The sequence below is a fragment of the Rhynchophorus ferrugineus genome, unplaced genomic scaffold (assembly GCF_030347505.1).
Source record: "Rhynchophorus ferrugineus isolate W39M unplaced genomic scaffold, kcgeb_rfMv2 rfM1, whole genome shotgun sequence".
NCBI lineage: Eukaryota > Metazoa > Arthropoda > Insecta > Coleoptera > Curculionidae > Rhynchophorus > Rhynchophorus ferrugineus.
The window spans coordinates 64701620-64773708 of NW_027472580.1; positions in this window are offsets into that span (position 1 = coordinate 64701620).

A 72089-nucleotide genomic window follows, 5' to 3' on the forward strand; every position below is an offset into this window, starting at 1 on the left:
GAACAGACTCTAAGGTGTAAAATTTCGATTGTCCATATCTCGGAAACTATAAGAGATAATGCAATTTGGCAATCGGCAACGTAATTAGCAAGCCGAATATTACTTGGAATGTGAATTGGAGCGAAATCGCTATTCATAAGACCATTTTACAATTCTGGCCCAAGTTAGAAGCAGAGCCAATATTGTAAGATGTCGATAGTCCATATCTCGAAAACTATAAGAGATAATGCAATTTGGCAATCGGCAACGTAATTAGCATGCCGAATATTACTTGGAATGTGAATTGGAGCGAAATCGCTAATTTATAAGACCATTTTACAATTTTGACCCCAGTTAGAAACAGACTCTAAGGTGTAAAATTTCGATTGCCCATATCTCGGAAACTATAAGAGATAATGCAATTTGGCAATCGGCAACGTAATTAGCATGCCGAATATTACTTGGAATGTGAATTGGAGCGAAATCGCCAATTCATAAGACCATTTTACAATTTTGACCCCAGTTAGGAACAGACTCTAAGGTGTAAAATTTCGATTGTCCATATCTCGGAAACTATAAGAGATAATGCAATTTGGCAATCGGCAACGTAATTAGCAAGCCGAATATTACTTGGAATGTGAATTGGAGCGAAATCGCTATTCATAAGACCATTTTACAATTCTGGCCCAAGTTAGAAGCAGAGCCAATATTGTAAGATGTCGATAGTCCATATCTCGGAAACTATAAGAGATAATGCAATTTGGCAATCGGCAACGTAATTAGCAAGCCGAATATTACTTGGAATGTGAATTGGAGCGAAATCGCTATTCATAAGACCATTTTACATTTCTGGCCCAAGTTAGAAGCAGAGCCAATATTGTAAGATGTCGATAGTCCATATCTCGGAAACTATAAGAGATAATGCTATTTGGCAATCGGCAACGTAATTAGCATGCTGAATATTACTTGGAATGTGAATTGGAGCGAAATCGCTAATTCATAAGACCATTTTACAATTTTGGGCCAAGTTAGAAGCAGAGCCAATATTGTAAGATGTCGATAGTCTATATCTTGGAATCTATAAGAGATATTGCAATTTGGCAATCGGCAACGTAATTAGCATGCTGAATATTACTTGGAATGGGAATTGGAACGAAATCGCTAATTCATAAGACCATTTTACAATTTCGGGTCAAGTTAGAAGCAGAGACAAAATTGTAAAATTTCGATAGTCCATATCTCGAAAATTATAAGAGATAATGCAATTTGGTAATGGACAGCGTAATTAGCATGCCGAATATCACTTGGAATGTGAATTAGAACGAAATCGGTAATATATAAGACCATTTTACAATTTTGACCCAAGTTAGAATCAGAGCCAAAATTGTAAAATTTCGATAGTCCATATCTCGGAAACTATAAGAGATAATGCAATTTGGTAATCGACAACGTAATTAGCATGCCGAATATTACTTGGAGTGTGAATTGGAACGAAATCGCTAATTCATAAGACCATTTTACAATTTTGACCCATGTTAGAAGCAGAGATAAAATTGTAAAATTTCGATTGTCTATATCCCGGAAACTATAAGAGATAATACATTTTGGCAATCGACAACGTTATTAGCATTCCATATATTACTTGGAGTGTGAATTGGAACAAAATTGATAATTCATAAGACCATTTTACAATTTTGCCCCAAGTTATAAATAGAGCCAAAATTATAAAATTTCGATTGCCCATATCTAGGAAACTATAAGAGATAATTCAATTTGCTAGTCGACATTGTAATTAGCATGCCGAATATTACTTGGAATGTGATATAGAACGAAATCGCTAATTCATAAGACCATTTTACAATTTTGACCCAAGTTATAAATAGAGAAAAAATTATAAAATTTCGATTGCCCATATCTAGGAAACTATAAGAGATAACGCAATTTCTTAATCGACATCATAATTAGTATGCCGAATATTACTTGGAATGTATTTAGAACGAAATCGCTAATTCATAAGACCATTTTACAATTTTGACCCAAGTTATAAATAGAGCCAAAATTATAAAATTTCGAAAGTTCATATCTCGGAAACTATAAGATATAATGCAATTTGGTAATCGACAGCTTAATTAGCATGCCGAATATCACTTGGAATATGAATTGGAACGAAATCGCTAATTCATAAGACCATTTTACAATTTTGGCCCAAGTTATAAATTGAGCCAAAATTATAAAATTTCGATTGCCCATATCTAGGAAACTATAAGAGATAATGCAATTTGCTAATCGACATCATAATTAGCATGCTGAATATTACTTGGAATATGAATTGGAGCGAAATCGCTAATTCATAAGACCATTTTACAATTTTGGGCCAAGTTAGAAGCAGAGCCAATATTGTAAGATGTCGATAGTCTATATCTCGGAATCTATAAGAGATATTGCAATTTGGCAATCGGCAACGTAATTAGCATGCTGAATATTACTTGGAATGGGAATTGGAACGAAATCGCTAATTCATAAGACCATTTTACAATTTTGGCCCAACTTAGAAGCAGAGCCAATATTGTAAGATGTCGATAGTCCATATCTCGGAAACTATAAGAGATAATGCAATTTGGCAATCGGCAACGTAAATAGCATGCTGAATATTACTTGGAATGTGAATTGGAGCGAAATCGCTAATTCATAAGAACATTTTACAATTCTGGCCCAAGTTAGAAGCCGAGAAAATATTGTAAGATGTCGATAGTCCATATCTCGGAAACTATAAGAGATAATGCAATTTGGCAATCGACAACGTAATTAGCATGCCGAATACTACCTGGAATGTGAATTGGAGCGAAATCGCTAATTCATAAGACCATTTTACAATTTTGATCCTGGTTAGAAACAGACTCTAAGGTGTAAAATTTCGATTGACCATATCTCGGAAACTATAAGATATAATGAAATTTGGCAATGGGCAACGTAATTAGCATGCCAAATATTACTTGGAATGTGAATTGGAGCGAAATCGCTAATTCATAAGACCATTTTACAATTTTGACCCCAGTTAGAAACAGACTCTAAGGTGTAAAATTTCGATTGCCCATATCTCGGAAACTATAAGAGATAATGCAATTTGGCAATGGGCAACGTAATTAGCATGCCGAATATTACTTGGAATGTGAATTGGAGCGAAATCGCTAATTCATAAGACCATTTTACAATTTTGACCCCAGTTAGAAACAGACTCTAAGATGTAAAATTTCGATTGCCCATATCTCGGAAACTATAAGAGATAATGCAATTTGGCAATCGGCAACGTAATTAGCAAGCCGAATATTACTTGGAATGTGAATTGGAGCGAAATCGCTAATTCATAAGACCATTTTACAATTCTGGCCCAAGTTAGAAGCAGAGCCAATATTGTAAGATGTCGATAGTCCATATCTCGGAAACTATAAGAGATAATGCAATTTGTCAATCGGCAACGTAATTAGCATGCCGAATATTACTTGGAATGTGAATTGGAGCGAAATCGCTAATTCATAAGACCATTTTACAATTTTGACCCCAGTTAGAAAGAGACTCTAAGGTGTAAAATTTCGATTGCCCTTATCTCCGAAACTATAAGAGATAATGCAATTTGGCAATCGGCAACGTAATTAGCAAGCCGAATATTACTTGGTATGTGAATTGGAGCGAAATCGCTAATTCATAAGACCGTTTTACAATTTTGACCCCAGTTAGAAACTGACTCTAAGGTGTAAAATTTCGATTGACCGTATCTCGGAAACTATAAGAGATAATGCTATTTGGCAATCGGCAACGTAATTAGCATGCTGAATATTACTTGGAATGTGAATTGGAGCGAAATCGCTAATTCATAAGACCATTTTACAATTTTGGGCCAAGTTAGAAGCAGAGCCAATATTGTAAGATGTCGATAGTCTATATCTCGGAATCTATAAGAGATATTGCAATTTGGCAATCGGCAACGTAATTAGCATGCTGAATATTACTTGGAATGTGAATTGGAACGAAATCGCTAATTCATAAGACCATTTTACAATTTTGGCCCAACTTAGAAGCAGAGCCAATATTGTAAGATGTCGATAGTCCATATCTCGGAAACTATAAGAGATAATGCAATTTGGCAATCGGCAACGTAAATAGCATGCTGAATATTACTTGGAATGTGAATTGGGGCGAAATCGCTAATTCATAAGCACATTTTACAATTCTGGCCCAAGTTAGAAGCCGAGCCAATATTGTAAGATGTCGATAGTCCATATCTCGGAAACTATAAGAGATAATGCAATTTGGCAATCGGCAACGTAATTAGCATGCCGAATACTACTTGGAATGTGAATTGGAGCGAAATCGCTAATTCATAAGACCATTTTACAATTTTGACCCCAGTTAGAAACAGACTCTAAGGTGTAAAATTTCGATTGCCCATATCTCCGAAACTATAAGAGATAATGCAATTTGGCAATCGGCAACGTAATTAGCATGCAGAATATTACTTGGAATGTGAATTGGAGCGAAATCGCTAATTTATAAGACCATTTTACAATTTTGACCCCAGTTAGAAACAGACTCTAAGGTGTAAAATTTCGATTGCCCATATCTCGGAAACTATAAGAGATAATGCAATTTGGCAATCGGCAACGTAATTAGCATGCCGAATATTACTTGGAATGTGAATTGGAGCGAAATCGCCAATTCATAAGACCATTTTACAATTTTGACCCCAGTTAGAAACAGACTCTAAGGTGTAAAATTTCGATTGCCCATATCTCGGAAACTATAAGAGATAATGCAATTTGGCAATCGGCAACGTAATTAGCAAGCCGAATATTACTTGGAATGTGAATTGGAGCGAAATCGCTAATTCATAAGACCATTTTACAATTCTGGCCCAAGTTAGAAGCAGAGCCAATATTGTAAGATGTCGATAGTCCATATCTCGGAAACTATAAGAGATAATGCAATTTGGCAATCGGCAACGTAATTAGCATGCCGAATATTACTTGGAATGTGAATTGGAGCGAAATCGCTAATTCATAAGACCATTTTACAATTTTGACCCCAGTTAGAAACAGACTCTAAGGTGTAAAATTTCGATTGCCCATATCTCCGAAACTATAAGAGATAATGCAATTTGGCAATCGGCAACGTAATTAGCAAGCCGAATATTATTTGGTATGTGAATTGGAGCGAAATCGCTAATTCATAAGACCGTTTTACAATTTTGACCCCAGTTAGAAACAGACTCTAATGTGTAAAATTTCGATTGACCGTATTTCGGAAACTGTAACAGATAATGCTATTTGGCAATCGGCAACGTAATTAGCATGCTGAATATTACTTGGAAAGTGAATTGGAGCGAAATCGCTAATTCATAAGACCATTTTACAATTTTGGCCCAAGTTAGAAGCAGAGCCAATATTGTAAGATGTCGATAGTCTATATCTCGGAATCTATAAGAGATATTGCAATTTGGCAATCGGCAATGTAATTAGCATGCCGAATATTACTTGGAATGTGAATTGGAGCGAAATCGCTAATTCATAAGACCATTTTACAATTTTGACCCCAGTTAGAAACAGACTCTAAGGTGTAAAATTTCGATTGCCCATATCTAGGAAACTATAAGAGATAATGCAATTTTGCAATCGGCAACGTAATTAGCAAGCCGAATATTACTTGGAATGTGAATTGGAGCGAAATCGCTAATTCATAAGACCATTTTACAATTCTGGCCCAAGTTAGAAGCAGAGCCAATATTGTAAGATGTCGATAGTCCATATCTCGGAAACTATAAGAGATAATGCAATTTGGCAATCGGCAACGTAATTAGCATGCCGAATATTACTTGGAATGTGAATTGGAGCGAAATCGCTAATTCATAAGATCATTTTACAATTTTGACCCCAGTTAGAAACAGACTCTAAGGTGTAAAATTTCGATTGCCCATATCTCCGAAACTATAAGAGATAATGCAATTTGGCAATCGGCAACGTAATTAGCAAGCCGAATATTATTTGGTATGTGAATTGGAGCGAAATCGCTAATTCATTAGACCGTTTTATAATTTTGACCCCAGTTAGAAACAGACTCTAAGGTGTAAAATTTCGATTGACCGTATTTCGGAAACTGTAAGAGATAATGCTATTTGGCAATCGGCAACGTAATTAGCATGCTGAATATTACTTGGAGTGTGAATTGGAGCGAAATCGCTAATTTATAAGACCATTTTACAATTTTGGGCCAAGTTAGAAGCAGAGCCAATATTGTAAGATGTCGATAGTCTATATCTCGGAATCTATAAGAGATATTGCAATTTGGCAATCGGTAACGTAATTAGCATGCCGAATATTACTTGGAATGTGAATTGGAGCGAAATCGCTAATTCTTAAGACTATTTTACAATTTTGACCCCAGTTAGAAACAGACTCTAAGGTGTAAAATTTCGATTCCCCATATCTCGGAAACTATAAGAGATAATGCAATTTGGCAATCGGCAACGTAATTAGCATGCCGAATATTACTTGGAATGTGAATTGGAGCGAAATCGCTAATTCATAAGACCATTTTACAATTCTGGCCCAAGTTAGAAGCAGAGCCAATATTGTAAGATGTCGATAGTCCATATCTCGAAAACTATAAGAGATAATGCAATTTGGCAATCGGCAACGTAATTAGCATGCCGAATATTATTTGGAATGTGAATTGGAGCGAAATCGCTAATTTATAAGACCATTTTACAATTTTGACCCCAGTTAGAAACAGACTCTAAGGTGTAAAATTTCGATTGCCCATATCTCGGAAACTATAAGAGATAATGCAATTTGGCAATCGGCAACGTAATTAGCATGCCGAATATTACTTGGAATGTGAATTGGAGCGAAATCGCCAATTCATAAGAGCATTTTACAATTTTGACCCCAGTTAGAAACAGACTCTAAGGTGTAAAATTTCGATTGTCCATATCTCGGAAACTATAAGAGATAATGCAATTTGGCAATCGGCAACGTAATTAGCAAGCCGAATATTACTTGGAATGTGAATTGGAGCGAAATCGCTATTCATAAGACCATTTTACAATTCTGGCCCAAGTTAGAAGCAGAGCCAATATTGTAAGATGTCGATAGTCCATATCTCGGAAACTATAAGAGATAATGCAATTTGGCAATCGGCAACGTAATTAGCATGCCGAATATTACTTGGAATGTGAATTGGAGCGAAATCGCTAATTCATAAGACCATTTTACAATTTTGACCCCAGTTAGAAACAGACTCTAAGGTGTAAAATTTCGATTGCCCATATCTCCGAAACTATAAGAGATAATGCAATTTGGCAATCGGCAACATAATTAGCAAGCCGAATATTATTTGGTATGTGAATTGGAGCGAAATCGCTAATTCATAAGACCGTTTTACAATTTTGACCCCAGTTAGAAACAGACTCTAAGGTGTAAAATTTCGATTGACCGTATTTCGGAAACTGTAAGAGATAATGCTATTTGGCAATCGGCAACGTAATTAGCATGCTGAATATTACTTGGAATGTGAATTGGAGCGAAATCGCTAATTCATAAGACCATTTTACAATTCTGGCCCAAGTTAGAAGCAGAGCCAATATTGTAAGATGTCGATAGTCCATATCTCGAAAACTATAAGAGATAATGCAATTTGGCAATCGGCAACGTAATTAGCATGCTGAATATTACTTGGAATGTGAATTGGAGCGAAATCGCTAATTCATAAGACCATTTTACAATTCTGGCCCAAGTTAGAAGCAGAGCCAATATTGTAAGATGTCGATAGTCCATATCTCGAAAACTATAAGAGATAATGCAATTTGGCAATCGGCAACGTAATTAGCATGCCGAATATTACTTGGAATGTGAATTGGAGCGAAATCGCTAATTTATAAGACCATTTTACAATTTTGACCCCAGTTAGAAACAGACTCTAAGGTGTAAAATTTCGATTGCCCATATCTCGGAAACTATAAGAGATAATGCAATTTGGCAATCGGCAACGTAATTAGCATGCCGAATATTACTTGGAATGTGAATTGGAGCGAAATCGCCAATTCATAAGACCATTTTACAATTTTGACCCCAGTTAGGAACAGACTCTAAGGTGTAAAATTTCGACTGTCCATATCTCGGAAACTATAAGAGATAATGCAATTTGGCAATCGGCAACGTAATTAGCAAGCCGAATATTACTTGGAATGTGAATTGGAGCGAAATCGCTATTCATAAGACCATTTTACAATTCTGGCCCAAGTTAGAAGCAGAGCCAATATTGTAAGATGTCGATAGTCCATATCTCGGAAACTATAAGAGATAATGCAATTTGGCAATCGGCAACGTAATTAGCAGGCCGAATATTACTTGGAATGTGAATTGGAGCGAAATCGCTAATTCATAAGACCATTTTACAATTTTGACCCCAGTTCGAAAAAGACTCTAAGGTGTAAAATTTCGATTGACCGTATTTCGGAAACTGTAAGAGATAATGCTATTTGGCAATCGGCAACGTAATTAGCATGCTGAATATTACTTGGAATGTGAATTGGAGCGAAATCGCTAATTCATAAGACCATTTTACAATTTTGGGCCAAGTTAGAAGCAGAGCCAATATTGTAAGATGTCGATAGTCTATATCTTGGAATCTATAAGTGATATTGCAATTTGGCAATCGGCAACGTAATTAGCATGCTGAATATTACTTGGAATGGGAATTGGAACGAAATCGCTAATTCATAAGACCATTTTACAATTTCGGGTCAAGTTAGAAGCAGAGACAAAATTGTAAAATTTCGATAGTCCATATCTCGAAAATTATAAGAGATAATGCAATTTGGTAATGGACAGCGTAATTAGCATGCCGAATATCACTTGGAATGTGAATTAGAACGAAATCGGTAATATATAAGACCATTTTACAATTTTGACCCAAGTTAGAATCAGAGCCAAAATTGTAAAATTTCGATAGTCCATATCTCGGAAACTATAAGAGATAATGCAATTTGGTAATCGACAACGTAATTAGCATGCCGAATATTACTTGGAGTGTGAATTGGAACGAAATCGCTAATTCATAAGACCATTTTACAATTTTGACCCATGTTAGAAGCAGAGATAAAATTGTAAAATTTCGATTGTCTATATCCCGGAAACTATAAGAGATAATACATTTTGGCAATCGACAACGTTATTAGCATTCCATATATTACTTGGAGTGTGAATTGGAACAAAATTGCTAATTCATAAGACCATTTTACAATTTTGCCCCAAGTTATAAATAGAGCCAAAATTATAAAATTTCGATTGCCCATATCTAGGAAACTATAAGAGATAATTCAATTTGCTAGTCGACATTGTAATTAGCATGCCGAATATTACTTGGAATGTGATATAGAACGAAATCGCTAATTCATAAGACCATTTTACAATTTTGACCCAAGTTATAAATAGAGCCAAAATTATAAAATTTCGAAAGTTCATATCTCGGAAACTATAAGAGATAATGCAATTTGGTAATCGACAGCGTAATTAGCATGCCGAATATCACTTGGAATATGAATTGGAACGAAATCGCTAATTCATAAGACCATTTTACAATTTTGGCCCAAGTTATAAATAGAGCCAAAATTATAAAATTTCGATTGCCCATATCTAGGAAACTATAAGAAATAACACAATTTCTTAATCGACATCATAATTAGTATGCCGAATATTACCTGGAATGTATTTAGAACGAAATCGCTAATTCATAAGACCATTTTACAATTTTGACCCAAGTTATAAATAGAGCCAAAATTATAAAATTTCGAAAGTTCATATCTCGGAAACTATAAGATATAATGCAATTTGGTAATCGACAGCGTAATTAGCATGCCGAATATCACTTGGAATATGAATTGGAACGAAATCGCTAATTCATAAGACCATTTTACAATTTTGGCCCAAGTTATAAATTGAGCCAAAATTATAAAATTTCGATTGCCCATATCTAGGAAACTATAAGAGATAATGCAATTTGCTAATCGACATCATAATTAGCATGCCGAATATTACTTGGAATGTATTTAGAACGAAATCGCTAATTCATAAGACCATTTTACAATTTTGACCCAAGTTATAAATAGAGCCGAAATTATAAAACTTCGAAAGTTCATATCTCGGAAACTATAAGAGATAATGCAATTTGGTAATCGACAACGTAATTAGCATGCCGAATATTACTTGGAGTGTGAATTGGAACGAAATCGCTAATTCATAAGACCATTTTACAATTTTGATCCATGTTAGAAGCAGAGATAAAATTGTAAAATTTCGATAGTCTATATCTCGGAAACTATAAGAGATAATACAATTTGGCAATCGACAACGTTATTAAAATTCCAAATATTACTTGGAGTGTGAATTGGAACAAAATTGCTAATTCATAAGACCATTTTACAATTTTGGCCCAAGTTATAAATAGAGCCAAAATTGTAAAATTTCGATTGCCCATATCTAGGAAACTATAAGAGATAATGCAATTTGCTAATCGACATCGTAATTAGCATGCCGAATATTACTTGGAATGTGATTTAGAACGAAATCGCTAATTCATAAGACCATTTTACAATTTTGACCCAAGTTATAAATAGAGCCAAAATTATAAAATTTCGAAAATTCATATCTCGGAAACTATAAGAGATAATGCAATCTGGTAATCGACAGCGTAATTAGCATGCCGAATATCACTTGGAATGTGAATTGGAACGAAATCGCTAATTCATAAGACCATTTTACAATTTTGACCCATGTCAGAAGCAGAGATAAAATTGTAAATTTTCGATAGCCCATATCTAGGAAACTATAAGAGATAATGCAATTTGGCAATCGACAATATAATTAGCATGCCGAGTATTACTTGGAATGTGAATTGGAACGAAACCTGTAATTCATAAAACCATTTTACAATTTTGACCCAAGTTATAAATAGAGCCAAAATTATAAAATTTCGATTGCCCATATCTAGGAAATTATAAGAGATAATGCAATTTGCTAATCGACATCATAATTAGCATGCCGAATATTACTTGGAATGTATTTAGAACGAAATCGCTAATTCATAAGACCATTTTACAATTTTGACCCAAGTTATAAATAGAGCCAAAATTATAAAATTTCGAAAGTTCATATCTCGGAAACTATAAGAGATAATGCAATTTGGTAATCGACAGCGTAATTAGCATGCCGAATATCACTTGGAATATGAATTGGAACGAAATCGCTAATTCATAAGACCATTTTACAATTTTGGCCCAAGTTATAAATAGAGCCAAAATTATAAAATTTCGATTGCCCATATCTAGGAAACTATAAGAGATAATGCAATTTGCTAATCGACATCATAATTAGCATGCCGAATATTACTTGGAATGTATTTAGAACGAAATCGCTAATTCATAAGACCATTTTACAATTTTGACCCAAGTTATAAATAGAGCTGAACTAATAAAATTTCGAAAGTTCATATCTCGGAAACTATAAGAGATAATGCAATTTGGCAATCGGCAATGTAATTAGCATGCCGAATATTACTTGGAGTGTGAATTGGAACGAAATCGCTAATTCATAAGACCATTTTACAATTTTGGCCCAGGTTAGAAACAGAGTCTAAGGTGTAAAATTTCGATTGCCCATATATAGGAAACTATAAGAGATAATGGAATTTGCTAATCGGCATCGTAATTAGCATGCCGAATATTACTCGGAATGTGAATTGGAATGAAATCGCTAAATCGTAAGACCATTTTACAATTTTGACCCAAGTTAGAAGCAGAGCCAAAATTGTAAAATGTCAATAGTCCATAACTCCGAAATTATAAGAGATAATGCAATTTGGCAATCGGCAATGTAATTAGCATGCCGAATATTACTTGGAGTGTGAATTGGAACGAAATCGCTAATTCATAAGACCATTTTACAATTTTGGCCCAGGTTAGAAGCAGAGTCTAAGGTTTGAAATTTCGATTGCCCGTATCTCGGAAAGTATAAGAGATAATGCAATTTGGCAATCGACAACGTTATTAGCATGCCGAATATTACTTGGAGTGTGAATTGGAACAAAATTGCTAATTCATAAGACCATTTTACAATTTTGGCCCAAGTTAGAAACAGAGCCTAAGGTGTAAAATTTCGATTGCCCATATCTAGGAAACTATAAGAGATAATGCAATTTGCTAATCGACATCGTAATTAGCATGCCGAATATTACTTGGAATGTGATTTAGAACGAAGTCGCTAATTCATAAGACCATTTAACAATTTTGACCCAAGTTATAAATAGAGCCAAAATTATAAAATTTCGAAAGTTTATATCTCGGAAACTATAAGAGATAATGCAATTTGGTAATCGACAGCGTAATTAGCATGCCGAATATCACTTGGAATATGAATTGGAACGAAATCGCTAATTCATAAGACCATTTTACAATTTTGGCCCAAGTTATAAATAGAGCCAAAATTATAAAATTTCGAAAGTTCATATCTCGGAAACTATAAGAGATAATGCAATCTGGTAAACGACAGCGTAATTAGCATGCCGAATATCACTTGGAATGTGAATTGGAGCGAAATCGCTAATTCATAAGATCATTTTACAATTTTGACCCCAGTTAGAAACAGACTCTAAGGTGTAAAATTTCGATTGCCCATATCTCCGAAACTATAAGAGATAATGCAATTTGGCAATCGGCAACGTAATTAGCAAGCCGAATATTATTTGGTATGTGAATTGGAGCGAAATCGCTAATTCATTAGACCGTTTTATAATTTTGACCCCAGTTAGAAACAGACTCTAAGGTGTAAAATTTCGATTGACCGTATTTCGGAAACTGTAAGAGATAATGCTATTTGGCAATCGGCAACGTAATTAGCATGCTGAATATTACTTGGAGTGTGAATTGGAGCGAAATCGCTAATTTATAAGACCATTTTACAATTTTGGGCCAAGTTAGAAGCAGAGCCAATATTGTAAGATGTCGATAGTCTATATCTCGGAATCTATAAGAGATATTGCAATTTGGCAATCGGTAACGTAATTAGCATGCCGAATATTACTTGGAATGTGAATTGGAGCGAAATCGCTAATTCTTAAGACTATTTTACAATTTTGACCCCAGTTAGAAACAGACTCTAAGGTGTAAAATTTCGATTGCCCATATCTCGGAAACTATAAGAGATAATGCAATTTGGCAATCGGCAACGTAATTAGCATGCCGAATATTACTTGGAATGTGAATTGGAACGAAATCGCTAATTCATAAGACCATTTTACAATTCTGGCTCAAGTTAGAAGCAGAGCCAATATTGTAAGATGTCGATAGTCCATATCTCGAAAACTATAAGAGATAATGCAATTTGGCAATCGGCAACGTAATTAGCATGCCGAATATTACTTGGAATGTGAATTGGAGCGAAATCGCCAATTTATAAGACCATTTTACAATTTTGACCCCAGTTAGAAACAGACTCTAAGGTGTAAAATTTCGATTGCCCATATCTCGGAAACTATAAGAGATAATGCAATTTGGCAATCGGCAACGTAATTAGCATGCCGAATATTACTTGGAATGTGAATTGGAGCGAAATCGCCAATTCATAAGACCATTTTACAATTTTGACCCCAGTTAGAAACAGACTCTAAGGTGTAAAATTTCGATTGTCCATATCTCGGAAACTATAAGAGATAATGCAATTTGGCAATCGGCAACGTAATTAGCAAGCCGAATATTACTTGGAATGTGAATTGGAGCGAAATCGCTATTCATAAGACCATTTTACAATTCTGGCCCAAGTTAGAAGCAGAGCCAATATTGTAAGATGTCGATAGTCCATATCTCGGAAACTATAAGAGATAATGCAATTTGGCAATCGGCAACGTAATTAGCATGCCGAATATTACTTGGAATGTGAATTGGAGCGAAATCGCTAATTCATAAGACCATTTTACAATTTTGACCCCAGTTAGAAACAGACTCTAAGGTGTAAAATTTCGATTGCCCATATCTCCGAAACTATAAGAGATAATGCAATTTGGCAATCGGCAACATAATTAGCAAGCCGAATATTATTTGGTATGTGAATTGGAGCGAAATCGCCAATTCATAAGACCGTTTTACAATTTTGACCCCAGTTAGAAACAGACTCTAAGGTGTAAAATTTCGATTGACCGTATTTCGGAAACTGTAAGAGATAATGCTATTTGGCAATCGGCAACGTAATTAGCATGCTGAATATTACTTGGAATGTGAATTGGAGCGAAATCGCTAATTCATAAGACCATTTTACAATTCTGGCCCAAGTTAGAAGCAGAGCCAATATTGTAAGATGTCGATAGTCCATATCTCGAAAACTATAAGAGATAATGCAATTTGGCAATCGGCAACGTAATTAGCATGCCGAATATTACTTGGAATGTGAATTGGAGCGAAATCGCTAATTTATAAGACCATTTTACAATTTTGACCCCAGTTAGAAACAGACTCTAAGGTGTAAAATTTCGATTGCCCATATCTCGGAAACTATAAGAGATAATGCAATTTGGCAATCGGCAACGTAATTAGCATGCCGAATATTACTTGGAATGTGAATTGGAGCGAAATCGCCAATTCATAAGACCATTTTACAATTTTGACCCCAGTTAGGAACAGACTCTAAGGTGTAAAATTTCGATTGCCCATATCTCCGAAACTATAAGAGATAATGCAATTTGGCAATCGGCAACGTAATTAGCAAGCCGAATATTATTTGGTATGTGAATTGGAGCGAAATCGCTAATTCATTAGACCGTTTTATAATTTTGACCCCAGTTAGAAACAGACTCTAAGGTGTAAAATTTCGATTGACCGTATTTCGGAAACTGTAAGAGATAATGCTATTTGGCAATCGGCAACGTAATTAGCATGCTGAATATTACTTGGAGTGTGAATTGGAGCGAAATCGCTAATTTATAAGACCCTTTTACAATTTTGGGCCAAGTTAGAAGCAGAGCCAATATTGTAAGATGTCGATAGTCTATATCTCGGAATCTATAAGAGATATTGCAATTTGGCAATCGGTAACGTAATTAGCATGCCGAATATTACTTGGAATGTGAATTGGAGCGAAATCGCTAATTCTTAAGACTATTTTACAATTTTGACCCCAGTTAGAAACAGACTCTAAGGTGTAAAATTTCGATTGCCCATATCTCGGAAACTATAAGAGATAATGCAATTTGGCAATCGGCAACGTAATTAGCATGCCGAATATTACTTGGAATGTGAATTGGAGCGAAATCGCTAATTCATAAGACCATTTTACAATTCTGGCTCAAGTTAGAAGCAGAGCCAATATTGTAAGATGTCGATAGTCCATATCTCGAAAACTATAAGAGATAATGCAATTTGGCAATCGGCAACGTAATTAGCATGCCGAATATTACTTGGAATGTGAATTGGAGCGAAATCGCCAATTTATAAGACCATTTTACAATTTTGACCCCAGTTAGAAACAGACTCTAAGGTGTAAAATTTCGATTGCCCATATCTCGGAAACTATAAGAGATAATGCAATTTGGCAATCGGCAACGTAATTAGCATGCCGAATATTACTTGGAATGTGAATTGGAGCGAAATCGCCAATTCATAAGACCATTTTACAATTTTGACCCCAGTTAGAAACAGACTCTAAGGTGTAAAATTTCGATTGTCCATATCTCGGAAACTATAAGAGATAATGCAATTTGGCAATCGGCAACGTAATTAGCAAGCCGAATATTACTTGGAATGTGAATTGGAGCGAAATCGCTATTCATAAGACCATTTTACAATTCTGGCCCAAGTTAGAAGCAGAGCCAATATTGTAAGATGTCGATAGTCCATATCTCGGAAACTATAAGAGATAATGCAATTTGGCAATCGGCAACGTAATTAGCATGCCGAATATTACTTGGAATGTGAATTGGAGCGAAATCGCTAATTCATAAGACCATTTTACAATTTTGACCCCAGTTAGAAACAGACTCAAAGGTGTAAAATTTCGATTGCCCATATCTCCGAAACTATAAGAGATAATGCAATTTGGCAATCGGCAACATAATTAGCAAGCCGAATATTATTTGGTATGTGAATTGGAGCGAAATCGCTAATTCATAAGACCGTTTTACAATTTTGACCCCAGTTAGAAACAGACTCTAAGGTGTAAAATTTCGATTGACCGTATTTCGGAAACTGTAAGAGATAATGCTATTTGGCAATCGGCAACGTAATTAGCATGCTGAATATTACTTGGAATGTGAATTGGAGCGAAATCGCTAATTCATAAGACCATTTTACAATTCTGGCCCAAGTTAGAAGCAGAGCCAATATTGTAAGATGTCGATAGTCCATATCTCGAAAACTATAAGAGATAATGCAATTTGGCAATCGGCAACGTAATTAGCATGCCGAATATTACTTGGAATGTGAATTGGAGCGAAATCGCTAATTTATAAGACCATTTTACAATTTTGACCCCAGTTAGAAACAGACTCTAAGGTGTAAAATTTCGATTGCCCATATCTCGGAAACTATAAGAGATAATGCAATTTGGCAATCGGCAACGTAATTAGCATGCCGAATATTACTTGGAATGTGAATTGGAGCGAAATCGCCAATTCATAAGACCATTTTACAATTTTGACCCCAGTTAGGAACAGACTCTAAGGTGTAAAATTTCGATTGTCCATATCTCGGAAACTATAAGAGATAATGCAATTTGGCAATCGGCAACGTAATTAGCAAGCCGAATATTACTTGGAATGTGAATTGGAGCGAAATCGCTATTCATAAGACCATTTTACAATTCTGGCCCAAGTTAGAAGCAGAGCCAATATTGTAAGATGTCGATAGTCCATATCTCGGAAACTATAAGAGATAATGCAATTTGGCAATCGGCAACGTAATTAGCAAGCCGAATATTACTTGGAATGTGAATTGGAGCGAAATCGCTATTCATAAGACCATTTTACAATTCTGGCCCAAGTTAGAAGCAGAGCCAATATTGTAAGATGTCGATAGTCCATATCTCGGAAACTATAAGAGATAATGCTATTTGGCAATCGGCAACGTAATTAGCATGCTGAATATTACTTGGAATGTGAATTGGAGCGAAATCGCTAATTCATAAGACCATTTTACAATTTTGGGCCAAGTTAGAAGCAGAGCCAATATTGTAAGATGTCGATAGTCTATATCTTGGAATCTATAAGAGATATTGCAATTTGGCAATCGGCAACGTAATTAGCATGCTGAATATTACTTGGAATGGGAATTGGAACGAAATCGCTAATTCATAAGACCATTTTACAATTTCGGGTCAAGTTAGAAGCAGAGACAAAATTGTAAAATTTCGATAGTCCATATCTCGAAAATTATAAGAGATAATGCAATTTGGTAATGGACAGCGTAATTAGCATGCCGAATATCACTTGGAATGTGAATTAGAACGAAATCGGTAATATATAAGACCATTTTACAATTTTGACCCAAGTTAGAATCAGAGCCAAAATTGTAAAATTTCGATAGTCCATATCTCGGAAACTATAAGAGATAATGCAATTTGGTAATCGACAACGTAATTAGCATGCCGAATATTACTTGGAGTGTGAATTGGAACGAAATCGCTAATTCATAAGACCATTTTACAATTTTGACCCATGTTAGAAGCAGAGATAAAATTGTAAAATTTCGATTGTCTATATCCCGGAAACTATAAGAGATAATACATTTTGGCAATCGACAACGTTATTAGCATTCCATATATTACTTGGAGTGTGAATTGGAACAAAATTGCTAATTCATAAGACCATTTTACAATTTTGCCCCAAGTTATAAATAGAGCCAAAATTATAAAATTTCGATTGCCCATATCTAGGAAACTATAAGAGATAATGCAATTTGCTAATCGACATCATAATTAGCATGCCGAATATTACTTGGAATGTATTTAGAACGAAATCGCTAATTCATAAGACCATTTTACAATTTTGACCCAAGTTATAAATAGAGCTGAACTAATAAAATTTCGAAAGTTCATATCTCGGAAACTATAAGAGATAATGCAATTTGGCAATCGGCAATGTAATTAGCATGCCGAATATTACTTGGAGTGTGAATTGGAACGAAATCGCTAATTCATAAGACCATTTTACAATTTTGGCCCAGGTTAGAAACAGAGTCTAAGGTGTAAAATTTCGATTGCCCATATATAGGAAACTATAAGAGATAATGGAATTTGCTAATCGGCATCGTAATTAGCATGCCGAATATTACTCGGAATGTGAATTGGAATGAAATCGCTAAATCGTAAGACCATTTTACAATTTTGACCCAAGTTAGAAGCAGAGCCAAAATTGTAAAATGTCAATAGTCCATAACTCCGAAATTATAAGAGATAATGCAATTTGGCAATCGGCAATGTAATTAGCATGCCGAATATTACTTGGAGTGTGAATTGGAACGAAATCGCTAATTCATAAGACCATTTTACAATTTTGGCCCAGGTTAGAAGCAGAGTCTAAGGTTTGAAATTTCGATTGCCCGTATCTCGGAAAGTATAAGAGATAATGCAATTTGGCAATCGACAACGTTATTAGCATGCCGAATATTACTTGGAGTGTGAATTGGAACAAAATTGCTAATTCATAAGACCATTTTACAATTTTGGCCCAAGTTAGAAACAGAGCCTAAGGTGTAAAATTTCGATTGCCCATATCTAGGAAACTATAAGAGATAATGCAATTTGCTAATCGACATCGTAATTAGCATGCCGAATATTACTTGGAATGTGATTTAGAACGAAGTCGCTAATTCATAAGACCATTTAACAATTTTGACCCAAGTTATAAATAGAGCCAAAATTATAAAATTTCGAAAGTTTATATCTCGGAAACTATAAGAGATAATGCAATTTGGTAATCGACAGCGTAATTAGCATGCCGAATATCACTTGGAATATGAATTGGAACGAAATCGCTAATTCATAAGACCATTTTACAATTTTGGCCCAAGTTATAAATAGAGCCAAAATTATAAAATTTCGAAAGTTCATATCTCGGAAACTATAAGAGATAATGCAATCTGGTAAACGACAGCGTAATTAGCATGCCGAATATCACTTGGAATGTGAATTGGAGCGAAATCGCTAATTCATAAGATCATTTTACAATTTTGACCCCAGTTAGAAACAGACTCTAAGGTGTAAAATTTCGATTGCCCATATCTCCGAAACTATAAGAGATAATGCAATTTGGCAATCGGCAACGTAATTAGCAAGCCGAATATTATTTGGTATGTGAATTGGAGCGAAATCGCTAATTCATTAGACCGTTTTATAATTTTGACCCCAGTTAGAAACAGACTCTAAGGTGTAAAATTTCGATTGACCGTATTTCGGAAACTGTAAGAGATAATGCTATTTGGCAATCGGCAACGTAATTAGCATGCTGAATATTACTTGGAGTGTGAATTGGAGCGAAATCGCTAATTTATAAGACCATTTTACAATTTTGGGCCAAGTTAGAAGCAGAGCCAATATTGTAAGATGTCGATAGTCTATATCTCGGAATCTATAAGAGATATTGCAATTTGGCAATCGGTAACGTAATTAGCATGCCGAATATTACTTGGAATGTGAATTGGAGCGAAATCGCTAATTCTTAAGACTATTTTACAATTTTGACCCCAGTTAGAAACAGACTCTAAGGTGTAAAATTTCGATTGCCCATATCTCGGAAACTATAAGAGATAATGCAATTTGGCAATCGGCAACGTAATTAGCATGCCGAATATTACTTGGAATGTGAATTGGAGCGAAATCGCTAATTCATAAGACCATTTTACAATTCTGGCTCAAGTTAGAAGCAGAGCCAATATTGTAAGATGTCGATAGTCCATATCTCGAAAACTATAAGAGATAATGCAATTTGGCAATCGGCAACGTAATTAGCATGCCGAATATTACTTGGAATGTGAATTGGAGCGAAATCGCCAATTTATAAGACCATTTTACAATTTTGACCCCAGTTAGAAACAGACTCTAAGGTGTAAAATTTCGATTGCCCATATCTCGGAAACTATAAGAGATAATGCAATTTGGCAATCGGCAACGTAATTAGCATGCCGAATATTACTTGGAATGTGAATTGGAGCGAAATCGCCAATTCATAAGACCATTTTACAATTTTGACCCCAGTTAGAAACAGACTCTAAGGTGTAAAATTTCGATTGTCCATATCTCGGAAACTATAAGAGATAATGCAATTTGGCAATCGGCAACGTAATTAGCAAGCCGAATATTACTTGGAATGTGAATTGGAGCGAAATCGCTATTCATAAGACCATTTTACAATTCTGGCCCAAGTTAGAAGCAGAGCCAATATTGTAAGATGTCGATAGTCCATATCTCGGAAACTATAAGAGATAATGCAATTTGGCAATCGGCAACGTAATTAGCATGCCGAATATTACTTGGAATGTGAATTGGAGCGAAATCGCTAATTCATAAGACCATTTTACAATTTTGACCCCAGTTAGAAACAGACTCTAAGGTGTAAAATTTCGATTGCCCATATCTCCGAAACTATAAGAGATAATGCAATTTGGCAATCGGCAACATAATTAGCAAGCCGAATATTATTTGGTATGTGAATTGGAGCGAAATCGCCAATTCATAAGACCGTTTTACAATTTTGACCCCAGTTAGAAACAGACTCTAAGGTGTAAAATTTCGATTGACCGTATTTCGGAAACTGTAAGAGATAATGCTATTTGGCAATCGGCAACGTAATTAGCATGCTGAATATTACTTGGAATGTGAATTGGAGCGAAATCGCTAATTCATAAGACCATTTTACAATTCTGGCCCAAGTTAGAAGCAGAGCCAATATTGTAAGATGTCGATAGTCCATATCTCGAAAACTATAAGAGATAATGCAATTTGGCAATCGGCAACGTAATTAGCATGCCGAATATTACTTGGAATGTGAATTGGAGCGAAATCGCTAATTTATAAGACCATTTTACAATTTTGACCCCAGTTAGAAACAGACTCTAAGGTGTAAAATTTCGATTGCCCATATCTCGGAAACTATAAGAGATAATGCAATTTGGCAATCGGCAACGTAATTAGCATGCCGAATATTATTTGGTATGTGAATTGGAGCGAAATCGCCAATTCATAAGACCATTTTACAATTTTGACCCCAGTTAGGAACAGACTCTAAGGTGTAAAATTTCGATTGCCCATATCTCCGAAACTATAAGAGATAATGCAATTTGGCAATCGGCAACGTAATTAGCAAGCCGAATATTATTTGGTATGTGAATTGGAGCGAAATCGCTAATTCATTAGACCGTTTTATAATTTTGACCCCAGTTAGAAACAGACTCTAAGGTGTAAAATTTCGATTGACCGTATTTCGGAAACTGTAAGAGATAATGCTATTTGGCAATCGGCAACGTAATTAGCATGCTGAATATTACTTGGAGTGTGAATTGGAGCGAAATCGCTAATTTATAAGACCATTTTACAATTTTGGGCCAAGTTAGAAGCAGAGCCAATATTGTAAGATGTCGATAGTCTATATCTCGGAATCTATAAGAGATATTGCAATTTGGCAATCTGTAACGTAATTAGCATGCCGAATATTACTTGGAATGTGAATTGGAGCGAAATCGCTAATTCTTAAGACTATTTTACAATTTTGACCCCAGTTAGAAACAGACTCTAAGGTGTAAAATTTCGATTGCCCATATCTCGGAAACTATAAGAGATAATGCAATTTGGCAATCGGCAACGTAATTAGCATGCCGAATATTACTTGGAATGTGAATTGGAGCGAAATCGCTAATTCATAAGACCATTTTACAATTCTGGCTCAAGTTAGAAGCAGAGCCAATATTGTAAGATGTCGATAGTCCATATCTCGAAAACTATAAGAGATAATGCAATTTGGCAATCGGCAACGTAATTAGCATGCCGAATATTACTTGGAATGTGAATTGGAGCGAAATCGCCAATTTATAAGACCATTTTACAATTTTGACCCCAGTTAGAAACAGACTCTAAGGTGTAAAATTTCGATTGCCCATATCTCGGAAACTATAAGAGATAATGCAATTTGGCAATCGGCAACGTAATTAGCATGCCGAATATTACTTGGAATGTGAATTGGAGCGGAATCGCCAATTCATAAGACCATTTTACAATTTTGACCCCAGTTAGAAACAGACTCTAAGGTGTAAAATTTCGATTGTCCATATCTCGGAAACTATAAGAGATAATGCAATTTGGCAATCGGCAACGTAATTAGCAAGCCGAATATTACTTGGAATGTGAATTGGAGCGAAATCGCTATTCATAAGACCATTTTACAATTCTGGCCCAAGTTAGAAGCAGAGCCAATATTGTAAGATGTCGATAGTCCATATCTCGGAAACTATAAGAGATAATGCAATTTGGCAATCGGCAACGTAATTAGCATGCCGAATATTACTTGGAATGTGAATTGGAGCGAAATCGCTAATTCATAAGACCATTTTACAATTTTGACCCCAGTTAGAAACAGACTCAAAGGTGTAAAATTTCGATTGCCCATATCTCCGAAACTATAAGAGATAATGCAATTTGGCAATCGGCAACATAATTAGCAAGCCGAATATTATTTGGTATGTGAATTGGAGCGAAATCGCTAATTCATAAGACCGTTTTACAATTTTGACCCCAGTTAGAAACAGACTCTAAGGTGTAAAATTTCGATTGACCGTATTTCGGAAACTGTAAGAGATAATGCTATTTGGCAATCGGCAACGTAATTAGCATGCTGAATATTACTTGGAATGTGAATTGGAGCGAAATCGCTAATTCATAAGACCATTTTACAATTCTGGCCCAAGTTAGAAGCAGAGCCAATATTGTAAGATGTCGATAGTCCATATCTCGAAAACTATAAGAGATAATGCAATTTGGCAATCGGCAACGTAATTAGCATGCCGAATATTACTTGGAATGTGAATTGGAGCGAAATCGCTAATTTATAAGACCATTTTACAATTTTGACCCCAGTTAGAAACAGACTCTAAGGTGTAAAATTTCGATTGCCCATATCTCGGAAACTATAAGAGATAATGCAATTTGGCAATCGGCAACGTAATTAGCATGCCGAATATTACTTGGAATGTGAATTGGAGCGAAATCGCCAATTCATAAGACCATTTTACAATTTTGACCCCAGTTAGGAACAGACTCTAAGGTGTAAAATTTCGATTGTCCATATCTCGGAAACTATAAGAGATAATGCAATTTGGCAATCGGCAACGTAATTAGCAAGCCGAATATTACTTGGAATGTGAATTGGAGCGAAATCGCTATTCATAAGACCATTTTACAATTCTGGCCCAAGTTAGAAGCAGAGCCAATATTGTAAGATGTCGATAGTCCATATCTCGGAAACTATAAGAGATAATGCAATTTGGCAATCGGCAACGTAATTAGCAAGCCGAATATTACTTGGAATGTGAATTGGAGCGAAATCGCTATTCATAAGACCATTTTACAATTCTGGCCCAAGTTAGAAGCAGAGCCAATATTGTAAGATGTCGATAGTCCATATCTCGGAAACTATAAGAGATAATGCTATTTGGCAATCGGCAACGTAATTAGCATGCTGAATATTACTTGGAATGTGAATTGGAGCGAAATCGCTAATTCATAAGACCATTTTACAATTTTGGGCCAAGTTAGAAGCAGAGCCAATATTGTAAGATGTCGATAGTCTATATCTTGGAATCTATAAGAGATATTGCAATTTGGCAATCGGCAACGTAATTAGCATGCTGAATATTACTTGGAATGGGAATTGGAACGAAATCGCTAATTCATAAGACCATTTTACAATTTCGGGTCAAGTTAGAAGCAGAGACAAAATTGTAAAATTTCGATAGTCCATATCTCGAAAATTATAAGAGATAATGCAATTTGGTAATGGACAGCGTAATTAGCATGCCGAATATCACTTGGAATGTGAATTAGAACGAAATCGGTAATATATAAGACCATTTTACAATTTTGACCCAAGTTAGAATCAGAGCCAAAATTGTAAAATTTCGATAGTCCATATCTCGGAAACTATAAGAGATAATGCAATTTGGTAATCGACAACGTAATTAGCATGCCGAATATTACTTGGAGTGTGAATTGGAACGAAATCGCTAATTCATAAGACCATTTTACAATTTTGACCCATGTTAGAAGCAGAGATAAAATTGTAAAATTTCGATTGTCTATATCCCGGAAACTATAAGAGATAATACATTTTGGCAATCGACAACGTTATTAGCATTCCATATATTACTTGGAGTGTGAATTGGAACAAAATTGCTAATTCATAAGACCATTTTACAATTTTGCCCCAAGTTATAAATAGAGCCAAAATTATAAAATTTCGATTGCCCATATCTAGGAAACTATAAGAGATAATTCAATTTGCTAGTCGACATTGTAATTAGCATGCCGAATATTACTTGGAATGTGATATAGAACGAAATCGCTAATTCATAAGACCATTTTACAATTTTGACCCAAGTTATAAATAGAGCCAAAATTATAAAATTTCGATTGCCCATATCTAGGAAACTATAAGAGATAACGCAATTTCTTAATCGACATCATAATTAGTATGCCGAATATTACTTGGAATGTATTTAGAACGAAATCGCTAATTCATAAGACCATTTTACAATTTTGACCCAAGTTATAAATAGAGCCAAAATTATAAAATTTCGAAAGTTCATATCTCGGAAACTATAAGATATAATGCAATTTGGTAATCGACAGCGTAATTAGCATGCCGAATATCACTTGGAATATGAATTGGAACGAAATCGCTAATTCATAAGACCATTTTACAATTTTGGCCCAAGTTATAAATTGAGCCAAAATTATAAAATTTCGATTGCCCATATCTAGGAAACTATAAGAGATAATGCAATTTGCTAATCGACATCATAATTAGCATGCTGAATATTACTTGGAATATGAATTGGAGCGAAATCGCTAATTCATAAGACCATTTTACAATTTTGGGCCAAGTTAGAAGCAGAGCCAATATTGTAAGATGTCGATAGTCTATATCTCGGAATCTATAAGAGATATTGCAATTTGGCAATCGGCAACGTAATTAGCATGCTGAATATTACTTGGAATGGGAATTGGAACGAAATCGCTAATTCATAAGACCATTTTACAATTTTGGCCCAACTTAGAAGCAGAGCCAATATTGTAAGATGTCGATAGTCCATATCTCGGAAACTATAAGAGATAATGCAATTTGGCAATCGGCAACGTAAATAGCATGCTGAATATTACTTGGAATGTGAATTGGAGCGAAATCGCTAATTCATAAGAACATTTTACAATTCTGGCCCAAGTTAGAAGCCGAGAAAATATTGTAAGATGTCGATAGTCCATATCTCGGAAACTATAAGAGATAATGCAATTTGGCAATCGACAACGTAATTAGCATGCCGAATACTACCTGGAATGTGAATTGGAGCGAAATCGCTAATTCATAAGACCATTTTACAATTTTGATCCTGGTTAGAAACAGACTCTAAGGTGTAAAATTTCGATTGACCATATCTCGGAAACTATAAGATATAATGAAATTTGGCAATGGGCAACGTAATTAGCATGCCAAATATTACTTGGAATGTGAATTGGAGCGAAATCGCTAATTCATAAGACCATTTTACAATTTTGACCCCAGTTAGAAACAGACTCTAAGGTGTAAAATTTCGATTGCCCATATCTCGGAAACTATAAGAGATAATGCAATTTGGCAATGGGCAACGTAATTAGCATGCCGAATATTACTTGGAATGTGAATTGGAGCGAAATCGCTAATTCATAAGACCATTTTACAATTTTGACCCCAGTTAGAAACAGACTCTAAGATGTAAAATTTCGATTGCCCATATCTCGGAAACTATAAGAGATAATGCAATTTGGCAATCGGCAACGTAATTAGCAAGCCGAATATTACTTGGAATGTGAATTGGAGCGAAATCGCTAATTCATAAGACCATTTTACAATTCTGGCCCAAGTTAGAAGCAGAGCCAATATTGTAAGATGTCGATAGTCCATATCTCGGAAACTATAAGAGATAATGCAATTTGTCAATCGGCAACGTAATTAGCATGCCGAATATTACTTGGAATGTGAATTGGAGCGAAATCGCTAATTCATAAGACCATTTTACAATTTTGACCCCAGTTAGAAAGAGACTCTAAGGTGTAAAATTTCGATTGCCCTTATCTCCGAAACTATAAGAGATAATGCAATTTGGCAATCGGCAACGTAATTAGCAAGCCGAATATTACTTGGTATGTGAATTGGAGCGAAATCGCTAATTCATAAGACCGTTTTACAATTTTGACCCCAGTTAGAAACTGACTCTAAGGTGTAAAATTTCGATTGACCGTATCTCGGAAACTATAAGAGATAATGCTATTTGGCAATCGGCAACGTAATTAGCATGCTGAATATTACTTGGAATGTGAATTGGAGCGAAATCGCTAATTCATAAGACCATTTTACAATTTTGGGCCAAGTTAGAAGCAGAGCCAATATTGTAAGATGTCGATAGTCTATATCTCGGAATCTATAAGAGATATTGCAATTTGGCAATCGGCAACGTAATTAGCATGCTGAATATTACTTGGAATGTGAATTGGAACGAAATCGCTAATTCATAAGACCATTTTACAATTTTGGCCCAACTTAGAAGCAGAGCCAATATTGTAAGATGTCGATAGTCCATATCTCGGAAACTATAAGAGATAATGCAATTTGGCAATCGGCAACGTAAATAGCATGCTGAATATTACTTGGAATGTGAATTGGGGCGAAATCGCTAATTCATAAGCACATTTTACAATTCTGGCCCAAGTTAGAAGCCGAGCCAATATTGTAAGATGTCGATAGTCCATATCTCGGAAATTATAAGAGATAATGCAATTTGGCAATCGGCAACGTAATTAGCATGCCGAATACTACTTGGAATGTGAATTGGAGCGAAATCGCTAATTCATAAGACCATTTTACAATTTTGACCCCAGTTAGAAACAGACTCTAAGGTGTAAAATTTCGATTGCCCATATCTCCGAAACTATAAGAGATAATGCAATTTGGCAATCGGCAACGTAATTAGCATGCAGAATATTACTTGGAATGTGAATTGGAGCGAAATCGCTAATTTATAAGACCATTTTACAATTTTGACCCCAGTTAGAAACAGACTCTAAGGTGTAAAATTTCGATTGCCCATATCTCGGAAACTATAAGAGATAATGCAATTTGGCAATCGGCAACGTAATTAGCATGCCGAATATTACTTGGAATGTGAATTGGAGCGAAATCGCCAATTCATAAGACCATTTTACAATTTTGACCCCAGTTAGAAACAGACTCTAAGGTGTAAAATTTCGATTGCCCATATCTCGGAAACTATAAGAGATAATGCAATTTGGCAATCGGCAACGTAATTAGCAAGCCGAATATTACTTGGAATGTGAATTGGAGCGAAATCGCTAATTCATAAGACCATTTTACAATTCTGGCCCAAGTTAGAAGCAGAGCCAATATTGTAAGATGTCGATAGTCCATATCTCGGAAACTATAAGAGATAATGCAATTTGGCAATCGGCAACGTAATTAGCATGCCGAATATTACTTGGAATGTGAATTGGACCGAAATCGCTAATTCATAAGACCATTTTACAATTTTGACCCCAGTTAGAAACAGACTCTTAGGTGCAAAATTTCGATTGCCCATATCTCCGAAACTATAAGAGATAATGCAATTTGGCAATCGGCAACGTAATTAGCAAGCCGAATATTATTTGGTATGTGAATTGGAGCGAAATCGCTAATTCATAAGACCGTTTTACAATTTTGACCCCAGTTAGAAACAGACTCTAATGTGTAAAATTTCGATTGACCGTATTTCGGAAACGGTAAGAGATAATGCTATTTGGCAATCGGCAACGTAATTAGCATGCTGAATATTACTTGGAAAGTGAATTGGAGCGAAATCGCTAATTCATAAGACCATTTTACAATTTTGGCCCAAGTTAGAAGCAGAGCCAATATTGTAAGATGTCGATAGTCTATATCTCGGAATCTATAAGAGATATTGCAATTTGGCAATCGGCAATGTAATTAGCATGCCGAATATTACTTGGAATGTGAATTGGAGCGAAATCGCTAATTCATAAGACCATTTTACAATTTTGACCCCAGTTAGAAACAGACTCTAAGGTGTAAAATTTCGATTGCCCATATCTAGGAAACTATAAGAGATAATGCAATTTGGCAATCGGCAACGTAATTAGCAAGCCGAATATTACTTGGAATGTGAATTGGAGCGAAATCGCTAATTCATAAGACCATTTTACAATTCTGGCCCAAGTTAGAAGCAGAGCCAATATTGTAAGATGTCGATAGTCCATATCTCGGAAACTATAAGAGATAATGCAATTTGGCAATCGGCAACGTAATTAGCATGCCGAATATTACTTGGAATGTGAATTGGAGCGAAATCGCTAATTCATAAGATCATTTTACAATTTTGACCCCAGTTAGAAACAGACTCTAAGGTGTAAAATTTCGATTGCCCATATCTCCGAAACTATAAGAGATAATGCAATTTGGCAATCGGCAACGTAATTAGCAAGCCGAATATTATTTGGTATGTGAATTGGAGCGAAATCGCTAATTCATTAGACCGTTTTATAATTTTGACCCCAGTTAGAAACAGACTCTAAGGTGTAAAATTTCGATTGACCGTATTTCGGAAACTGTAAGAGATAATGCTATTTGGCAATCGGCAACGTAATTAGCATGCTGAATATTACTTGGAGTGTGAATTGGAGCGAAATCGCTAATTTATAAGACCATTTTACAATTTTGGGCCAAGTTAGAAGCAGAGCCAATATTGTAAGATGTCGATAGTCTATATCTCGGAATCTATAAGAGATATTGCAATTTGGCAATCGGTAACGTAATTAGCATGCCGAATATTACTTGGAATGTGAATTGGAGCGAAATCGCTAATTCTTAAGACTATTTTACAATTTTGACCCCAGTTAGAAACAGACTCTAAGGTGTAAAATTTCGATTGCCCATATCTCGGAAACTATAAGAGATAATGCAATTTGGCAATCGGCAACGTAATTAGCATGCCGAATATTACTTGGAATGTGAATTGGAGCGAAATCGCTAATTCATAAGACCATTTTACAATTCTGGCCCAAGTTAGAAGCAGAGCCAATATTGTAAGATGTCGATAGTCCATATCTCGAAAACTATAAGAGATAATGCAATTTGGCAATCGGCAACGTAATTAGCATGCCGAATATTATTTGGAATGTGAATTGGAGCGAAATCGCTAATTTATAAGACCATTTTACAATTTTGACCCCAGTTAGAAACAGACTCTAAGGTGTAAAATTTCGATTGCCCATATCTCGGAAACTATAAGAGATAATGCAATTTGGCAATCGGCAACGTAATTAGCATGCCGAATATTACTTGGAATGTGAATTGGAGCGAAATCGCCAATTCATAAGACCATTTTACAATTTTGACCCCAGTTAGAAACAGACTCTAAGGTGTAAAATTTCGATTGCCCATATCTCGGAAACTATAAGAGATAATGCTATTTGGCAATCGGCAACGTAATTAGCATGCTGAATATTACTTGGAATGTGAATTGGAGCGAAATCGCTAATTCATAAGACCATTTTACAATTCTGGCCCAAGTTAGAAGCAGAGCCAATATTGTAAGATGTCGATAGTCCATATCTCGAAAACTATAAGAGATAATGCAATTTGGCAATCGGCAACGTAATTAGCATGCCGAATATTACTTGGAATGTGAATTGGAGCGAAATCGCTAATTTATAAGACCATTTTACAATTTTGACCCCAGTTAGAAACAGACTCTAAGGTGTAAAATTTCGATTGCCCATATCTCGGAAACTATAAGAGATAATGCAATTTGGCAATCGGCAACGTAATTAGCATGCTGAATATTACTTGGAATGTGAATTGGAGCGAAATCGCCAATTCATAAGACCATTTTACAATTTTGACCCCAGTTAGGAACAGACTCTAAGGTGTAAAATTTCGACTGTCCATATCTCGGAAACTATAAGAGATAATGCAATTTGGCAATCGGCAACGTAATTAGCAAGCCGAATATTACTTGGAATGTGAATTGGAGCGAAATCGCTATTCATAAGACCATTTTACAATTCTGGCCCAAGTTAGAAGCAGAGCCAATATTGTAAGATGTCGATAGTCCATATCTCGGAAACTATAAGAGATAATGCAATTTGGCAATCGGCAACGTAATTAGCATGCCGAATATTACTTGGAATGTGAATTGGAGCGAAATCGCTAATTCATAAGACCATTTTACAATTTTGACCCCAGTTAGAAACAGACTCTAAGGTGTAAAATTTCGATTGCCCATATCTCGGAAACTATAAGAGATAATGCAATTTGGCAATCGGCAACGTAATTAGCATGCTGAATATTACTTGGAATGTGAATTGGAGCGAAATCGCCAATTCATAAGACCATTTTACAATTTTGACCCCAGTTAGGAACAGACTCTAAGGTGTAAAATTTCGACTGTCCATATCTCGGAAACTATAAGAGATAATGCAATTTGGCAATCGGCAACGTAATTAGCAAGCCGAATATTACTTGGAATGTGAATTGGAGCGAAATCGCTATTCATAAGACCATTTTACAATTCTGGCCCAAGTTAGAAGCAGAGCCAATATTGTAAGATGTCGATAGTCCATATCTCGGAAACTATAAGAGATAATGCAATTTGGCAATCGGCAACGTAATTAGCATGCCGAATATTACTTGGAATGTGAATTGGAGCGAAATCGCTAATTCATAAGACCATTTTACAATTTTGACCCCAGTTCGAAAAAGACTCTAAGGTGTAAAATTTCGATTGACCGTATTTCGGAAACTGTAAGAGATAATGCTATTTGGCAATCGGCAACGTAATTAGCATGCTGAATATTACTTGGAATGTGAATTGGAGCGAAATCGCTAATTCATAAGACCATTTTACAATTTTGGGCCAAGTTAGAAGCAGAGCCAATATTGTAAGATGTCGATAGTCTATATCTTGGAATCTATAAGTGATATTGCAATTTGGCAATCGGCAACGTAATTAGCATGCTGAATATTACTTGGAATGGGAATTGGAACGAAATCGCTAATTCATAAGACCATTTTACAATTTCGGGTCAAGTTAGAAGCAGAGACAAAATTGTAAAATTTCGATAGTCCATATCTCGAAAATTATAAGAGATAATGCAATTTGGTAATGGACAGCGTAATTAGCATGCCGAATATCACTTGGAATGTGAATTAGAACGAAATCGGTAATATATAAGACCATTTTACAATTTTGACCCAAGTTAGAATCAGAGCCAAAATTGTAAAATTTCGATAGTCCATATCTCGGAAACTATAAGAGATAATGCAATTTGGTAATCGACAACGTAATTAGCATGCCGAATATTACTTGGAGTGTGAATTGGAACGAAATCGCTAATTCATAAGACCATTTTACAATTTTGACCCATGTTAGAAGCAGAGATAAAATTGTAACATTTCGATTGTCTATATCCCGGAAACTATAAGAGATAATACATTTTGGCAATCGACAACGTTATTAGCATTCCATATATTACTTGGAGTGTGAATTGGAACAAAATTGCTAATTCATAAGACCATTTTACAATTTTGCCCCAAGTTATAAATAGAGCCAAAATTATAAAATTTCGATTGCCCATATCTAGGAAACTATAAGAGATAATTCAATTTGCTAGTCGACATTGTAATTAGCATGCCGAATATTACTTGGAATGTGATATAGAACGAAATCGCTAATTCATAAGACCATTTTACAATTTTGACCCAAGTTATAAATAGAGCCAAAATTATAAAATTTCGAAAGTTCATATCTCGGAAACTATAAGAGATAACGCAATTTGGTAATCGACAGCGTAATTAGCATGCCGAATATCACTTGGAATATGAATTGGAACGAAATTGCTAATTCATAAGACCATTTTACAATTTTGGCCCAAGTTATAAATAGAGCCAAAATTATAAAATTTCGATTGCCCATATCTAGGAAACTATAAGAGATAACACAATTTCTTAATCGACATCATAATTAGTATGCCGAATATTACCTGGAATGTATTTAGAACGAAATCGCTAATTCATAAGACCATTTTACAATTTTGACCCAAGTTATAAATAGAGCCAAAATTATAAAATTTCGAAAGTTCATATCTCGGAAACTATAAGATATAATGCAATTTGGTAATCGACAGCGTAATTAGCATGCCGAATATCACTTGGAATATGAATTGGAACGAAATCGCTAATTCATAAGACCATTTTACAATTTTGGCCCAAGTTATAAATTGAGCCAAAATTATAAAATTTCGATTGCCCATATCTAGGAAACTATAAGAGATAATGCAATTTGCTAATCGACATCATAATTAGCATGCCGAATATTACTTGGAATGTATTTAGAACGAAATCGCTAATTCATAAGACCATTTTACAATTTTGACCCAAGTTATAAATAGAGCCGAAATTATAAAACTTCGAAAGTTCATATCTCGGAAACTATAAGAGATAATGCAATTTGGTAATCGACAACGTAATTAGCATGCCGAATATTACTTGGAGTGTGAATTGGAACGAAATCGCTAATTCATAAGACCATTTTACAATTTTGATCCATGTTAGAAGCAGAGATAAAATTGTAAAATTTCGATAGTCTATATCTCGGAAACTATAAGAGATAATACAATTTGGCAATCGACAACGTTATTAAAATTCCAAATATTACTTGGAGTGTGAATTGGAACAAAATTGCTAATTCATAAGACCATTTTACAATTTTGGCCCAAGTTATAAATAGAGCCAAAATTATAAAATTTCGATTGCCCATATCTAGGATATTATAAGAGATAATGCAATTTGCTAATCGACATCATAATTAGCATGCCGAATATTACTTGGAATGTATTTAGAACGAAATCGCTAATTCATAAGACCATTTTACAATTTTGACCCAAGTTATAAATAGAGCCAAAATTATAAAATTTCGAAAGTTCATATCTCGGAAACTATAAGAGATAATGCAATTTGGTAATCGACAGCGTAATTAGCATGCCGAATATCACTTGGAATATGAATTGGAACGAAATCGCTAATTCATAAGACCATTTAACAATTTTGGCCCAGGTTAGAAACAGAGTCTAAGGTGTAAAATTTCGATTGCCCATATATAGGAAACTATAAGAGATAATGGAATTTGCTAATCGGCATCGTAATTAGCATGCCGAATATTACTCGGAATGTGAATTGGAATGAAATCGCTAAATCGTAAGACCATTTTACAATTTTGACCCAAGTTAGAAGCAGAGCCAAAATTGTAAAATGTCAATAGTCCATAACTCCGAAAGTATAAGAGATAATGCAATTTGGCAATCGACAACGTTATTAGCATGCCGAATATTACTTGGAGTGTGAATTGGAACAAAATTGCTAATTCATAAGACCATTTTACAATTTTGGCCCAAGTTAGAAACAGAGCCTAAGGTGTAAAATTTCGATTGCCCATATCTAGGAAACTATAAGAGATAATGCAATTTGCTAATCGACATCGTAATTAGCATGCCGAATATTACTTGGAATGTGATTTAGAACGAAGTCGCTAATTCATAAGACCATTTAACAATTTTGACCCAAGTTATAAATAGAGCCAAAATTATAAAATTTCGAAAGTTTATATCTCGGAAACTATAAGAGATAATGCAATTTGGTAATCGACAGCGTAATTAGCATGCCGAATATCACTTGGAATATGAATTGGAACGAAATCGCTAATTCATAAGACCATTTTACAATTTTGGCCCAAGTTATAAATAGAGCCAAAATTATAAAATTTCGAAAGTTCATATCTCGGAAACTATAAGAGATAATGCAATCTGGTAAACGACAGCGTAATTAGCATGCCGAATATCACTTGGAATGTGAATTGGAACGAAATCGCTAATTCATAGGACCATTTTACAATTTTGACCCATGTCAGAAGCAGAGATAAAATTGTAAAATTTCGATAGCCCATATCTAGGAAACTATAAGAGATAATGCAATTTGGCAATCGACAATATAATTAGCATGCCGAGTATTACTTGGAATGTGAATTGGAGCGAAACCGGTAATTCATAAGACCATTTTACAATTTTGGCCCAAGTTATAAATAGAGCCAAAATTCTAAAATTTCAAAAGTTCATATCTCGGAAACTATAAGAGATAGTGCAATTCGGCAATCGACAACGCAATTAGCTTGCCCAATATTACCTATAATGTGAATTCTAATGAATTCCGAAATTCATAAGACCATTATGCAAATTTGGCATAAATTAAAAACAGAGCATAAAGTGTAAAATTTCGATTCCCCTTATCCCGGAATCTATAAAAGATAATGCAATTTAACAATCGACAACGTAATAGCTTGCCGAATATTATTTGGAATATGAATTGGAACGAAATCCGTAATTCATAAGACCATTTTACAATTTTAGCCCAAGTCAGAAATAGAGCCAAAATTGTAAAATTTCGATAGTCCATATCTCGGAAATTAGAAGAGATAATGCAATTTGGCAACCGACAATTTATTTAGCATGCCGAATATTTCTTATAATGTGAATTGGAACGAAATCGCTAACTCATAAGACCATTTTACAATTTTGGCCCAAGTTAGAAACAGAGCCTATGGTGTAAAATTTCGGTAATCCATATCTTGGAAATTATAAGAGATAATGCAATTTGGTAATGGACAACGTAATTAGCATGCCGAATATTACTTGGAGTGTGAATTGGAAGGAAATCGCTAATTCATAAGACCATTTTACAATTTTGGCCCAAGTTATAAATAGAGCCGAAATTATAAAACTTCGAAAGTTCATATCTCGGAAACTATAAGAGATAATGCAATTTGGTAATCGACAACGTAATTAGCATGCCGAATATTACTTGGAGTGTGAATTGGAACGAAATCGCTAATTCATAAGACCATTTTACAATTTTGATCCATGTTAGAAGCAGAGATAAAATTGTAAAATTTCGATAGTCTATATCTCGGAAACTATAAGAGATAATACAATTTGGCAATCGACAACGTTATTAAAATTCCAAATATTACTTGGAGTGTGAATTGGAACAAAATTGCTAATTCATAAGACCATTTTACAATTTTGGCCTAAGTTAGAAACAGAGCCTAAGGTGTAAAATTTCTGTAATCCATATCTTGGAAATTATAAGAGATAATGCAATTTGGCAATCGGCAACGTAATTAGCATTCCGAATATTACTCGGAATGTGAATTGGAACGAAATCGCTAATTCATAAGACCATTTTAGAATTTTGACCCAAGTTAGAAGCTGAGCCAAAATTGTAAAAGGTCAATAGTCCATATCTCCGAAATTATAAGAGATAATGCAATTTGGCTATCGGCAATGTAATTAGCATGCCGAATATTATTTGGAATGTGAATTGGAACGAATTCGCTAATTCATAAGACCATTTTACAAATTTGGCCTAAGTTAGAAACAGAGTCTAAGGTGTAAAATTTCGATTACCCATATCCCGGAAACTAATAGTGATAATGTAATTTGGCAATCGGCAATGTAATTAACATGCCGACTATTACTTGGAGTGTGAATTGGAACTAAATCGGTAATTCATGAGACCATTTTACAAATTTGGCTCAAGTTAGAAGCAGAGCCAATATTGTAAAATTTCGATAGTCCATATCTCGGAAACAATAAGAGATAATGCAATTTGGTAATCGACAGCGTAATTAGCATGCCGAATATCACTTATAATGTGAATTAGAACGAAATCGCTAATTCATAAGACCATTTTACAATTTTGGCCCAGGTTAGAAACAGAGTCTAAGGTGTAAAATTACGATTGCCCATATCTAGGAAACTATAAGAGATAATGCAATTTGCTAATCGGCATCGTAATTAGCATGGCGAATATTACTTGGAATGTGATTTAGAACGAATTCGCTAATTTATAAGACCATTTTACAATTTTGACCCAAGTTATAAACAGAGCCAAAATTATAAAATTTCGAAAGTTCATATCTCGGAAACTATAAGAGATATTACAATTTGGCAATCGACAATGTAATTAGCATGCCGTGTATTACTTGGAATGTGAATTGGAACGAAACCGGTAATTCATAAGACCATTTTACAATTTTGACCCATGTCAGAAGCAGAGATAAGATTGTAAAATTTCGATAGTCCATATCTCGAAAACTATAAGAGATAATGCAATTTGGTAATTGACAGCGTAATTAGCATGCCGAATATTACTTGGAATGTGAATTGGAACGAAATCGCTAATTCATAAGACCATTTTACAATTTTGATCCAAGTTGTAAATAGAGCCAAATTATAAAATTTCGAAAGTTCATATCTTGGAAACTGTAAGAGATAATGCAATTTGGTAATCGACAGCGTAATTAGCATGTCGAATATTACTTGGAATGTGAATTGGAACGAAATCGCTAATTTATAAGACCATTTTACAATTTTGACCCATGTTAGAACCAGAGATAAAATTGTAAAATTTCGATAGTCTGTATCTCGGACACTATAAGAGATAATACAATTTGGCAATCGACAACGTTATTAGCATGCCGAATATTACTTGGAGTGTGAATTGGAATAAAATTGCTAATTCATAAGACCATTTTACAATTTTGGCCCAACTTAGAAACAGAGCCTAAGGTGTAAAATTTCGATTGCCCATATCTAGGAAACTATAAGAGATAATGCAATTTGCTAATCGACATCGTAATTAGCATGCCGAATATTACTTGGAATGTGATTTAGAACGAAGTCGCTAATTCATAAGACCATTTTACAATTTTGACCCAAGTTATAAATAGAGCCAAAATTATAAAATTTCGAAAGTTCATATCTCGGAAACTATAAGAGATAATGCAATTTGGTAATCGACAGCGTAATTAGCATGCCGAATATCACTTGGAATATGAAGTGGAACGAAATTGCTAATTCATAAGACCATTTTACAATTTTGGCCCAAGTTATAAATAGAGCCCAAATTATAAAATTTCGATTGCCCATGTCTAGGAAACTATAAGAGATAATGCAATTTGCTAATCGACATCATAATTAGCATGCCGAATATTACTTGGAATGTATTTAGAACGAAATCGCTAATTCATAAGACCATTTTACAATTTTGACCCACGTTAGAAGCAGAGATAAAATTGTAAAATTTCGATTGTTTATATCCCGGAAACTATAAGAGATAATACAATTTGGCAATCGACAACGTTATTAGCATTCCAAATATTACTTGGAGTGTGAATTGGAACAAAATTGCTAATTCATAAGACCATTTTACAATTTTGGCCCAACTTAGAAACAGAGCCTAAGGTGTAAAATTTCGATTGCCCATATCTAGGAAACTATAAGAGATAATGCAATTTGCTAATCGACATCGTAATTAGCATGCCGAATATTACTTGGAATGTGATTTAGAACGAAGTCGCTAATTCATAAGACCATTTTACAATTTTGACCCAAGTTATAAATAGAGCCAAAATTATAAAATTTCGAAAGTTCATATCTCGGAAACTATAAGAGATAATGCAATTTGGTAATCGACAGCGTAATTAGCATGCCGAATATCACTTGGAATATGAAGTGGAACGAAATTGCTAATTCATAAGACCATTTTACAATTTTGGCCCAAGTTATAAATAGAGCCCAAATTATAAAATTTCGATTGCCCATGTCTAGAAAACTATAAGAGATAATGCAATTTGCTAATCGACATCATAATTAGCATGCCGAATATTACTTGGAATGTATTTAGAACGAAATCGCTAATTCATAAGACCATTTTACAATTTTGGCCCATGTCAGAAGCAGAGATAAGATTGTAAAATTTCGATATTCCATATCTCGAAAACTATAAGAGATAATGCAATTTGGTAATGGACAGCGTAATTAGCATGCCGAATATCACTTGGAATGTGAATTAGAACGAAATCGGTAATTTATAAGATCAATTTACAATTTTGACCCAAGTTAGAATCAGAGCCAAAATTGTAAAATTTCGATAGTCCACATCTCGGAAACTATAAGAGATAATGCAATTTGGTAATCGACAACGTAATTAGCATGCCGAATATTACTTGGGGTGTGAATTGGAACGAAATCGCTAATTCATAAGACCATTTTACAATTTTGACCCATGTTAGAAGCAGAGATAAAATTGTAAAATTTCGATTGTTTATATCCCGGAAACTATAAGAGATAATACAATTTGGCAATCGACAACGTTATTAGCATTCCAAATATTACTTGGAGTGTGAATTGGAACAAAATTGCTAATTCATAAGACCATTTTACAATTTTGGCCCAGGTTAGAAGCAGAGTCTAAGGTTTGAAATTTCGATTGCCCGTATCTCGGAAAGTATAAGAGATAATGCAATTTGGCAATCGACAACGTTATTAGCATGCCGAATATTACTTGGAGTGTGAATTGGAACAAAATTGCTAATTCATAAGACCATTTTACAATTTTGGCCCAAGTTAGAAACAGAGCCTAAGGTGTAAAATTTCGATTGCCCATATCTAGGAAACTATAAGAGATAATGCAATTTGCTAATCGACATCGTAATTAGCATGCCGAATATTACTTGGAATGTGATTTAGAACGAAGTCGCTAATTCATAAGACCATTTAACAATTTTGACCCAAGTTATAAATAGAGCCAAATTTATAAAATTTCGAAAGTTTATATCTCGGAAACTATAAGAGATAATGCAATTTGGTAATCGACAGCGTAATTAGTATGCCGAATATCACTTGGAATATGAATTGGAACGAAATCGCTAATTCATAAGACCATTTTACAATTTTGGCCCAAGTTATAAATAGAGCCAAAATTATAAAATTTCGAAAGTTCATATCTCGGAAACTATAAGAGATAATGCAATATGGTAATCGACAGCGTAATTAGCATGCCGAATATCACTTGCAATGTGAATTGGAACGAAATCGCTAATTCATAAGACCATTTTACAATTTTGACCCATGTCAGAAGCAGAGATAAAATTGTAAAATTTCGATAGCCCATATCTAGGAAACTATAAGAGATAATGTAATTTGGCAATCGACAATATAACTAGCATGCCGAGTATTACTTGGAATGTGAATTGGAACGAAACCGGTAATTCATAAGACCATTTTACAATTTTGGCCCAAGTTATAAATAGAGCCAAAATTCTAAAATTTCAAAAGTTCATATCTCGGAAACTATAAGAGATAGTGCTATTCGGCAATCGACAACGCAATTAGCTTGCCCAATATTACCTATAATGTGAATTCGAATGAATTCCGAAATTCATAAGACCATTATGCAAATTTGACATAAATTAAAAACAGAGCATAAAGTGTAAAATTTCGATTCCCCTTATCCCGGAATCTATAAAAGATAATGCAATTTAACAATCGACAACGTAATAGCTTGCCGAATATTATTTGGAATGTGAATTGGAACGAAATCCGTAATTCATAAGACCATTTTACAATTTTAGCCCAAGTCAGAAATAGAGCCAAAATTGTAAAATTTCGATAGTCCATATCTCGGAAATTAGAAGAGATAATGCAATTTGGCAACCGACAATTTATTTAGCATGCCGAATATTTCTTATAATGTGAATTGGAACGAAATCGCTAACTCATAAGACCATTTTACAATTTTGGCCCAAGTTAGAAACAGAGCCTAAGGTGTAAAATTTCGGTAATCCATATCTTGGAAATTATAAGAGATAATGCAATTTGGTAATGGACAACGTAATTAGCATGCCGGATATTACTTGGAGTGTGAATTGGAAGGAAATCGCTAATTCATAAGACCATTTTACAATTTTGGCCTAAGTTAGAAACAGAGCCTAAGGTGTAAAATTTCTGTAATCCATATCTTGGAAATTATAAGAGATAATGCAATTTGGCAATCGGCAATGTAATTAGCATTCCGAATATTACTCGGAATGTGAATTGGAACGAAATCGCTAACTCATAAGACCATTTTACAATTTTGGCCCAAGTTAGAAACAGAGCCTAAGGTGTAAAATTTCGGTAATCCATATCTTGGAAATTATAAGAGATAATGCAATTTGGCAATCGGCAATGTAATTAGCATTCCGAATATTACTCGGAATGTGAATTGGAACGAAATCGCTAATTCATAAGACCATTTTAGAATTTTGACCTAAGTTAGAAGCTGAGCCAAAATTGTAAAATGTCAATAGTCCATATCTCCGAAATTACAAGAGATAATGCAATTTGGCAATCGGCAATGTAATTAGCATGCCGAATATTATTTGGAATGTGAATTGGAACGAATTCGCTAATTCATAAGACCATTTTACAAATTTGGCCTAAGTTAGAAACAGAGTCTAAGGTGTAAAATTTCGATTACCCATATCCCGGAAACTAATAGTGATAATGCAATTTGGCAATCGGCAATGTAATTAACATGCCGACTATTACTCGGAATGTGAATTGGAACGAAATCGCTAACTCATAAGACCATTTTACAATTTTGGCCCATGTTAGAAACAGAGCCTAAGGTGTAAAATTTCGGTAATCCATATCTTGGAAATTATAAGAGATAATGCAATTTGGCAATCGGCAATGTAATTAGCATTCCGAATATTACTCGGAATGTGAATTGGAACGAAATCGCTAATTCATAAGACCATTTTAGAATTTTGACCTAAGTTAGAAGCTGAGCCAAAATTGTAAAATGTCAATAGTCCATATCTCCGAAATTACAAGAGATAATGCAATTTGGCAATCGGCAATGTAATTAGCATGCCGAATATTATTTGGAATGTGAATTGGAACGAATTCGCTAATTCATAAGACCATTTTACAAATTTGGCCTAAGTTAGAAACAGAGTCTAAGGTGTAAAATTTCGATTACCCATATCCCGGAAACTAATAGTGATAATGCAATTTGGCAATCGGCAATGTAATTAACATGCCGACTATTACTTGGAGTGTGAATTGGAACTAAATCGGTAATTCATGAGACCATTTTACAAATTTGGCCCAAGTTAGAAGCAGAGCCAATATTGTAAAATTTCGGTAGTCCATATCACGGAAACAATAAGAGATAATGCAATTTGGTAATCGACAGCGTAATTAGCATGCCGAATATCACTTATAATGTGAATTAGAACGAAATCGATAATTCATAAGACCATTTTACAATTTTGGCCCAGGTTAGAAACAGAGTCTAAGTTGTAAAATTACGATTGCCCATATCTAGGATACTATAAGAGATAATGCAATTTGGTAATCGGCATCGTAATTAGCATGGCGATTATTACTTGGAATGTGATTTAGAACGAATTCGCTAATTCATAAGACCATTTTACAATTTTGACCCAAGTTATAAACAGAGCCAAAATTATAAAATTTCGAAAGTTCATATCTCGGAAACTATAAGAGATATTACAATTTGGCAATCGACAATGTAATTAGCATGCCGTGTATTACTTGGAATGTGAATTGGAACGAAACCGGTAATTCATAAGACCATTTTACAATTTTGACCCATGTCAGAAGCAGAGATAAGATTGTAAAATTTCGATAGTCCATATCTCGAAAACTATAAGAGATAATGCAATTTGGTAATTGACAGCGTAATTAGCATGCCGAATATTACTTGGAATGTGAATTGGAACGAAATCGCTAATTCATAAGACCGTTTCACAATTTTGACCCATGTTAGAACCAGAGATAAAATTGTAAAATTTCGATAGTCTGTATCTCGGACACTATAAGAGATAATACAATTTGGCAATCGACAACGTTATTAGCATGCCGAATATTACTTGGAGTGTGAATTGGAATAAAATTGCTAATTCATAAGACCATTTTACAATTTTGGCCCAACTTAGAAACAGAGCCTAAGGTGTAAAATTTCGATTGCCCATATCTAGGAAACTATAAGAGATAATGCAATTTGCTAATCGACATCGTAATTAGCATGCCGAATATTACTTGGAATGTGATTTAGAACGAAGTCGCTAATTCATAAGACCATTTTACAATTTTGACCCAAGTTATAAATAGAGCCAAAATTATAAAATTTCGAAAGTTCATATCTCGGAAACTATAAGAGATAATGCAATTTGGTAATCGACAGCGTAATTAGCATGCCGAATATCACTTGGAATATGAAGTGGAACGAAATTGCTAATTCATAAGACCATTTTACAATTTTGGCCCAAGTTATAAATAGAGCCCAAATTATAAAATTTCGATTGCCCATGTCTAGGAAACTATAAGAGATAATGCAATTTGCTAATCGACATCATAATTAGCATGCCGAATATTACTTGGAATGTATTTAGAACGAAATCGCTAATTCATAAGACCATTTTACAATTTTGGCCCATGTCAGAAGCAGAAATAAGATTGTAAAATTTCGATAGTCCATATCTCGAAAACTATAAGAGATAATGCAATTTGGTAATGGACAGCGTAATTAGCATGCCGAATATCACTTGGAATGTGAATTAGAACGAAATCGGTAATTCATAAGACCATTTTACAATTTTGACCCATGTTAGAAGCAGAGATAAAATTGTAAAATTTCGATTGTCTATATCTCGGAAACTATAAGAGATAATGCAATTTGGTAATCGACAACGTAATTAGCATGCCGAATATTACTTGGAGTGTGAATTGGAACGAAATCGCTAATTCATAAGACCATTTTACAATTTTGACCCATGTTAGAAGCAGAGATAAAATTGTAAAATTTCGATTGTCTATATCCCGGAAACTATAAGAGATAATACACTTTGGCAATCGACAACCTTATTAGCATTCCAAATATTACTTGGAGTGTGAATTGGAACAAAATTGCTAATTCATAAGACCATTTTACAATTTTGGCCCAAGTTATAAATAGAGCCAAAATTATAAAATTTCGATTGCCCATATCTAGGAAACTATAAAAGATAATTCAATTTGCTAATCGACATTGTAATTAGCATGCCGAATATTACTTGGAATGTGATTTAGAACGAAATCGCTAATTCATAAGACCATTTTACAATTTTGGCGCAAGTTATAAATAGAGCCAAAATTATAAAATTTCGATTGCCCATATCTAGGAAACTATAAAAGATAATTCAATTTGCTAATCGACATTGTAATTAGCATGCCGAATATTACTTGGAATGTGATTTAGAACGAAATCGCTAATTCATAAGACCATTTTACAATTTTGGCCCAAGTTATAAATAGAGCCAAATTTATAAAATTTCGATTGCCCATATCTATTAAACTATAAGAGATAATGCAATTTGGTAATCGACAGCGTAATTAGCATGCCGAATATCACTTGGAATATGAATTGGGACGAAATCGCTAATTCATAAGACCATTTTACAATTTTGGCCCAAGTTATAAATAGAGCCAAAATTATAAAATTTCGATTGCCCATATCTAGGAAACTATAAGAGATAATGCAATTTGCTAATCGACATCATAATTAGTATGCCGAATATTACTTGGAATGTATTTAGAACGAAATCGCTAATTCATAAGACCATTTTACAATTTTGACCCAAGTTATAAATAGAGCCAAAATTATAAAATTTCGAAAGTTCATATCTCGGAAACTATAAGAGATAATGCAATTTGGTAATCGACAGCGTAATTAGCATGCCGAATATCACTTGGAATATGAAGTGGAACGAAATTGCTAATTCATAAGACCATTTTACAATTTTGGCCCAAGTTATAAATAGAGCCCAAATTATAAAATTTCGATTGCCCATGTCTAGGAAACTATAAGAGATAATGCAATTTGCTAATCGACATCATATTTAGCATGCCGAATATTACTTGGAATGTATTTAGAACGAAATCGCTAATTCATAAGACCATTTTACAATTTTGGCCCATGTCAGAAGCAGAGATAAGATTGTAAAATTTCGATAGTCCATATCTCGAAAACTATAAGAGATAATGCAATTTGGTAATGGACAGCGTAATTAGCATGTCGAATATCACTTGGAATGTGAATTAGAACGAAATCGGTAATTTATAAGATCAATTTACAATTTTGACCCAAGTTAGAATCAGAGCCAAAATTGTAAAATTTCGATAGTCCATATCTCGAAAACTATAAGAGATAATGCAATTTGGTAATCGACAACGTAATTAGCATGCCGAATATTACTTGGAGTGTGAATTGGAACGAAATCGCTAATTCATAAGACCATTTTACAATTTTGACCCATGTTAGAAGCAGAGATAAAATTGTAAAATTTCGATTGTCTATATCCCGGAAACTATAAGAGATAATACAATTTGGCAATCGACAACGTTATTAGCATTCCATATATTACTTGGAGTGTGAATTGGAACAAAATTGCTAATTCATAAGACCATTTTACAATTTTGGCCCAAGTTATAAATAGAGCCAAAATTATAAAATTTCGATTGCCCATATCTAGCAAAATATAAGAGATAATTCAATTTGCTAATCGACATTGTAATTAGCATGCCGAATATTACTTGGAATGTGATTTATAACGAAATCGCTAATTCATAAGACCATTTTACAATTTTGGCCCAAGTTATAAATAGAGCCAAAATTATAAAATTTCGATTGCCCATATCTAGGAAACTATAAGAGATAATTCAATTTGCTAATCGACATTGTAATTAGCATGCCGAATATTACTTGGAATGTGAATTGGAACGAAATCGCTAATTCATAAGACCATTTTACAATTTTGGCCCAAGTTATAAATAGAGCCAAATTTATAAAATTTCGATTGCCCATATCTAGGAAACTATAAAAGATAATGCAATTTGGTAATCGACAGCGTAATTAGCATGCCGAATATCACTTGGAATATGAATTGGAACGAAATCGCTAATTCATAAGACCATTTTACAATTTTGGCCTAAGTTAGAAACAGAGCCTAAGGTGTAAAATTTCTGTAATCCATATCTCGGAAACTATAAGAGGTAATGCAATTTGGCAATCGGCAATGTAATTAGCATTCCGAATATTACTCGGTATGTGAATTGGAACGAAATCGCTAATTCATAAGACCATTTTAGAATTTTGACCAAAGTTAGAAGCTGAGCCAAAATTGTAAAATGTCAATAGTCCATATCTCCGAAATTACAAGAGATAATGCAATTTGGCAATCGGCAATGTAATTGTAACGAATTCGCTAATTCATAAGACCATTTTACAAATTTGGCCTAAGTTAGAAACAGAGTCTAAGGTGTAAAATTTCGATTACCCATATCCCGGAAACTAATAGTGATAATGCAATTTGGCAATCGGCAATGTAATTAACATGCCGACTATTACTTGGAGTGTGAATTGGAACTAAATCGGTAATTCATGAGACCATTTTACAAATTTGGCTCAAGTTAGAAGCAGAGCCAATATTGTAAAATTTCGATAGTCTATATCTCGGAAACAATAAGAGATAATGCAATTTGGTAATCGACAGCGTAATTAGCATGCCGAATATCACTTATAATGTGAATTAGAACGAAATCGATAATTCATAAGACCATTTTACAATTTTGGCCCAGGTTAGAAACAGAGTCTAAGGTGTAAAATTACGATTGCCCATATCTAGGAAACTATAAGACATAATGCAATTTGGTAATCGGCATCGTAATTAGCATGGCGATTATTACTTGGAATGTGATTTAGAACGAATTCGCTAATTCATAAGACCATTTTACAATTTTGACCCAAGTTATAAACAGAGCCAATATTATAAAATTTCGAAAGTTCATATCTCGGAAACTATAAGAGATATTACAATTTGGCAATCGACAATGTAATTAGCATGCCGTGTATTACTTGGAATGTGAATTGGAACGAAACCGGTAATTCATAAGACCATTTTACAATTTTGACCCATGTCAGAAGCAGAGATAAGATTGTAAAATTTCGATAGTCCATATCTCGAAAACTATAAGAGATAATGCAATTTGGTAATTGACAGCGTAATTAGCATGCCGAATATTACTTGGAATGTGAATTGGAACGAAATCGCTAATTCATAAGACCATTTTACAATTTCGATCCAAGTTGTAAATAGAGCCAAAATTATAAAATTTCGAAAGTTCATATCTTGGAAACTATAAGAGATAATGCAATTTGGTAATCGACAGCGTAATTAGCATGCCGAATATTACTTGGAATGTGAATTGGAACGAAATCGCTAATTCATAAGACCATTTTACAATTTTGACCCATGTTAGAACCAGAGATAAAATTGTAAAATTTCGATAGTCTGTATCTCGGACACTATACGAGATAATACAATTTGGCAATCGACAACGTTATTAGCATGCCGAATATTACTTGGAGTGTGAATTGGAATAAAATTGCTAATTCATAAGACCATTTTACAATTTTGGCCCAACTTAGAAACAGAGCCTAAGGTGTAAAATTTCGATTGCCCATATCTAGGAAACTATAAGAGATAATGCAATTTGCTAATCGACATCGTAATTAGCATGCCGAATATTACTTGGAATGTGATTTAGAACGAAGTCGCTAATTCATAAGACCATTTTACAATTTTGACCCAAGTTATAAATAGAGCCAAAATTATAAAATTTCGAAAGTTCATATCTCGGAAACTATAAGAGATAATGCAATTTGGCAATCGGCAACGTAATTAGCATGCCGAATATTACTTGGAATGTGAAGTGGAGCGAAATCGCTAATTCATAAGACCATTTTACAATTCTGGTCCAAGTTAGAAGCAGAGCCAATATTGTAAGAAGTCGATAGTCCATATCTCGAAAACTATAGGAGATAATGCAATTTGGCAATCGGCAACGTAATTAGCATGCCGAATATTACTTGGAATGTGAATTGGAGCGAAATCGCTAATTTATAAGACCATTTTACAATTTTGACCCCAGTTAGAAACAGACTCTAAGGTGTAAAATTTCGATTGCCCATATCTCGGAAACTATAAGAGATAATGCAATTTGGCAATGGGCAACGTAATTAGCATGCCGAATATTACTTGGAATGTGAATTGGAGCGATATCGCTAATTCATAAGACCATTTTACAATTTTGACCCCAGTTAGAAACAGACTCTAAGGTGTAAAATTTCGATTGCCCATATCTCGGAAACTATAAGAGATAATGCAATTTGGCAATCGGCAACGTAATTAGCAAGCCGAATATTACTTGGAATGTGAATTGGAGCGAAATCGCTAATTCATAAGACCATTTTACAATTCTGGCCCAAGTTAGAAGCAGAGCCAATATTGTAAGATATCGAGAGTCCATATCTCGGAAACTATAAGAGATAATGCAATTTGGCAATCGGCAACGTAATTAGCATGTCGAATATTACTTGGAATGTGAATTGGAGCGAAATCGCTAATTCATAAGACCATTTTACAATTTTGACCCCTGTTAGAAACAGACTCTAAGGTGTAAAATTTCGATTGCCCATATCTCCGAAACTATAAGAGATAATGCAATTTGGCAATCGGCAACGTAATTAGCAAGCCGAATATTACTTGGTATGTGAATTGGAGCGAAATCGCTAATTCATAAGACCGTTTTACAATTTTGACCCCAGTTAGAAACAGATTCTAAGGTGTAAAATTTCGATTGACCGTATCTCGGAAACTGTAAGAGATAATGCTATTTGGCAATCGGCAACGTAATTAGCATGCTGAATATTACTTGGAATGTGAATTGGAGCGAAATCGCTAATTCATAAGACCATTTTACAATTTTGGGCCAAGTTAGAAGCAGAGCCAATATTGTAAGATGTCGATAGTCTATATCTCGGAATCTATAAGAGATATTGCAATTTGGCAATCGGCAACGTAATTAGCATGCTGAATATTACTTGGAATGTGAATTGGAACGAAATCGCTAATTCATAAGACCATTTTACAATTTTGGCCCAACTTAGAAGCAGAGCCAATATTGTAAGATGTCGATAGTCCATATCTCGGAAACTATAAGAGATAATGCAATTTGGCAATCGGCAACGTAAATAGCATGCTGAATTTTACTTGGAATGTCAATTGGAGCGAAATCGCTAATTCATAAGAACATTTTACAATTCTGGCCCAAGTTAGAAGCCGAGCCAATATTGTAAGATGTCGATAGTCCATATCTCGGAAACTATAAGAGATAATGCAATTTGGCAATCGGCAACGTAATTAGCATGCCGAATACTACTTGGAATGTGAATTGGAACGAAATCGCTAACTCATAAGACCATTTTACAATTTTGGCCCAAGTTAGAAACAGAACCTAAGGTGTAAAATTTCGGTAATCCATATCTTGGAAATTATAAGAGATAATGCAATTTGGTAATGGACAACGTAATTAGCATGCCGAATATTAATTGGAGTGTGAATTGGAAGGAAATCGCTAATTCATAAAACCATTTTACAATTTTGGCCTAAGTTAGAAACAGAGCCTAAGGTGTAAAATTTCTGTAATCCATATCTTGGAAATTATAAGAGATAATGCAATTTGGCAATCGGCAATGTAATTAGCATTCCGAATATTACTCGGAATGTGAATTGGAACGAAATCGCTAATTCATAAGACCATTTTAGAATTTTGACCCAAGTTAGAAGCTGAGCCAAAATTGTAAAATGTCAATAGTCCATATCTCCGAAATTACAAGAGATAATGCAATTTGGCAATCGGCAATGTAATTAGCATGCCGAATATTATTTGGAATGTGAATTGGAACGAATTCGCTAATTCATAAGACCATTTTACAAATTTGGCCTAAGTTAGAAACAGAGTCTAAGGTGTAAAATTTCGATTACCCATATCCCGGAAACTATTAGTGATAATGCAATTTGGCAATCGGCAATGTAATTAACATGCCGACTATTACTTGGAGTGTGAATTGGAACTAAATCGGTAATTCATGAGACCATTTTACAAATTTGGCTCAAGTTAGAAGCAGAGCCAATATTGTAAAATTTCGATAGTCCATATCTCGGAAACAATAAGAGATAATGCAATTTGGTAATCGACAGCGTAATTAGCATGCCGAATATCACTTATAATGTGAATTAGAACGAAATCGCTAATTCATAAGACCATTTTACAATTTTGACCCAAGTTATAAATAGAGCTGAATTAATAAAACTTCGAAAGTTCATATCTCGGAAACTATAAGAGATAATGCAATTTGGCAATCGGCAATGTAATTAGCATGCCGAATATTACTTGGAGTGTGAATTGGAACGAAATCGCTAATTCATAAGACCATTTTACAATTTTGGCCCAGGTTAGAAACAGAGTCTAAGGTGTAAAATTTCGATTGCCCATATATAGGAAACTATAAGAGATAAAGGAATTTGCTAATCGGCATCGTAATTAGCCTGCCGAATATTACTCGGAATGTGAATTGGAATGAAATCGCTAAATCGTAAGACCATTTTACAATTTTGACCCAAGTTAGAAGCAGAGCCAAAATTGTAAAATGTCAATAGTCCATAACTCCGAGATTATAAGAGATAATGCAATTTGGCAATCGGCAATGTAATTAGCATGCCGAATATTACTTGGAGTGTGAATTGGAACGAAATCGCTAATTCATAAGACCATTTTACAATTTTGGCCCAGGTTAGAAGCAGAGTCTAAGGTTTGAAATTTCGATTGCCCGTATCTCGGAAAGTATAAGAGATAATGCAATTTGCTAATCGACATCGTAATTAGCATGCCGAATATTACTTGGAATGTGATTTAGAACGAAGTCGCTAATTCATAAGACCATTTAACAGTTTTGACCCAAGTTATAAATAGAGCCAAAATTATAAAATTTCGAAAGTTTATATCTCGGAAACTATAAGAGATAATGCAATTTGGTAATCGACAGCGTAATTAGCATGCCGAATATCACTTGGAATATGAATTGGAACGAAATCGCTAATTCATAAGACCATTTTACAATTTTGGCCCAAGTTATAAATAGAGCCAAAATTATAAAATTTCGAAAGTTCATATCTCGGAAACTATAAGAGATAATGCAATCTGGTAAACGACAGCGTAATTAGCATGCCGAATATCACTTGGAATGTGAATTGGAACGAAATCGCTAATTCATAAGACCATTTTACAATTTTGACCCATGTCAGAAGCACAGTTAAAATTGTAAAATTTCGATAGCCCATATCTAGGAAACTATAAGAGATAATGCAATTTGGCAATCGACAATATAATTAGCATGCCGAGTATTACTTGGAGTGTGAATTGGAACTAAATCGGTAATTCATGAGACCATTTTACAAATTTGGCTCAAGTTAGAAGCAGAGCCAATATTGTAAAATTTCGATAGTCCATATCTCGGAAACAATAAGAGATAATGCAATTTGGTAATCGACAGCGTAATTAGCATGCCGAATATCACTTATAATGTGAATTAGAACGAAATCGCTAATTCATAAGACCATTTTACAATTTTGGCCCAGGTTAGAAACAGAGTCTAAGGTGTAAAATTACGATTGCCCATATCTAGGAAACTATAAGAGATAATGCAATTTGCTAATCGGCATCGTAATTAGCATGGCGAATATTACTTGGAATGTGATTTAGAACGAATTCGCTAATTCATAAGACCATTTTACAATTTTGACCCAAGTTATAAACAGAGCCAAAATTATAAAATTTCGAAAGTTCATATCTCGGAAACTATAAGAGATATTACAATTTGGCAATCGACAATGTAATTAGCATGCCGTGTATTACTTGGAATGTGAATTGGAACGAAACCGGTAATTCATAAGACCATTTTACAATTTTGACCCATGTCAGAGGTTCGTCCAGAGATAGATTGACTAACCTAATTTCGATAGTCCATATCTCGAAAACTATAAGAGATAATGCAATTTGGTAATTGACAGCGTAATTAGCATGCCGAATATTACTTGGAATGTGAATTGGAACGAAATCGCTAATTCATAAGACCATTTTACAATTTTGATCCAAGTTGTAAATAGAGCCAAAATTATAAAATTTCGAAAGTTCATATCTTGGAAACTATAAGAGATAATGCAATTTGGTAATCAACAGCGTAATTAGCATGTCGAATATTACTTGGAATGTGAATTGGAACGAAATCGCTAATTCATAAGACCATTTTACAATTTTGACCCATGTTAGAACCAGAGATAAAATTGTAAAATTTCGATAGTCTGTATCTCGGACACTATAAGAGATAATACAATTTGGCAATCGACAACGTTATTAGCATGCCGAATATTACTTGGAGTGTGAATTGGAATAAAATTGCTAATTCATAAGACCATTTTACAATTTTGGCCCAAGTTATAAATAGAGCCAAATTTATAAAATTTCGATTGCCCATATCTAGGAAACTATAAGAGATAATGCAATTTGGTAATCGACAGCGTAATTAGCATGCCGAATATCACTTGGAATATGAATTGGGACGAAATCGCTAATTCATAAGACCATTTTACAATTTTGGCCCAAGTTATAAATAGAGCCAAAATTATAAAATTTCGATTGCCCATATCTAGGAAACTATAAGAGATAATGCAATTTGCTAATCGACATCATAATTAGTATGCCGAATATTACTTGGAATGTATTTAGAACGAAATCGCTAATTCATAAGACCATTTTACAATTTTGACCCAAGTTATAAATAGAGCCAAAATTATAAAATTTCGAAAGTTCATATCTCGGAAACTATAAGAGATAATGCAATTTGGTAATCGACAGCGTAATTAGCATGCCGAATATCACTTGGAATATGAAGTGGAACGAAATTGCTAATTCATAAGACCATTTTACAATTTTGGCCCAAGTTATAAATAGAGCCCAAATTATAAAACTTCGATTGCCCATGTCTAGGAAACTATAAGAGATAATGCAATTTGCTAATCGACATCATATTTAGCATGCCGAATATTACTTGGAATGTATTTAGAACGAAATCGCTAATTCATAAGACCATTTTACAATTTTGGCCCATGTCAGAAGCAGAGATAAGATTGTAAAATTTCGATAGTCCATATCTCGAAAACTATAAGAGATAATGCAATTTGGTAATGGACAGCGTAATTAGCATGTCGAATATCACTTGGAATGTGAATTAGAACGAAATCGGTAATTTATAAGATCAATTTACAATTTTGAGCCAAGTTAGAATCAGAGCCAAAATTGTAAAATTTCGATAGTCCATATCTCGGAAACTATAAGGGATAATGCAATTTGGTAATCGACAACGTAATTAGCATGCCGAATATTACTTGGAGTGTGAATTGGAACGAAATCGCTAATTCATAAGACCATTTTACAATTTTGACCCATGTTAGAAGCAGAGATAAAATTGTAAAATTTTGATTGTCTATATCCCGGAAACTATAAGAGATAGTACAATTTGGCAATCGACAACGTTATTAGCATTCCAAATATTACTTGGATTGTGAATTGGAACAAAATTGCTAATTCATAAGACCATTTTACAATTTTGGCCCAAGTTATAAATAGAGCCAAAATTATAAAATTTCGATTGCCCATATCTAGGAAACTATAAGAGATAATTCAATTTGCTAATCGACATTGTAATTAGCATGCCGAATATTACTTGGAATGTGATTTAGAACGAAATCGCTAATTCATAAGACCATTTTACAATTTTGGCCCAAGTTATAAATAGAGCCAAAATTATAAAATTTCGATTGCCCATATCTAGGAAACTATAAGCGATAATTCAATTTGCTAATCGACATTGTAATTAGCATGCCGAATATTACTTGGAATGTGATTTAGAACGAAATCGCTAATTCATAAGACCATTTTACAATTTTGGCCCTAGTTATAAATAGAGCCAAATTTATAAAATTTCGATTGCCCATATCTAGGAAACTATAAAAGATAATGCAATTTGGTAATCGACAGCGTAATTAGCATGCCGAATATCACTTGGAATATGAATTGGAACGAAATCGCTAATTCATAAGACCATTTTACAATTTTGGCCTAAGTTAGAAACAGAGCCTAAGGTGTAAAATTTCTGTAATCCATATCTTGGAAATTATAAGAGATAATGCAATTTGGCAATCGGCAATGTAATTAGCATTCCGAATATTACTCGGAATGTGAATTGGAACGAAATCGCTAATTCATAAGGCCATTTTAGAATTTTGACCCAAGTTAGAAGCTGAGCCAAAATTGTAAAATGTCAATAGTCCATATCTCCGAAATTACAAGAGATATTGCAATTTGGCAATCAGCAATGTAATTAGCATGCCGAATATTATTTGGAATGTGAATTGGAACGAATTCGCTAATTCATAAGACCATTTTACAAATTTGGCCTAAGTTAGAAACAGAGTCTAAGGTGTAAAATTTCGATTACCCATATCCCGGAAACTAATAGTGATAATGCAATTTGGCAATCGGCAATGTAATTAACATGCCGACTATTACTTGGAGTGTGAATTGGAACTAAATCGGTAATTCATGAGACCATTTTACAAATTTGGCTCAAGTTAGAAGCAGAGCCAATATTGTAAAATTTCGATAGTCCATATCTCGGAAACAATAAGAGATAATGCAATTTGGTAATCGACAGCGTAATTAGCATGCCGAATATCACTTATAATGTGAATTAGAACGAAATCGATAATTCATAAGACCATTTTACAATTTTGGCCCAGGTTAGAAACAGAGTCTAAGGTGTAAAATTACGATTGCCCATATCTAGGAAACTATAAGACATAATGCAATTTGGTAATCGGCATCGTAATTAGCATGGCGATTATTACTTGGAATGTGATTTAGAACGAATTCGCTAATTCATAAGACCATTTTACAATTTTGACCCAAGTTATAAACAGAGCCAAAATTATAAAATTTCGAAAGTTCATATCTCGGCAACTATAAGAGATATTACAATTTGGCAATCGACAATGTAATTAGCATGCCGTGTATTACTTGGAATGTGAATTGGAACGAAACCGGTAATTCATAAGACCATTTTACAATTTTGACCCATGTCAGAAGCAGAGATAAGATTGTAAAATTTCGATAGTCCATATCTCGAAAACTATAAGAGATAATGCAATTTGGTAATTGACAGCGTAATTAGCATGCCGAATATTACTTGGAATGTGAATTGGAACGAAATCGCTAATTCATAAGACCATTTTACAATTTCGATCCAAGTTGTAAATAGAGCCAAAATTATAAAATTTCGAAAGTTCATATCTTGGAAACTATAAGAGATAATGCAATTTGGTAATCGACAGCGTAATTAGCATGCCGAATATTACTTGGAATGTGAATTGGAACGAAATCGCTAATTCATAAGAACATTTTACAATTTTGACCCATGTTAGAACCAGAGATAAAATTGTAAAATTTCGATAGTCTGTATCTCGGACACTATACGAGATAATACAATTTTGCAATCGACAACGTTATTAGCATGCCGAATATTACTTGGAGTGTGAATTGGAATAAAATTGCTAATTCATAAGACCATTTTACAATTTTGGCCCAACTTAGAAACAGAGCCTAAGGTGTAAAATTTCGATTGCCCATATCTAGGAAACTATAAGAGATAATGCAATTTGCTAATCGACATCGTAATTAGCATGCCGAATATTACTTGGAATGTGATTTAGAACGAAGTCGCTAATTCACAAGACCATTTTACAATTTTGACCCAAGTTATAAATAGAGCCAAAATTATAAAATTTCGAAAGTTCATATCACGGAAACTATAAGAGATAATGCAATTTGGCAATCGGCAACGTAATTAGCATGCCGAATATTACTTGGAATGTGAATTGGAGCGAAATCGCTAATTCATAAGACCATTTTACAATTCTGGTCCAAGTTAGAAGCAGAGCCAATATTGTAAGATGTCGATAGTCCATATCTCGAAAACTATAGGAGATAATGCAATTTGGCAATCGGCAACGTAATTAGCATGCCGAATATTACTTGGAATGTGAATTGGAGCGAAATCGCTTATTTATAAGAACATTTTACAATTTTGACACCAGTTAGAAACAGACTCTAAGGTGTAAAATTTCGATTGCCCATATCTCGGAAACTATAAGAGATAATGCAATTTGGCAATGGGCAACGTAATTAGCATGCCGAATATTACTTGGAATGTGAATTGGAGCGATATCGCTAATTCATAAGACCATTTTACAATTTTGACCCCAGTTAGAAACAGACTCTAAGGTGTAAAATTTCGATTGCCCATATCTCGGAAACTATAAGAGATAATGCAATTTGGCAATCGGCAACGTAATTAGCAAGCCGAATATTACTTGGAATGTGAATTGGAGCGAAATCGCTAATTCATAAGACCATTTTACAATTCTGGCCCAAGTTAGAAGCAGAGCCAATATTGTAAGATATCGATAGTCCATATCTCGGAAACTATAAGAGATAATGCAATTTGGCAATCGGCAACGTAATTAGCATGCCGAATATTACTTGGAATGTGAATTGGAGCGAAATCGCTAATTCATAAGACCATTTTACAATTTTGACCCCTGTTAGAAACAGACTCTAAGGTGTAAAATTTCGATTGCCCATATCTCCGAAACTATAAGAGATAATGCAATTTGGCAATCGGCAACGTAATTAGCAAGCCGAATATTACTTGGTATGTGAATTGGAGCGAAATCGCTAATTCATAAGACCGTTTTACAATTTTGACCCCAGTTAGAAACAGATTCTAAGGTGTAAAATTTCGATTGACCGTATCTCGGAAACTGTAAGAGATAATGCTATTTGGCAATCGGCAACGTAATTAGCATGCTGAATATTACTTGGAATGTGAATTGGAGCGAAATCGCTAATTCATAAGACCATTTTACAATTTTGGGCCAAGTTAGAAGCAGAGCCAATATTGTAAGATGTCGATAGTCTATATCTCGGAATCTATAAGAGATATTGCAATTTGGCAATCGGCAACGTAATTAGCATGCTGAATATTATTTGGAATGTGAATTGGAACCAAATCGCTAATTCATAAGTCCATTTTACAATTTTGGCCCAACTTAGAAGCAGAGCCAATATTGTCAGATGTCGATAGTCCATATCTCGGAAACTATAAGAGATAATGCAATTTGGCAATCGGCAACGTAAATAGCATGCTGAATATTACTTGGAATGTGAATTGGAGCGAAATCGCTAATTCATAAGAACATTTTACAATTCTGGCCCAAGTTAGAAGCCGAGCCAATATTGTAAGATGTCGATAGTCCATATCTCGGAAACTATAAGAGATAATGCAATTTGGCAATCGGCAACGTAATTAGCATGCCGAATACTACTTGGAATGTGAATTGGAACGAAATCGCTAACACATAAGACCATTTTACAATTTTGGCCCAAGTTAGAAACAGAACCTAAGGTGTAAAATTTCGGTAATCCATATCTTGGAAATTATAAGAGATAATGCAATTTGGTAATGGACAACGTAATTAGCATGCCGAATATTAATTGGAGTGTGAATTGGAAGGAAATCGCTAATTCATAAGACCATTTTACAATTTTGGCCTAAGTTAGAAACAGAGCCTAAGGTGTAAAATTTCTGTAATCCATATCTTGGAAATTATAAGAGATAATGCAATTTGGCAATCGGCAATGTAATTAGCATTCCGAATATTACTCGGAATGTGAATTGAAACGAAATCGCTAATTCATAAGACCATTTTAGAATTTTGACCCAAGTTAGAAGCTGAGCCAAAATTGTAAAATGTCAATAGTCCATATCTCCGAAATTACAAGAGATAATGCAATTTGGCAATCGGCAATGTAATTAGCATGCCGAATATTATTTGGAATGTGAATTGGAACGAATTCGCTAATTCATAAGACCATTTTACAAATTTGGCCTAAGTTAGAAACAGAGTCTAAGGTGTAAAATTTCGATTACCCATATCCCGGAAACTATTAGTGATAATGCAATTTGGCAATCGGCAATGTAATTAACATGCCGACTATTACTTGGAATGTGAATTGGAACTAAATCGGTAATTCATGAGACCATTTTACAAATTTGGCTCAAGTTAGAAGCAGAGCCAATATTGTAAAATTTCGATAGTCCATATCTCGGAAACAATAAGAGATAATGCAATTTGGTAATCGACAGCGTAATTAGCATGCCGAATATCACTTATAATGTGAATTAGAACGAAATCGCTAATTCATAAGACCATTTTACAATTTTGACCCAAGTTATAAATAGAGCTGGACTAATAAAACTTCGAAAGTTCATATCTCGGAAACTATAAGAGATAATGCAATTTGGCAATCGGCAATGTAATTAGCATGCCGAATATTACTTGGAATGTGAATTGGAACGAAATCGCTAATTCATAAGACCATTTTACAATTTTGGCCCAGGTTAGAAACAGAGTCTAAGGTGTAAAATTTCGATTGCCCATATATAGGAAACTATAAGAGATAATGGAATTTGCTAATCGGCATCGTAATTAGCATGCCGAATATTACTCGGAATGTGAATTGGAATGAAATCGCTAAATCGTAAGACCATTTTACAATTTTGACCCAAGTTAGAAGCAGAGCCAAAATTGTAAAATGTCAATAGTCCATAACTCCGAAATTATAAGAGATAATGCAATTTGGCAATCGGCAATGTAATTAGCATGCCGAATATTACTTGGAGTGTGAATTGGAACGAAATCGCTAATTCATAAGACCATTTTACAATTTTGGCCCAGGTTAGAAGCAGAGTCTAAGGTTTGAAATTTCGATTGCCCGTATCTCGGAAAGTATAAGAGATAATGCAATTTGCTAATCGACATCGTAATTAGCATGCCGAATATTACTTGGAATGTGATTTAGAACGAAGTCGCTAATTCATAAGACCATTTAACAATTTTGACCCAAGTTATAAATAGAGCCAAAATTATAAAATTTCGAAAGTTTATATCTCGGAAACTATAAGAGATAATGCAATTTGGTAATCGACAGCGTAATTAGCATGCCGAATATCACTTGGAATATGAATTGGAACGAAATCGCTAATTCATAAGACCATTTTACAATTTTGGCCCAAGTTATAAATAGAGCCAAAATTATAAAATTTCGAAAGTTCATATCTCGGAAACTATAAGAGATAATGCAATCTGGTAAACGACAGCGTAATTAGCATGCCGAATATCACTTGGAATGTGAATTGGAACGAAATCGCTAATTCATAAGACCATTTTACAATTTTGACCCATGTCAGAAGCACAGTTAAAATTGTAAAATTTCGATAGCCCATATCTAGGAAACTATAAGAGATAATGCAATTTGGCAATCGACAATATAATTAGCATGCCGGGTATTACTTGGAGTGTGAATTGGAACTAAATCGGTAATTCATGAGACCATTTTACAAATTTGGCTCAAGTTAGAAGCAGAGCCAATATTGTAAAATTTCGATAGTCCATATCTCGGAAACAATAAGAGATAATGCAATTTGGTAATCGACAGCGTAATTAGCATGCCGAATATCACTTATAATGTGAATTAGAACGAAATCGCTAATTCATAAGACCATTTTACAATTTTGGCCCAGGTTAGAAACAGAGTCTAAGGTGTAAAATTACGATTGCCCATATCTAGGAAACTATAAGAGATAATGCAATTTGCTAATCGGCATCGTAATTAGCATGGCGAATATTACTTGGAATGTGATTTAGAACGAATTCGCTAATTCATAAGACCATTTTACAATTTTGACCCAAGTTATAAACAGAGCCAAAATTATAAAATTTCGAAAGTTCATATCTCGGAAACTATAAGAGATATTACAATTTGGCAATCGACAATGTAATTAGCATGCCGTGTATTACTTGGAATGTGAATTGGAACGAAACCGGTAATTCATAAGACCATTTTACAATTTTGACCCATGTCAGAAGCAGAGATAAGATTGTAAAATTTCGATAGTCCATATCTCGAAAACTATAAGAGATAATGCAATTTGGTAATTGACAGCGTAATTAGCATGCAGAATATTACTTGGAATGTGAATTGGAACGAAATCGCTAATTCATAAGACCATTTTACAATTTTGATCCAAGTTGTAAATAGAGCCAAAATTATAAAATTTCGAAAGTTCATATCCTGGAAACTATAAGAGATAATGCAATTTGGTAATCGACAGCGTAATTAGCATGTCGAATATTACTTGGAATGTAAATTGGAACGAAATCGCTAATTCATAAGACCATTTTACAATTTTGACCCATGCTAGAACCAGAGATAAAATTGTAAAATTTCGATAGTCTGTATCTCGGACACTATAAGAGATAATACAATTTGGCAATCGACAACGTTATTAGCATGCCGAATATTACTTGGAGTGTGAATTGGAATAAAATTGCTAATTCAAAAGACCATTTTACAATTTTGGCCCAACTTAGAAACAGAGCCTAAGGTGTAAAATTTCGATTGCCCATATCTAGGAAACTATAAGAGATAATGCAATTTGCTAATCGACATCGTAATTAGCATGCCGAATATTACTTGGAATGTGATTTAGAACGAAGTCGCTAATTCATAAGACCATTTTACAATTTTGACCCAAATTATAAATAGAGCCAAAATTATAAAATTTCGAAAGTTCATATCTCGGAAACTATAAGAGATAATGCAATTTGGTAATCGACAGCGTAATTAGCATGCCGAATATCACTTGGAATATGAAGTGGAACGAAATTGCTAATTCATAAGACCATTTTACAATTTTGGTCCAAGTTATAAATAGTGCCCATATTATAAAATTTCGATTGCCCATGTCTAGGAAACTATAAGAGATAATGCAATTTGCTAATCGACATCATAATTAGCATGCCGAATATTACTTGGAATGTATTTAGAACGAAATCGCTAATTCATAAGAACATTTAACAATTTTGACCCAAGTTATAAATAGAGCCAAATTTATAAAATTTCGAAAGTTTATATCTCGGAAACTATAAGAGATAATGCAATTTGGTAATCGACAGCGTAATTAGCATGCCGAATATCACTTGGAATATGAATTGGAACGAAATCGCTAATTCATAAGACCATTTTACAATTTTGGCCCAAGTTATAAATAGAGCCAAAATTATAAAATTTCGAAAGTTCATATCTCGGAAACTATAAGAGATAATGCAATCTGGTAATCGACAGCGTAATTAGCATGCCGAATATCACTTGCAATGTGAATTGGAACGAAATCGCTAATTCATAAGACCATTTTACAATTTTGACCCATGTCAGAAGCAGAGATAAAATTGTAAAATTTCGATAGCCCATATCTAGGAAACTATAAGAGATAATGCAATTTGGCAATCGACAATACAATTAGCATGCCGAGTATTACTTGGAATGTGAATTGGAACGAAACCGGTAATTCATAAGACCATTTTACAATTTTGGCCCAAGTTATAAATAGAGCCAAAATTCTAAAATTTCAAAAGTTCGTATCTCGGAAACTATAAGAGATAGTGCTATTCGGCAATCGACAACGCAATTAGCTTGCCCAATATTACCTATAATGTGAATTCGAATGAATTCCGAAATTCATAAGACCATTATGCAAATTTGACATAAATTAAAAACAGAGCATAAAGTGTAAAATTTCGATTCCCCTTATCCCGGAATCTATAAAAGATAATGCAATTTAACAATCGACAACGTAATAGCTTGCCGAATATTATTTGGAATGTGAATTGGAACGAAATCCGTAATTCATAAGACCATTTTACAATTTTAGCCCAAGTCAGAAATAGAGCCAAAATTGTAAAATTTCGATAGTCCATATCTCGGAAATTAGAAGAGATAATGCAATTTGGCAACCGACAATTTATTTAGCATGCCGAATATTTCTTATAATGTGAATTGGAACGAAATCGCTAACTCATAAGACCATTTTACAATTTTGGCCCAAGTTAGAAACAGAGCCTAAGGTGTAAAATTTCGGTAATCCATATCTTGGAAATTATAAGAGATAATGCAATTTGGTAATGGACAACGTAATTAGCATGCCGAATATTACTTGGAGTGTGAATTGGAAGGAAATCGCTAATTCATAAGACCATTTTACATTTTGGCCTAAGTTAGAAACAGAGCCTAAGGTGTAAAATTTCTGTAATCCATATCTTGGAAATTATAAGAGATAATGCAATTTGGCAATCGGCAATGTAATTAGCATTCCGAATATTACTCGGAATGTGAATTGGAACGAAATCGCTAATTCATAAGACCATTTTAGAATTTTGACCCAAGTTAGAAGCTGAGCCAAAATTGTAAAATGTCAATAGTCCATATCTCCGAAATTACAAGAGATAATGCAATTTGGCAATCGGCAATGTAATTAGCATGCCGAATATTATTTGGAATGTGAATTGGAACGAATTCGCTAATTCATAAGACCATTTTACAAATTTGGCCTAAGTTAGAAACAGAGTCTAAGGTGTAAAATTTCGATTACCCATATCCCGGAAACTAATAGTGATAATGCAATTTGGCAATCGGCAATGTAATTAACATGCCGACTATTACTTGGAGTGTGAATTGGAATTAAATCGGTAATTCATGAGACCATTTTACAAATTTGGCTCAAGTTAGAAGCAGAGCCAATATTGTAAAATTTCGATAGTCCATATCTCGGAAACAATAAGAGATAATGCAATTTGGTAATCGACAGCGTAATTAGCATGCCGAATATCACTTATAATGTGAATTAGAACGAAATCGATAATTCATAAGACCATTTTACAATTTTGGCCCAGGTTAGAAACAGAGTCTAAGTTGTAAAATTACGATTGCCCATATCTAGGAAACTATAAGAGATAATGCAATTTGGTAATCGGCATCGTAAATAACATGGCGATTATTACTTGGAATGTGATTTAGAACGAATTCGCTAATTCATAAGACCATTTTACAATTTTGACCCGAGATATAAACAGAGCCAAAATTATAAAATTTCGAAAGTTCATATCTCGGAAACTATAAGAGATATTACAATTTGGCAATCGACAATGTAATTAGCATGCCGTGTATTACTTGGAATGTGAATTGGAACGAAACCGGTAATTCATAAGACCATTTTACAATTTTGACCCATATCAGAAGCAGAGATAAGATTGTAAAATTTCGATAGTCCATATCTCGAAAACTATAAGAGATAATGCAATTTGGTAATCGACAGCGTAATTAGCATGCCGAATATCACTTGGAATATGAATTGGAACGAAATCGCTAATTCATAAGGCCATTTTACAATTTTGGCCCAAGTTATAAATAGAGCCAAAATTATAAAATTTCGAAAGTTCATATCTCGGAAACTATAAGAGATAATGCAATCTGGTAATCGACAGCGTAATTAGCATGCCGAATATCACTTGCAATGTGAATTGGAACGAAATCGCTAATTCATAAGACCATTTTACAATTTTGACCCATGTCAGAAGCAGAGATAAAATTGTAAAATTTCGATAGCCCATATCTAGGAAACTATAAGAGATAATGCAATTTGGCAATCGACAATACAATTAGCATGCCGAGTATTACTTGGAATGTGAATTGGAACGAAACCGGTAATTCATAAGACCATTTTACAATTTTGGCCCAAGTTATAAATAGAGCTAAAATTCTAAAATTTCAAAAGTTCGTATCTCGGAAACTATAAGAGATAGTGCTATTCGGCAATCGACAACGCAATTAGCTTGCCCAATATTACCTATAATGTGAATTCGAATGAATTCCGAAATTCATAAGACCATTATGCAAATTTGACATAAATTAAAAACAGAGCATAAAGTGTAAAATTTCGATTCCCCTTATCCCGGAATCTATAAAAGATAATGCAATTTAACAATCGACAACGTAATAGCTTGCCGAATATTATTTGGAATGTGAATTGGAACGAAATCCGTAATTCATAAGACCATTTTACAATTTTAGCCCAAGTCAGAAATAGAGCCAAAATTGTAAAATTTCGATAGTCCATATCTCGGAAATTAGAAGAGATAATGCAATTTGGCAACCGACAATTTATTTAGCATGCCGAATATTTCTTATAATGTGAATTGGAACGAAATCGCTAACTCATAAGACCATTTTACAATTTTGGCCCAAGTTAGAAACAGAGCCTAAGGTGTAAAATTTCGGTAATCCATATCTTGGAAATTATAAGAGATAATGCAATTTGGTAATGGACAACGTAATTAGCATGCCGAATATTACTTGGAGTGTGAATTGGAAGGAAATCGCTAATTCATAAGACCATTTTACATTTTGGCCTAAGTTAGAAACAGAGCCTAAGGTGTAAAATTTCTGTAATCCATATCTTGGAAATTATAAGAGATAATGCAATTTGGCAATCGGCAATGTAATTAGCATTCCGAATATTACTCGGAATGTGAATTGGAACGAAATCGCTAATTCATAAGACCATTTTAGAATTTTGACCCAAGTTAGAAGCTGAGCCAAAATTGTAAAATGTCAATAGTCCATATCTCCGAAATTACAAGAGATAATGCAATTTGGCAATCGGCAATGTAATTAGCATGCCGAATATTATTTGGAATGTGAATTGGAACGAATTCGCTAATTCATAAGACCATTTTACAAATTTGGCCTAAGTTAGAAACAGAGTCTAAGGTGTAAAATTTCGATTACCCATATCCCGGAAACTAATAGTGATAATGCAATTTGGCAATCGGCAATGTAATTAACATGCCGACTATTACTTGGAGTGTGAATTGGAACTAAATCGGTAATTCATGAGACCATTTTACAAATTTGGCTCAAGTTAGAAGCAGAGCCAATATTGTAAAATTTCGATAGTCCATATCTCGGAAACAATAAGAGATAATGCAATTTGGTAATCGACAGCGTAATTAGCATGCCGAATATCACTTATAATGTGAATTAGAACGAAATCGATAATTCATAAGACCATTTTACAATTTTGGCCTAGGTTAGAAACAGAGTCTAAGTTGTAAAATTACGATTGCCCATATCTAGGAAACTATAAGAGATAATGCAATTTGGTAATCGGCATCGTAAATAGCATGGCGATTATTACTTGGAATGTGATTTAGAACGAATTCGCTAATTCATAAGACCATTTTACAATTTTGACCCAAGTTATAAACAGAGCCAAAATTATAAAATTTCGAAAGTTCATATCTCGGAAACTATAAGAGATATTACAATTTGGCAATCGACAATGTAATTAGCATGCCGTGTATTACTTGGAATGTGAATTGGAACGAAACCGGTAATTCATAAGACCATTTTACAATTTTGACCCATGTCAGAAGCAGAGATAAGATTGTAAAATTTCGATAGTCCATATCTCGAAAACTATAAGAGATAATGCAATTTGGTAATTGACAGCGTAATTAGCATGCCGAATATTACTTGGAATGTGAATTGGAACGAAATCGCTAATTCATAAGACCGTTTTACAATTTTGACCCATGTTAGAACCAGAGATAAAATTGTAAAATTTTGATAGTCTGTATCTCGGACACTATAAGAGATAATACAATTTGGCAATCGACAACGTTATTAGCATGCCGAATATTACTTGGAGTGTGAATTGGAATAAAATTGCTAATTCATAAGACCATTTTACAATTTTGGCCCAACTTAGAAACAGAGCCTAAGGTGTAAAATTTCGATTGCCCATATCTAGGAAACTATAAGAGATAATGCAATTTGCTAATCGACATCGTAATTAGCATGCCGAATATTACTTGGAATGTGATTTAGAACGAAGTCGCTAATTCATAAGACCATTTAACAATTTTGACCCAAGTTATAAATAGAGCCAAATTTATAAAATTTCGAAAGTTTATATCTCGGAAACTATAAGAGATAATGCAATTTGGTAATCGACAGCGTAATTAGCATGCCGAATATCACTTGGAATATGAATTGGAACGAAATCGCTAATTCATAAGACCATTTTACAATTTTGGCCCAAGTTATAAATAGAGACAAAATTATAAAATTTCGAAAGTTCATATCTCGGAAACTATAAGAGATAATGCAATCTGGTAATCGACAGCGTAATTAGCATGCCGAATATCACTTGCAATGTGAATTGGAACGAAATCGCTAATTTATAAGACCATTTTACAATTTTGACCCAAGTTATAAATAGAGCCAAAATTATAAAATTTCGATTGCCCATATCTAGGAAACTATAAGAGATAATGCAATTTGCTAATCGACATCATAATTAGTATGCCGAATATTACTTGGAATGTATTTAGAACGAAATCGCTAATTCATAAGACCATTTTACAATTTTGACCCAAGTTATAAATAGAGCCAAAATTATAAAATTTCGAAAGTTCATATCTCGTAAACTATAAGAGATAATGCAATTTGGTAATAGACAGCGTAATTAGCATGCCGAATATCACTTGGAATATGAAGTGGAACGAAATTGCTAATTCATAAGACCATTTTACAATTTTGGCCCAAGTTATAAATAGAGCCCAAATTATAAAATTTCGATTGCCCATGTCTAGGAAACTATAAGAGATAATGCAATTTGCTAATCGACATCATATTTAGCATGCCGAATATTACTTGGAATGTATTTAGAACGAAATCGCTAATTCATAAGACCATTTTACAATTTTGGCCCATGTCAGAAGCAGAGATAAGATTGTAAAATTTCGATAGTCCATATCTCGAAAACTATAAGAGATAATGCAATTTGGTAATGGACAGCGTAATTAGCATATCGAATATCACTTGGAATGTGAATTAGAACGAAATCGGTAATTTATAAGATCAATTTACAATTTTGACCCAAGTTAGAATCAGAGCCAAAATTGTAAAATTTCGATAGTCCATATCTCGGAAACTATAAGGGATAATGCAATTTGGTAATCGACAACGTAATTAGCATGCCAAATATTACTTGGAGTGTGAATTGGAACGAAATCGCTAATTCATAAGACCATTTTACAATTTTGACCCATGTTAGAAGCAGAGATAAAATTGTAAAATTTCGATTGTCTATATCCCGGAAACTATAAGAGATAATACAATTTGGCAATCGACAACGTTATTAGCATTCCAAATATTACTTGGAGTGTGAATTGGAACAAAATTGCTAATTCATAAGACCATTTTACAATTTTGGCCCAAGTTATAAATAGAGCCAAAATTATAAAATTTCGATTGCCCATATCTAGGAAACTATAAGAGATAATTCAATTTGCTAATCGACATTGTAATTAGCATGCCGAATATTACTTGGAATGTGATTTAGAACGAAATCGCTAATTCATAAGACCATTTTACAATTTTGGCCCAAGTTATAAATAGAGCCAAAATTATAAAATTTCGATTGCCCATATCTAGGAAACTATAAGAGATAATTCAATTTGCTAATCTACATTGTAATTAGCATGCCGAATATTACTTGGAATGTGATTTAGAACGAAATCGCTAATTCATAAGACCATTTTACAATTTTGGCCCAAGTTATAAATAGAGCCAAATTTATAAAATTTCGATTGCCCATATCTAGGAAACTATAAGATATAATGCAATTTGGTAATCGACAGCGTAATTAGCATGCCGAATATCACTTGAAATATGAATTGGGACGAAATCGCTAATTCATAAGACCATTTTACAATTTTGGCCCAAGTTATAAATAGAGCCAAAATTATAAAATTTCGATTGCCCATATCTAGGAAACTATAAGAGATAATGCAATTTGCTAATCGACATCATAATTAGTATGCCGAATATTACTTGGAATGTATTTAGAACGAAATCGCTAATTCATAAGACCATTTTACAATTTTGACCCAAGTTATAAATAGAGCCAAAATTATAAAATTTCGAAAGTTCATATCTCGGAAACTATAAGAGATAATGCAATTTGGTAATCGACAGCGTAATTAGCATGCCGAATATCACTTGGAATATGAAGTGGAACGAAATTGCTAATTCATAAGACCATTTTACAATTTTGGCCCAAGTTATAAATAGAGCCAAAATTATAAAATTTCGAAAGTTCATATCTCGGAAACTATAAGAGATAATGCAATTTGCTAATCGACATCATAATTAGTATGCCGAATATTACTTGGAATGTATTTAGAACGAAATCGCTAATTCATAAGACCATTTTACAATTTTGACCCAAGTTATAAATAGAGCCAAAATTATAAAATTTCGAAAGTTCATATCTCGGAAACTATAAGGGATAATGCAATTTGGTAATCGACAACGTAATTAGCATGCCAAATATTACTTGGAGTGTGAATTGGAACAAAATCGCTAATTCATAAGACCATTTTACAATTTTGACCCATGTTAGAAGCAGAGATAAAATTGTAAAATTTCGATTGTCTATATCCCGGAAACTATAAGAGATAATACAATTTGGCAATCGACAACGTTATTAGCATTCCAAATATTACTTGGAGTGTGAATTGGAACAAAATTGCTAATTCATAAGACCATTTTACAATTTTGGCCCAAGTTATAAATAGAGCCAAAATTATAAAATTTCGATTGCCCATATCTAGGAAACTATAAGAGATAATTCAATTTGCTAATCGACATTGTAATTAGCATGCCGAATATTACTTGGAATGTGATTTAGAACGAAATCGCTAATTCATAAGACCATTTTACAATTTTGGCCCATGTCAGAAGCAGAGATAAGATTGTAAAATTTCGATAGTCCATATCTCGAAAACTATAAGAGATAATGCAATTTGGTAATGGACAGCGTAATTAGCATATCGAATATCACTTGGAATGTGAATTAGAACGAAATCGGTAATTTATAAGATCAATTTACAATTTTGACCCAAGTTAGAATCAGAGCCAAAATTGTAAAATTTCGATAGTCCATATCTAGGAAACTATAAGATATAATGCAATTTGGTAATCGACAGCGTAATTAGCATGCCAAATATTACTTGGAGTGTGAATTGGAACGAAATCGCTAATTCATAAGACCATTTTTCAATTTTGACCCATGTTAGAAGCAGAGATAAAATTGTAAAATTTCGATTGTCTATATCCCGGAAACTATAAGAGATAATACAATTTGGCAATCGACAACGTTATTAGCATTCCAAATATTACTTGGAGTGTGAATTGGAACAAAATTGCTAATTCATAAGACCATTTTACAATTTTGGCCCAAGTTATAAATAGAGCCAAAATTATAAAATTTCGATTGCCCATATCTAGGAAACTATAAGAGATAATTCAATTTGCTAATCGACATTGTAATTAGCATGCCGAATATTACTTGGAATGTGATTTAGAACGAAATCGCTAATTCATAAGACCATTTTACAATTTTGGCCCAAGTTATAAATAGAGCCAAAATTATAAAATTTCGATTGCCCATATCTAGGAAACTATAAGAGATAATTCAATTTGCTAATCTACATTGTAATTAGCATGCCGAATATTACTTGGAATGTGATTTAGAACGAAATCGCTAATTCATAAGACCATTTTACAATTTTGGCCCAAGTTATAAATAGAGCCAAATTTATAAAATTTCGATTGCCCATATCTAGGAAACTATAAGATATAATGCAATTTGGTAATCGACAGCGTAATTAGCATGCCGAATATCACTTGAAATATGAATTGGGACGAAATCGCTAATTCATAAGACCATTTTACAATTTTGGCCCAAGTTATAAATAGAGCCAAAATTATAAAATTTCGATTGCCCATATCTAGGAAACTATAAGAGATAATGCAATTTGCTAATCGACATCATAATTAGTATGCCGAATATTACTTGGAATGTATTTAGAACGAAATCGCTAATTCATAAGACCATTTTACAATTTTGACCCAAGTTATAAATAGAGCCAAAATTATAAAATTTCGAAAGTTCATATCTCGGAAACTATAAGAGATAATGCAATTTGGTAATCGACAGCGTAATTAGCATGCCGAATATCACTTGGAATATGAAGTGGAACGAAATTGCTAATTCATAAGACCATTTTACAATTTTGGCCCAAGTTATAAATAGAGCCAAAATTATAAAATTTCGAAAGTTCATATCTCGGAAACTATAAGAGATAATGCAATTTGCTAATCGACATCATAATTAGTATGCCGAATATTACTTGGAATGTATTTAGAACGAAATCGCTAATTCATAAGACCATTTTACAATTTTGACCCAAGTTATAAATAGAGCCAAAATTATAAAATTTCGAAAGTTCATATCTCGGAAACTATAAGGGATAATGCAATTTGGTAATCGACAACGTAATTAGCATGCCAAATATTACTTGGAGTGTGAATTGGAACGAAATCGCTAATTCATAAGACCATTTTACAATTTTGACCCATGTTAGAAGCAGAGATAAAATTGTAAAATTTCGATTGTCTATATCCCGGAAACTATAAGAGATAATACAATTTGGCAATCGACAACGTTATTAGCATTCCAAATATTACTTGGAGTGTGAATTGGAACAAAATTGCTAATTCATAAGACCATTTTACAATTTTGGCCCAAGTTATAAATAGAGCCAAAATTATAAAATTTCGATTGCCCATATCTAGGAAACTATAAGAGATAATTCAATTTGCTAATCGACATTGTAATTAGCATGCCGAATATTACTTGGAATGTGATTTAGAACGAAATCGCTAATTCATAAGACCATTTTACAATTTTGGCCCAAGTTAGAAGCTGAGCCAAAATTGTAAAATGTCAATAGTCCATATCTCCGAAATTACAAGAGATAATGCAATTTGGCAATCGGCAATGTAATTAGCATGCCGAATATTATTTGGAATGTGAATTGGAACGAATTCGCTAATTCATAAGACCATTTTACAAATTTGGCCTAAGTTAGAAACAGAGTCTAAGGTGTAAAATTTCGATTACCCATATCCCGGAAACTAATAGTGATAATGCAATTTGGCAATCGGCAATGTAATTAACATGCCGACTATTACTTGGAGTGTGAATTGGAACTAAATCGGTAATTCATGAGACCATTTTACAAATTTGGCTCAAGTTAGAAGCAGAGCCAATATTGTAAAATTTCGATAGTCCATATCTCGGAAACAATAAGAGATAATGCAATTTGGTAATCGACAGCGTAATTAGCATGCCGAATATCACTTATAATGTGAATTAGAACGAAATCGATAATTCATAAGACCATTTTACAATTTTGGCCCAGGTTAGAAACAGAGTCTAAGTTGTAAAATTACGATTGCCCATATCTAGGAAACTATAAGAGATAATGCAATTTGGTAATCGGCATCGTAAATAGCATGGCGATTATTACTTGGAATGTGATTTAGAACGAATTCGCTAATTCATAAGACCATTTTACAATTTTGACCCAAGATATAAACAGAGCCAAAATTATAAAATTTCGAAAGTTCATATCTCGGAAACTATAAGAGATATTACAATTTGGCAATCGACAATGTAATTAGCATGCCGTGTATTACTTGGAATGTGAATTGGAACGAAACCGGTAATTCATAAGACCATTTTACAATTTTGACCCATGTCAGAAGCAGAGATAAGATTGTAAAATTTCGATAGTCCATATCTCGAAAACTATAAGAGATAATGCAATTTGGTAATCGACAGCGTAATTAGCATGCCGAATATCACTTGGAATATGAATTGGAACGAAATCGCTAATTCATAAGACCATTTTACAATTTTGGCCCAAGTTATAAATAGAGCCAAAATTATAAAATTTCGAAAGTTCATATCTCGGAAACTATAAGAGATATTACAATTTGGCAATCGACAATGTAATTAGCATGCCGTGTATTACTTGGAATGTGAATTGGAACGAAACCGGTAATTCATAAGACCATTTTACAATTTTGACCCATGTCAGAAGCAGAGATAAGATTGTAAAATTTCGATAGTCCATATCTCGAAAACTATAAGAGATAATGCAATCTGGTAATCGACAGCGTAATTAGCATGCCGAATATCACTTGCAATGTGAATTGGAACGAAATCGCTAATTCATAAGACCATTTTACAATTTTGACCCATGTCAGAAGCAGAGGTAAGATTGTAAAATTTCGATAGTCCATATCTCGAAAACTATAAGAGATAATGCAATTTGGTAATGGACAGTGTAATTAGCATGCCGAATATCACTTGGAATGTGAATTAGAACGAAATCGGTAATTTATAAGATCAATTTACAATTTTGACCTAAGTTAGAATCAGAGCCAAAATTGTAAAATTTCGATAGTCCATATCTCGGAAACTATAAGAGATAATGCAATTTGGTAATCGACAACGTAATTAGCATGCCGAATATTACTTGGAGTGTGAATTGGAACGAAATCGCTAATTCATAAGACCATTTTACAATTTTGACCCATGTTAGAAGCAGAGATAAAATTGTAAAATTTCGATTGTCTATATCCCGGAAACTATAAGAGATAATACACTTTGGCAATCGACAACCTTATTAGCATTCCAAATATTACTAGGAGTGTGAATTGGAACAAAATTGCTAATTCATAAGACCATTTTACAATTTTGGCCCAAGTTATAAATAGAGCAAAAATTATAAAATTTCGATTGCCCATATCTAGGAAACTATAAGAGATAATTCAATTTGCTAATCGACATTGTAATTAGCATGCCGAATATTACTTGGAATGTGATTTAGAACGAAATCGCTAATTCATAAGACCATTTTACAATTTTGGCCC